This window comes from Dryobates pubescens, chromosome 30, assembly GCF_014839835.1.
Source record: "Dryobates pubescens isolate bDryPub1 chromosome 30, bDryPub1.pri, whole genome shotgun sequence".
Lineage (NCBI taxonomy): Eukaryota > Metazoa > Chordata > Aves > Piciformes > Picidae > Dryobates > Dryobates pubescens.
The window spans coordinates 12,300,772-12,361,719 of record NC_071641.1 but is presented as its reverse complement, the minus strand read 5'-3'; the positions used below and the strand labels follow the sequence as shown (position 1 = coordinate 12,361,719).

At 52.7% G+C, this 60,948-nt stretch overlaps 2 protein-coding genes across 2 annotated transcripts; both read left to right on the top strand.

Moving 5' to 3' along the window:
• Positions 1-5,134: 5,134 nt before the first annotated feature.
• LOC128898692 (electroneutral sodium bicarbonate exchanger 1-like) lies at positions 5,135-24,104 on the top strand. The gene is given in 23 exon segments (XM_054174624.1): positions 5,135-5,205; positions 5,420-5,580; positions 5,911-6,042; positions 6,217-6,321; positions 6,324-6,546; positions 6,874-6,961; positions 7,216-7,362; positions 7,529-7,620; positions 8,086-8,260; positions 8,404-8,537; positions 9,129-9,374; positions 9,476-9,581; positions 9,768-10,043; positions 10,403-10,564; positions 10,901-11,152; positions 11,506-11,574; positions 12,116-12,289; positions 12,381-12,515; positions 12,920-13,008; positions 17,676-17,841; positions 23,049-23,114; positions 23,765-23,843; positions 24,010-24,104. Coding segments are annotated over 23 exon segments (3,228 nt in total). The 5' UTR covers positions 5,135-5,149.
• A 483-nt stretch (positions 24,105-24,587) lies between these two features.
• On the top strand, positions 24,588-32,833 carry LOC128898691 (electroneutral sodium bicarbonate exchanger 1-like). The gene is given in 19 exon segments (XM_054174623.1): positions 24,588-24,658; positions 24,873-25,033; positions 25,363-25,494; positions 25,669-25,773; positions 25,776-25,998; positions 26,364-26,451; positions 26,706-26,852; positions 27,019-27,110; positions 27,573-27,747; positions 27,891-28,024; positions 28,914-29,159; positions 29,261-29,366; positions 29,555-29,830; positions 30,190-30,351; positions 30,683-30,934; positions 31,291-31,359; positions 31,901-32,074; positions 32,166-32,300; positions 32,705-32,833. Coding segments are annotated over 19 exon segments (2,862 nt in total). The 5' UTR covers positions 24,588-24,602.
• The last annotated feature ends 28,115 nt before the right edge of the window (positions 32,834-60,948 follow it).

Below are 60,948 nucleotides of genomic sequence, written 5' to 3'. Positions count from 1 at the left end.
CAACAATTTCTTCCTCCTCTCCACTCTCAATCTCTCCTCTCTCAGCTCAAAGCCATTGTCCCTGGGCCTGGCACTCCCAGCCCTTGTCCAAAGTCCCTCCCCAGCTCTCCTGGAGCCCCTTCAGGGACTGGAGGGCTGCTCTGAGGGCTCGCTGGGGCCTTCTCCAGGCTGAACAGCCCCAACTCTCCCAGCCCTTCCCCATAGGGAAGGTTCTCCAGCCCTCTGGTATCTTTGTGGCCTCCTCTGGACCTGCTGCAGCAGTTCAACACCCGGAAGAAAGTGGAGAATGCATCCAAGGGAGCAGAGAAGAATTTTGTGTTTGGAAGCAAGAGAAAGGAGAGCAGGAATCAGAGAGTGCTCCGGGTGCCGCAGGGCTGGCAGCCCTTCTGCCACTGCTGCACCACAGCAGCACACACAGGGACACACTGAGGCTCAACACCAGCAGCCTCCCTCTGCCTGCAAAGTGCCCCTCCCTGTGCTGCTCTGGAGCTGCTCAGTGCCAGCAATGCAGCCAGGCTCACTGACAACACCTGCATGGCTTTGTTGGGAATGCTCCACATCACCACAAGCTGCTTCTGCCCACCTCTGTGCTGGCACATTCCAAAGGCACACTGTCACTGCTCTCCTTCAAGGGCTTGGAGCCTGCCAGCTGCTTCAAGTGTTGCTGAGCAGTTTTTGACTTCTTTCCCCTCAGAACTCAGACTGCTTTTGGTGGTGCTACTGGCAGCATTCGACACAGTGCTTTCCACCCTCTCAGGCCAGATAGGAATTACTGCAGGAGCAGCCCTGCAAGAGCCCAGCATGAGTTCTGGTCAGGGTCAGAGCCCTGCCATCCCCCCCTGCAGCCTTGCCCACACATTTGATTTCCCCACCACCGTGACTAGGGTTTCCTATGGGATGCTCCACCCCAAAGATGCAGGTGGAGAAAAGCACAGCAGACACCTCCCAGCTAATCTTGCTGCCCCTGCTCCCAGGCTTCCCCTGGGGAGGAGCAGCAGTGCTGGCACTTGAGGAGAGCGGCTGCTGCTGTGGCCCCCAAAAGCGGGGCAGTGGCCAGCAGGGCTCACTTGCCTGACTCTCACTGATCACAGCCCAGCTCTGCTCTCTCGAGGGAGCCACCGAGCTGGTTCTGATCTGAGCTCTCCCCCACCATGTGGCAGCCTCTGCCCTCCTGGGTGTGCAGCCTCAGCCAGGGAGCGCACACGGAGGCTTGGGGCTGGCCCTGGGCAGCAGGAGTGGGGCAGGAGATGTGGGGGGTCTGATGGTGAGGGTGGGTGGGTGCAGGGCAGCATCTTGGCATGCAGGCTGCAGGGGTGCCTGAGGCGTGGGTGGCTCTGTGTGTCCATGCAGAGCTGCTGGGACTCCTTTGGCCGCTGTGTGTGTGTGAGGGGCAGGGGAGCTGTGCGTGGAGCACACAGAGCTGTGGCTGTGCCTCTGTGTGGGGGAAGGATCTGTGTCATGGACTCACAGGAGTGGGTGGCTTGGCAATAAACCTTTAAAATCAAGTCTGACCGTGGCCCAGCACTGCCCCATGTGCCTCAGCACCATGGCTGCTGTGTCATGGGCTGAGGCTTATGCCTTGAGCAAAGTACAGAGAGGAGCTCCAGGAGGTGCAGAGGGGTCCAGGTGTGAAGAGGATATTTGTAACCTTTGGGTATTTGCTTCCCATCACTCTGTTCTCTGACTCTATTGCAGCTGGCAGCCAGCCCAGCTCTTGCCTCTTCCCTTCCCTCTCTTCTCCCTGGATGCAGGCAGCTTCCTTCTGTGCTGTGGGGAGAGGATGGTTCCAGGCTTGGCTGTGCCCTTCAGGGCCAGACCAGGCCTTACCTGCGGCCTTCGGGGCCAGACAACATTTTGCCTGCGCAGTTTTGTGCCTGAAAATAGTGTGGCCAGCAGGAGCAGGGAAGTCCTTGTGCCCTGTGCCCAGCACTGCTTAGGCCACACCTTGAGTCCTGTGTCCAGCTCTGGGCTCTTCAATTTCAGAAGGACATTGAGACTCCTGAAGGTGTCCAGAGAAGGGCAACAAAGCTGGGGAGGGGTCTGGAGCACAAGGCTGGGGAGGGGTCTGGAGCACAGCCCTGTGAGGCGAGGCTGAGGGAGCTGGGGTTGCTTAGCCTGGAGAAGAGGAGGCTCAGGGGAGACCTTCTTGCTCTCTCCAACTCCCTGAAGGGAGGTTGTAGCCAGGTGGCGGTTGGTGTCTTCTCCCAGGCCCCCAGCACCAGAACAAGAGGACACAGTCTCAAGGTGTGCCAGGGGAGGTTTAGGCTGGAGGTGAGGAGAAAGTTCTTCCCAGAAAGAGTAATTGGCCCTTGGAATGTGCTGCCCTGGGAGGTGGTGGAGTCCTCATCCCTGGAGCTGTTCAAAGAAGGCTTGGATGTGGCACTTGGAGCCACGTTTTAGTTGTCGTGAGGTGTTGGGTGACAGGTTGGTCTTGACGATCCTTGAGGTCTCTTCCAACCTTATTGATTCTGTGATTCTACTCTGGGGGGATGGATCAGAGCCCTGGGGCTTATGGCAAACCCCAGGTGGGGGCAGAGAAGGAGTCCTGGGCTTTGGGTCTGCTTTGGAGGTGTGGAGAAGCCTTTGGCCTTTCGAGTCTCCCCCAGTGGCCATTAAGCAGAAGAGCTTTAGCTGCACCCCAGCACACTTCCCAATGGAACTGACACAGTCAGACAAGCTCCGAGAAGCAAAGGCAACATCCGAGACAGAGTTGCTTTCTTTAATTACTTTGAAAGGCATTTTAGAGCCTTTAGAGTCTGCCCCAGTGCCCATGAACCCCAGACACCATGGCAGTGCCATCCTGCCCTGTCAGCTGCTGCCCCAGCACCAAGTGCTGCCCCACGGCTGGGTGCTGCCCCTGTGACAGGGGGAAAGAAGAAGGGTTGAGAGTTGTGGTTTGTTGTGGATCACTTGGAGTTTTCCTGTAGGGAACGGTGCCTGTGGAGTCTCTGTGCCCTCAGTGTTTCCCTAGGACAGCAGGGGCAGCAGTGCCAGCCCAGCACATGCCCACACAGCCCTGTGCCAGGCTGTGCCAGGCTGTGCCAGGCTCTGCCCCTGTCCCGGCTGCCTGGGCAGCCGCACTCAGGCCAGGCTGGCAGCGCTGTGTGGGCACAGGTACTGGCCCTGCCCCAGCCGCCCTGCCCTGTGGGAAGCCCTTGGCGCTGGGGGGCAGGCAGCAGCTCTCCTCTTGCCCTCCCAGCCCCTCCCTGCTCCCTGGCAGCAGATCTCAGTCCCTATGGAACAAAGGCAAACAAGGCCCTGAGCAGCTTGGCCCCCAGGGCCGCTCCAGAGCAGGCCTGCCTTGTCCCCAGCCTGCCTTTGGTGTCTGTTGGGGTCTGTGCACCAGCCCTGCTGGCCCTCCTCTTCCTCACCCCATTCCAGCCCAGGGGGACTTTTGCTTTCCTCTGTGCCCAGGCCTATGCTTTCCCTATGACTCTGACTGCCCCCATTATGAGGTCACCATGGGCCACCTCTGTCTCCAGGGTGTTGGTGCTCCCTGGGAGCCACTTGAGCTTCAGCTCCTCTCCGTGAGGCTGCTCTGCTGTGCTGGGGGAATCTGCCCCTTGGTTGCTCTCCAGGTGCAATTGTCTCCCAAGGCAGCCAGCGAGGCGAGGATGGACGAGAACGGAGGATACCGAATGGCCTCCCTGAAGGAGTTACTGGTAGCGTGGCTGGGGCTCTGCCCAGGGGCCCAGCATCCCCCACAGACAGGGCAAAACCGTCCCCCACAGCCCATAGGCATTTCCCCAGGGGGCAGAGGCATGGGCAGGAGGAGATGCGTTGCTCTGCTCTGCTTCAGCCTCGCTGCTCGGAGCAAGGAGGGGATGGGAAGGAAAACCTCCTGCAAGCCAAAGCTCCTCCAAACCTCTCTCCAGCTCCCTGGAAGGAGGCTGGAGTGAGGCTGCTGTTGGTCTCTTCTGCCAAGCAAGAAGTGACAGGATGAGAGGGAATGGGCTTGAGTGGTGCCAGGGGAGGTGTAGATTGGACATGAGGAAAACTTCTTTACTGAGAGGTCAGGCACTGGAGCAGGCTGCCCAGGGAGCTGGTGGAGTTGCCATCCCTGGAGCTGTTCAAGAAGCTGGAGGTGTGGTGCTTCAGGACACAGTTTAGTGCTCCTGCTGGCTGGGGTCTGGTTGGACTCAGGAATCTTAAAGGTCTTTTCCAACCTTCCTGAAGTCCACGTTTTTGGGCTTTCCTGGAGGAGGAGGAGGGGGCATGCAGAAATGGGATCCTTGTGGACTTGTGTGGGCACAGGGGGGGAGGAGGTAAAGGACCTCTAGACAGCTCTGCCCCTCTTGTCCTTGCTGAGCAGGAATACGACGAAGAGGCAGTGATTGACCAGGGCAAATGGAGCAGCACTGCCAGCTTGCACTATGAGGATGAGTTGGAAAGTAAGGCTGCACGGAGAGCCTGGCAGAGGAGCCAGCAGCCCAGTGCCTTCTCCCCAGGCACCAAGGTGGTGCTTCCTCCTGGGAAGGGCTGCTCTGGCTGAACAGTGGCACTGCCTCCCCCACCTCTGCAGCAGCAAGAGCACTGCAAGTGACTCTTCTTTTGCAGGCCACCGTGCCCGGGACGTGGGCAGGAGGCGGGTGATGAGAAGCCGATCCCCCCGCTGTGGCAGGCAGGGTGAGTGCCCCCAGGCTGTTCCCTAAGCTCCTTGGGCTGTGTGCACCTGGGGGCTTCTGCAAGCAGCTCCTGTGCCTCGCTTGTGTGGCTTGCTGCCCTCCTGAGGCAAATGGCAGCGTTTAGCAAGGCCTCCTTTGGCCAGGCTTTGCTCAGGAGGGGCTGGCAAGGCAGTTCCATGCATAATGGACTGAGGCTCCTCTTCCTTAGAGGGATCCTGGCATTAAAAATGGCCCTGTGGGGAAGGGAAGCTGCCCACCCTGAGTCAGAGGTAGAAGAGATGCTGCTCCTGCTCCATGGCTGTGTGCAGGCCTGGGCAGAGGAGGAGTCCAGGGCAGAGGAGCCAGCCCAGCATCTGTGGCTGAACTGGTGCTCTCTTGACATGAGAGCAGGACAGAGCTGATTCAGGCAGGCTGAGAGCACAGAGCTTTGTCTTCTGCCCCCAGCCAGCCCATCCCAGCGGGTGCAGGCCATCCTTGGGAGCCAGGAGGACGAGCAGCACGCTCCCCACAAACTCTTCTGCCAGATGGCTGAGATCTGCGTGGCAGAGGGTGAAGCTGCTGAGTGGAAGGATGCAGCAAGGTAAAGCCCTGCTGCTGGCAGCGGTGGGAGAGGAGCCCTGGGCCAGCAGCACTCAGAGCTCTCCTTTCCTCCCTGAGGGATGCAAAGCTCTCACAGCTGCTGCTGCTGCTGCCAGGAGCCTTCTTCTCTTGCTACCCCACAGCTCTGTCAAAGGGCTGCCAAAGCTGGGGGCACCTTTCCCATCCCTGGGGCTGATCACATCCTGTGCCTGCAGGTGGTTCAAGTTCGAGGAGGACATGGAAGACGGTAGTGAATGCTGGAGCAAGCCCTACGTGAGCACACTGTCCCTGCGCAGCCTCTTGGAGCTGAGGAGCTTGATCAGCAGTGGCACAGTGCTGCTGGACATCGGTGCCAACAGCATGGAAGAGATTGCAGGTACCCTGCCTTCTGTGTCCTCTGGCAACAGCCCAACTCAGCTGCCTCTGCTGCCCTTCCCTCCCCAGTCAAACCCTGCCCCAATGGCAGGCTCCTAGCCAGGAGTCCTGCTGTGGGTTTAAGCAGAGGCTGGGTGCCCAACCCTGGCACTGGGTTTTGCCTCCAGGGTGGGATCCTCTTGCAAGCAATTTGTGGGGTTAGAGAAGCGACTGCAGAGCATTCTCCAGCCAAAGAGAAGCAGGAGTCAGGGCTTGGCAGGTTGCTCTTAGAAACAGGGTTGGGACTGGGGGGTTCTGCTCTGATGGCTTCTTTCCCTCTGCCCCCCCCCAGATGCCATCCTGCACCAGCAGGGACAGAGCTCAGGGCTTGATGAGCAGGCACGGGCGAGAGTGCGAGAAGTGCTTCTGCTGCAGCATCACAACAAGGAGAGGAAGAGCTTCCTTGCCAGGGCTGTGGCCCGAGGTGAGCTGTTCTCCAGGGCTCTGACAGCTGCTGAAGGCTTCTGCAGGGCTTGGGTCCCAGCAGGCTCATCCTGGCAGAGCAGTGGCAACCTGCCCACCTCTCCAAGTGCCTTTGTTTCCCTAGCAGTGTCAGCACTCAGCCCTGAGCCTTCTGCAGACGCTGCTGTGGCTGAAGAAGGAAGGAAGCAGGAGAGCTCCACAAGGGCTTTAGGCAAGGTGAGAGCCCTGCAGCTTTCTTCTGCCTTCAGGGCCAGATTGGCTCTGGCAAGGTGGCCCCAGGGTGGGCTGCAGAGCGTCGAGGGCTTTGCTCTCGGGGCAGCTGCCTGAGGATTGCTTCTTGTGGCCAGGAGGAGCTGCGCTTGCTGAAGAGAATTCCCAGCGGGGCCGAAGCCTGCAGCCTGCTCGTAGGGGAGCTGGGGGCCCTTCAGCAGCCCCTGCTGGCCTTTGTCCGCCTGGCCCAGGCTGTGCTGCTCCCGGGGCCGACCCAAGTGCCCATCCCAACCAGGTCTGAGTGAGAAGCACACAGCTTTGCTTTCCCAAGAGCCCCCCACCACGGCATCCAGCTCCACGCATCAGTGGGGCTGCCAAGGGAACAAGCCCCCCCCCAAACCCCCTGCCCTTGCCTTTGTGTCTCCCTTCCCTGCTGGAGCTGTGATAGCCACCAGCCCATCTGAATGGCCCTTGGCCCCAGACTAAGTCTGATGAAGTTCAGATTCATTGCCTGTGTGTCCCCACTGGAGCCAGACTCTGGGCTGGCAGCTCCTGGGGCTTTCCTTGGGTGCTCTTGGAGCAAGGACACCTTCTTCTTCCTCATCTTGCTTTTCTTGCCCAGGTTCCTGTTTGTTTTGCTGGGGCCAGCAGGAAAAGCCCAGCAGTCCCATGAGGTCGGCAGGGCCATGGCTACTCTGATGATTGATGAGGTACCACCAGATAAGGGAGCTCTGGGTCACCTCTGGCTTTAAGCAAAAGGCTGTGGGGTGCCACTGGGGATGGGGACCTTGTGCAGGAGATGATTGCACCTGCCACAGCGGACAGATGTTTGCTCTGGGGGAATGTTGCCTGCCCCCAGCAGGAATGGTGGGGAAGATTCCCCTGCATTCAGGCAGGAGCCGATTGCCCTGGAGAGGGCATCCAAGGGGGGCTGTCCTCTCAGCAGCTTGCCTCCTGCTGGCAGGTTTTCCAAGCAGTTGCCTATAGAGGCAAGAAGCCAGGGGACCTGCTGGCTGGCCTGGAAGAGTTCCTGGAGCAGGTGAAGGTCTTGCCAACAAGCCAGTGGGATCCCTCCATCCGAATCGAGCCCCCGGAAAAGGTCCCTCCCCAGGTGGGTGCTGCAGGGAGGGAGGCGTGAGGGGCACGGGCAGCGTGGCAGCACGGCTGGGGATGTGCTCAGGGGGCCAGGCTCTCCAGGTGCCCCTCTGCCAGTGCCAGAGCCAGAGCAGGAGGAATGCTCACAGGTGGGCATCTGTACCTTGCTCCCATTTTCCCAGGAGAAAAGGAAGGTGCCAGGAGCTGTGGGTGGCAGTGCTGCGCCCAGCGAGGCGGCGAGACACACTGAGCCTGAGCTGGAGCGGACAGGAAGGTGATGTGAGCTGCCCCTGGGTGGCCTTGGTTCTGCTGGCCTTGGAAACGGGAGCCTGCAGCTGCCCTTCTAGCAGGGCTCTGGCCTTAGCTGCTTTGGGGCAGGGGCTGCACAGCTCCACCTCCCTGCCCTGGGCCCGGCAGGGGGAGAGGTGGGCAGCTGGGCTCAGGCGCAGCGGCATCGCCCCTGCTTTGCCGGATTTGGGGTGGGGGCAGAGGGGTAGAGACCCCCAGGGAGAGCACTGCTGCTGCCGCTCAAGGTCAGAGGGGAGGGGCTCTGGGCTCAGGCCTGCTTGTGCTGCAGGAGCTCTGGTGTGTGCCTCCCTTTCTCCTGGCTATAAAGCAGGCTCCAGCAGACCTGTGCTTTGCAGCCCTGCAAGTTGCCCTGAGCTTGTGGCTGCCCGTGTGCAGCAGAGAGCTGCACAGCCCCTCCCGCAGCACACTCAGGCTCTGTTCTTCCCTCCAGGTTCTGCGGAGGTCTCCTCCAGGACGTGAAGCGCAAAGTGCCCCGGTTCTGGAGCGACTTTCGGGACGCCTTCAGCCTGCAGTGCCTGGCGTCCGTCCTCTTCCTCTACTGTGCCGGCATGTGCCCTGTCATCACCTTCGGCGGCCTGCTGGGGGAGGCGACCCAAGGCTACATAGTGAGCAGCTCTCTCTGCCGGCTGGCACGGGGAGGGCCCGCCCTCGGGCACAAGTCCCTGCTGCGCTCACCTGGCTTTGCTGGGGGGTTTTGCCTTGCCCTGGATGATCTCTTTAGTGCCTGCTGCCTCTCTCCCCCGCGCAGAGTGCCATGGAGTCCCTGATGGGTGCCTGCCTGTGCGGCGTGGTCTATTGCCTCTTGGCTGGGCAGCCTCTCACCATCCTCGGCAGCACCGGACACATCCTCGTCTTTGAGAAGATCATCTACCAGTTCTGCAAGTAAGGCTGGCTGCCACAACCAGGGGCTGGCAGAGGCTGCTGCAGGAGACAGGGAGGAGGAAAAGATGCTTGGCCTTTGCTGTTCTGGGTGGCAGTTGTTAGGTTTCAGTTGGCCTCTGTGTCAGAGCTGGTGCAGGCTGCTGCTGCTTTAGTAGGTGTTGGTGCAGGGGCTCTGAAGGGTGGAGGAGGGCAGTTGTGGGGGGTCGATTGGCAGCAGGTGACTGGGCAGAAACCCAGCCAGTGCTGGTGTTAGGGCATGAGAGTGATGTGAGAGCACAGCACCTCCCACAGCCGGCACCTGACCTCCACTAGCCCCCAGGGCCTTAACCCAACTGCTGATAGAATAGAATAGAATAGAATAGAATAGAATAGAATAGACTACAACCCCCCTTCAGTCTTTGGCCTCTCCTCCCGCGGCTCCAGAGCCCAGGCTGCAGCCCCGAGGCTGTCTGTGGCACTTGATGGAGACTGCCTTCCCCCCTCCCCCAGCCTGGCCACGCTCCTAAACTGCTCCCAGGTTTGCCCAGGGAAGGCAGAGCTGGCAGCCCCGTGCTGGCCTCTCCCCCTTCCCACCTGGCTTTGCTTCCCTAGGGAGCAGGCACTCTCCTACCTGTCCCTGCGGGCGTGCATCGGGCTCTGGACCACCTTCTTCTCCCTGGTGCTGGTGGTGACCGACGCCAGCTCCCTGGTGCGCTACATCACTCGCTTCACCAAGGACACCTACGCCTCCTTCATCTGCCTCATCTTCATCTACGAGGCTCTGGAGAAGCTGAGTCAGCTGCGAGTCACCTACCCTCTGCACATACCCATGGCCATCGACTCCCTCACCAACTACGGGTGAGTGCTGCCCTGCTAAAGGCCGCTGCCTCTGGCCAGGAGCTCAGGGCTGCCTCTCCTTTGCCTTTTCCTTACCCCTCTCCTGGCTTCTCTCCCGCCAGCTGCAAGTGTGTGGCACCAGCCCAGCCCAGCCTCGAAACCCTGCGTTTCTGGGAGAGCATCAAGCTGGACGTGCCTGGCATCGCCTGGCAAAACCTCACGGTGACTGTGAGTGCCCCGAGCCACTGCTTCCTCGTGCCGCCGCCAGGGGGCATCCCCCCGGTGCACAAGGCAGAGCCCTTCAGCTGGGAAGGGGCTGCCAAGCGTGCTGCTGCCAGATCCTCCTCACCCCCTCCTTACCCAGCGTGTCCTGGCCACACCTTCACCGCCTGTGTCCTGACTCTGTCTCTCCAGGAGTGCCGGCACTTGCGGGGAGAGTTCCGAGGCCCTGCCTGTGGGCCCCATGGCCCCTACGTGCCTAATGTCTTCTTGTGGTGCTGCATCCTCCTCTTCGGCACCTTTGCCCTGGCCAGCTTCCTGAGGAACCTGAGGAGCAGCCCTCTCTTCAGCACCAAAGTACACTCCCTCACCAGGGACTTTGCTCTTTTCCTCACCCTGGTCACCATGGTGCTGATCGACTCCCTGGTTGGGATCCCCTCGCCCAAGCTCCCGGTGCCCAGTGAGATCAAGGTAATGAGGCTGCTTGGCTTGGCACTGACTTCAGCCCTCGGGGGTGCCACAAGGGAGGGGATGGCAGGGCAGGCTGGGGCTGAGCCTGCAGGACATGCTGGTGCTCTGCCCATCTCCTCTTGTGCCTCCAAGGCACGCGTTCTTTGTGCCAATGAGAAGCCAGCCCCTAAGCTGGGCACCTCCAGGAGAAGGATCTGCAGGTGCCTGCAGAGAGGCCACTGGCACTGCTGGAGCCCACCAGAGAGGGTGACCTGAAGCCAAGGCTGGGAGATGCTCTGCCTCAGGAGGAGAGAGGCAAAATGCAAGGCAGGGAAGTGTCTGGGCTGAGAGCTGCTGCTGAGGCCTGTGCTTTGCTGCAGCTGACCAGGGACGACCGCGGGTGGTTCATCAGCCCCCTAGGACCCAACCCTGTGTGGACAGTGTTCGCTGCGCTCATCCCAGCTCTGCTCTGCACCATCCTGATCTTCATGGACCAGCACATTGAGGTTGCTGTCGTCAACAGGAAGGACCACAAGCTGAAGGTAAGAGGCTGCAAGAGATGAGCCCATCCCACCCCGCCCCACCCTGGGCTGCAGCCAGCATCACGCTGGGTGGCAGGATGCTCTCCTGCAGCAGTGGTGCCCCAGGGAGCAAAGCACAGGGGAGCTGAGACGAGCAGTCTGCTGCAGCAGCACATGGAGCTGGGTGCAGGAGAGCAATGTGCTGTGCTTGTGAAGTGGTGGCAGCAGCTGAGGGAAGGGAGCCTTCTGCTGTGCTGCCAGGACCGGCTCAAGCAGGGGCAGAGTCTGACTTGTGAGGCTGCCCTTGCTCTTGTGCTGTGGGATGCTCTGCTCCTTCTTTTGCTGCCTTCCTTGCAGAAAGGACGTGGCTACCGCCTGGACCTCTTTGTGCTGTCTGTGCTGCTCGGGGTGTGCTCCCTGATGGGCCTGCCCTGGTTTGTGGTTGCCACTGTGCTGTCCATCGCCCACGTGAAGAGCCTCAAGGTGGAGTCTGCCGGCTCAGCTCCAGGAGAGCAGCCCAGGTGCCTGGGGGTGCGAGAGCAGAGAGTCACCGGCGTGATGGTCTTTGTGCTGATGGGCTGCTCCGTCTTCCTGACCTCGGTGTTAAAGGTGAGAGGGCAATGCAACCCCCGACCAGCAGCGGCTTTGTGGCACTGACACACACACATCGCAGCCTCTGCAGCCGCCGGGCGCTGTGGAGCGGAGGAGGAGGTGATCCCCGAGCCTGGGGCTTGAGCTGTGCCGGGAAGCAGCTTGGGCTTTGCTTTGCAGCCCTTCGGCCCCCAGCGGGGTGCGCTGGAGGCAAGCGAGCAGCGCCCAGCGCTTTGGGTTCCAGCTGTCTTTGAGGGCCAGCCCTGCTGGGGGTTCAGGCGGCCGTGGGCAGCGCCCGCAGCGCCCGCAGAGCAGGGTGGTGAGCCTGCCAGTGCCACGGCAGGCACAGACCGTTGCCTTCTCCTCCGCAGCTCATCCCCATGCCTGTGCTTTACGGCATCTTCCTCTACATGGCTGTGTCGTCGCTCCGAGGACTCGAGGTACTGCCTCAGCGGCAGCCTGCAGCACGGCTGCTCCCTGCTGCCGCCTCTGCCCGGCAGCAAGGCCAGCGCAGGGCCGCGGCAAAGTCTCTCTGCCAGCGCGCAGGGAAAGCATTGGGTGTGAGGGAGAGGTTGGTGGGGGCCCAGGAGATCTCTGGGGCTGGCAGCAGCAGTTCCTCGGCGTGCTCGGCTCAGGGGCTAGGGCAGGGCAGGGTTTGCTGAGGGGAAAAGGGGGGAATTCAGTGCCGAGGGAAGGCAGCTTCCACTGCTGCTGGCAGCGCTTGCAGGGGCGTTCAGTGGGCCAGGAAAGGCAGAGAAGAGAACAGCATGGAGGAAGGGCAGGTCGGTGGCAGCTCCCGTGGGCAAGCCGGTTGGTAGCTGGAGGGGAGGGAAAGTGGCTGCTGCCCGCAGGAGGAGCGTCCAGAGCAGGTTCCAGGCCTTCTCCTTTCAAGCAGCATGCTGCAAAGAGCCTCCAGGTGTCAGCAGGGCCAGAAAGCTTCTGCAGTGCTCAGCTGGCAGCTCTTGGCCTGTGCCTTTGCAGTTCTTCAAGCGCTTGCTGCTGGTTCTGATGTCAAGGAAGCACCAGCCGGACTACATCTACCTGCGGCACGTCCCCCTGCGCAAGGTGCACCTCTTCACCTTGACCCAGGTCCTCTGCCTCACCGTGCTCTGCCTCATCAAGATGTCCCCTGCTGCCATCATCTTCCCCCTGCTGGTAAGAGCTGCTGCTGCTCAGTAGGCCATGTCTGCAGGGAGATGGAAGGCTCAGCTCTGGCCTCACCCTATCTGCCCTCTTGTTTGTGAAGAGTTTGGCTGTGGTCTTGGTGCGGAAGGCGATGGAGTTCTGCTTCTCCAAGCGGGAGCTCAGCTTGCTGGATGACCTTCTGCCAGAGAGGAGGAAGGAGGAGGAGAGTGCCAAACCCGAAGGCCAGCAAGAAGAGGTAAGGCCTGCTGGGTGCCTGGGGCTGGGCATCTCCCTCAGGCTGGGAGGTTGCCTCTTTCTAGCACAGCTTCTCCTGACATGTTGGGGGACCATCAGAACTGCAAGGGAACTGATCCTAAGGGCCTGGATCCCGCTTCAACCCCTTGAGTTAGCACTGAGCTTCCCCCTCGGAGAGCTTTCTCAGTCAGTCATTTCTCATCAAGATGATGATTGTCCTTTTGCCAGGACAGTGCTTTTAACCCTCCCCAGGTGCTGGCAGTGAGCTCTGCCCCCTGCTGCACTGCCAGCGGAAGCTGCCCCGGCTCAGCAGCAGAGAGCAGCGGGCAGTGATGTTCCTGGCTCTGGAGTTTCTCTCTGCTCCAAGCCAAGACAGACAGCTTGATTTGTCCCCTTTTATGGCAGGAATCCATGGAAGCTGCTGGTCCCAATCCAGTTCAGCTGGAGGTGGGGAAGACAGGCGACTTGGATCCCCCAGAGCAAAGCAGGGACAGGTAAAGCCCCAGCAAGGGCCAGGACCCCCAGCAGGATTAGCTGGCAGGTGTCTGGTGTGGTTTTCTCCACTTGTATCTTTGGGGTGGAGCATCCCATAGGAAGCAGCAGTCAGAGTGGTGGGACAATCAAATGTGTGGGCAAGGCTGCCCGAGGGGATGGCAGGGCTCTGACCCTGACCAGCACTCGTGGTGGACCCCAAAACTTGCATCATCAGGGACCTGACAGTAGCTGCAGAGCCTCATTCTGAAACAGGTGGAGCTGCAGGCAGGATCTGTGCCAGGTGTTGCTAAGCCCCAAGAAGAGCCACTCCATGGAGCTGTTGCTCTGCAGCTCTCAGGCTTGCCCCTCACAACTCCTCCTCCAGCCAAGCCTCCCATGCTTATGCTGGGCTTTGATTCTCCAGGTCCCCTGTTCCTCTTGCCAAGGCTGCTAATGCCCTTGGTGACCTCAGTTCCCCTCCCCAAGACTGCCATGGAAAACCTCTCTTGCAGGGCTGCTCCTGCTGTAATCCTTATCGAGGCTGAGAGGGTGGGAAGCACTGTGCAGAAGGCTGCCAGCACCCCCAGCAGCAGCAGGCTGAGTTCTGGGGAGAAAGAAGTCAAGAACTGCTGAGGAACGTGCGAAGCAGCTGGCAGGCCCCAAGCCCTTGAAGGACAGGAGTGAGAACGTGACAGGCATCAGCCCTGCACACAGTGCTCCCTGCACCTACTTTTGCTTCCAGACTCCATTGTTACAGACTCTGTTGTTAGGAACTCTGTAGTTGTTGACTCTGTTGTTCTAAACTATAGCTTATACACTCTCTTGTTATAGGGTTAGGGTTTAGGGTTAGTGTTGGGGTTAGGGTTAGGGTTATACACTCTCTTGTTATAAACTTTATTGTTATGAACTCTACTGCTTCTCAACTCCATTGTTACAGACTCTGTTGTTAGGAACTCTGTAGTTGTCGACTCTGTTGTTCTAAACTATTGCTTATACACTCTCTTGTTATAAACTTTATTGTTATGAACTCTACTGCTTCTAAACTCCATTGTTATCAGCTCGGTTGTTATGACACATATTTCACCGTACCATCAAGGGTTTCATGATTCAGACTGGTGATCCAACTGGTACAGGAAGGGGCGGTGAAAGTATTTGGGCAGGAGAATTGGAAGATGAGTTTCACTCAACTTTACGACACGACAGACCATATACTCTCAGCATGGCTGATGCAGGACCAAATACGAACGGATCTCAGGTTTTTATAACAGTGGTTCCAACTCCATGGCCAGACAACAAGCACAGTGTGTTTGGACGGGTGACTAAAGGAATGGAAGTTGTGCAGAGAATCTCAAATGTAAAAGTCAATCCCCAAACTGACAAGCTCTAGGAGGACATCAACATCATTAATATCACAGTGAAGTGATAAAGGAGATGAAGATTCCAGGCAGAAGTTCAGCTTCCAGTGGACACAAAAAAAAGAAAAGAAAAAAAAAGAGGGGGAAAAAAGGCAGCTCAGCTCCAGGAAAAGCTCGGCACCATAGGAGCCAAAACAGGACCGAGAAAGAACAGGAGCATTTCTGAGAACTTCTGGACATAGGAAGTGCCAGGACAGAGCAATGGCTAGTTGTACTGTTTTTAATGAACCTAAAGTGCCCTAAGATTGTATTCTGGTACTTTTGTATTTTAAAGTAAAAACACCTGGATGTTTGTTACAAAATCTGCTGGTTTTGTTGCATCTCTTCGATGCAGAACTGAAGATCAAACCCCACGCCCTGCCTCGTGACAATGGCTGTAAAATATGAGCAGGGTATCATTTGGAAATTGTTCATGCTATTTCCGTCTTTTGTAACTACTTACAGGTTCTAAACGAAATGTTATGGGTAATAGGTTGGACTTGATGATCTTGAAGGTCTTTTCCAACCTGGTTGATTCTGTGATTCTACTTCATCCTTTTCACAGTATTAAACTCGGTTGTTCTGAACGTGGTTGTTAGGAGCTCTGTTGTTAGGAGCTCTGTTGCTGTAAACTCTGTTGCTGTAAACTCTGTTGTAAGGAATGTTCTAGAATGTTACCATCTTGAAAAGAATTGAAATAAAACACAAACCACAAACCACAAAAATCATTTAACGCGAGAGGTCTCCATTCCTTCTCAGGGGGAAACACACAAGTGCCAACAGGATGGGACCCAAAGCAGGCAGAATTGGCTAAGAGGGAGTTGCAAGAGCAAAGGAAGCAGCCGACAGCTCCCCTCCCCTCTGTGTATGTCAGTCACAAAGGGCCTCTGCTAAGTGCCTCCCCTGAGGTCTTGCTGTCAAATCAGCAGGAGGCTGTGTGAAGAGGGCAGACACCGAACACAGCCTCAACTGCTGAACTGTTAGGACAGAGCAAAGGCTTCCCAGGCTACTGCATGTTAACTTCTCCCCCCAGAGGAGTGAAGAACCTAATTGAAATGCAGTTGGGATGTGTGATGCAGGGGGTGCCATGTGAAGGGGGACATGCAGGAGGCGTTTCAGGGAGACCGTAAATCCTGAGTAGCTCTGCCAGGGGGGAAAGGGAGAGGGAAATGTGTGTCTGGGAATTGAGGCTAGAAGGGAAGCTCTGCCTTCCAGCAATGGGAGAGACCCCAGAGGGAATTGTCCGGTGGACTCTCCCTTGCTACAAATAAAGTTTTACAAGATTCCTCTTGTCTCCTCTGTGAACAGGCTGACAGACCACAGGATGCTAGGGGTTGAAAGGGACCTCCAAATAGCATCCAGTCCAACCCCCTGGCAGAACAGGAGCATAGAATCCAGCACAGGTCTCACAGGAACACATCCAGACAGGGCTGCAAAGGCTCCAGAGCCTCCTTAGGCTCCACAACCTCTCTGGGCAGCCTGCTCCAGGTGTCTGGAAGCCTCACAGGCAAGAAGGTCCTCCTCCTGCTGATCTGGAACCTCCTGGGCTGCACTTTCCATCCATTGCCCCTTGGCCTATGCCAGGGCACAGTGAGCAGAGCCTGTCCCTGTCCCTTCCTTCCTGACCCCCAGCCCTCAGACAGTTATAGACATTTTTCCTTACAGTTTGGATGCTCATCCTGGTGGGTTGGGGCTGTTGGTTCTACCTATACGGATACTGTGTCTCCTCATCAGCCTTGCAGGCCCCAGCAAGTCATCTGGGAACCCTCCGATGGGAATTGCTCCTGGGCTTTGTAAGGGTATGGAATCACACAGCTCAAGGGCTGTGCATAGCATTACAGAATCATAGAACCACAGAGACACAGAGACACCTGAACACTGGAGGTGCTCAGGAGGAGACTTGATAGGGTGCTTGGTTGCATGGTTTAGTTGATTAGGTGGTGTTGGATGATAGGTTGGACGCAATGATCTCGAAGGTCTCTCCCAACCTGGTCTAGTCTAGTCTAGTCTAGTCTAGTCTATTCTTCTACCATGTTTTGGTTTAATTGGAACTCTCGATTCTGATCAGGGAGCACCTTTTACCTCAATGGTTTGAAAGGCCCTAACTTCAGAGATGTCAACAGAAAACATCTAACTTAGACCTGAATCTCATAATCGCTTAATTGATTTGAGAATATGTTCACATGGTAACTCAGCAGTCTGTCATGGTCAAATAATAATGTCAAAGAGTTAAAGGGAAGCTCTCATCCTCTGTGGCGGTGGCCATCCCTTGCGGCTCGCGTGGTAACACCTGGTGATTCAGGTGTGAGAATGCGCAGCTCCGACCCTGCACGTGCGCTACAGCCCTCTGTGGCTCAGCCATGATGCCGTGGCTCAGCCATGATGCCGTGACGCACGTTGAAATCCAGGCCATAACTGGCAAAAGAGTTTCTGTTCTCTCTCATTGTTTCCCCTTTTGCTGTGAGCCCCACCAGTGCTGAGCCAACGGCATGGTGTAAGCTGCCTTGCAAAACAGAACCGCTGTAGATTTTGTTGTTAGGGCAAGGTGAGAGTTGTCAAGAGTTTGAAGGCTCGTGTGGCATGAATCTGTTAGAGCCTTCGGTCTCTCTACATAAGCACATTCAAGAACTGGAATAGAGAGCAACACATTTGCAGACTGATAATGAAGGTTGGTTGGAAGCATTGTGTAAAGGATGGGCCTTCTCTGCTTGGTTTCTTTCGCTTGTTAGAGCTGGGTCCTTAATATTGCTAATTGTGATTGTGATGTTACTGATGTTGCCTTGCCTGATTAGTCTCTTGCAAAGGGCCCTGCAGCAGATGATCAAACCAACATTTGCAGCAGAAAACCAAAAGGGGGGAATTGTGGGAAGCTGTGGTGAATTTGTGGAGCCTTTGATGGGCCAAGAAGAGATTGACCTTGCAAGTATTGCTGTGCATCGGTGAGCAAATGTTGTTATGTGCCCGTGAATGAATACATTGTCATGCAGCTTAGAGTATCTGGCAAGCCCCTGCAATGACTGTGGAGTTAGTTTAAGGCTGAGAAACTGCAAGAGAAGAAATACACCGGTGGCTACAAGACTCCAGGCTTTAGCAGGGTGGAATCTCATAGCCGAGTGGTTTCAGTGCAAGAAATCATTTAGCAGGGGTAAAGTGTAGATATCCTTACTGCAGGGCTATTGCTGTAGTGTAGAAAAAGGTCGCATTGGAGTTAGCATACAGTAATTTGTAGGATAAAGAGGTAAGGAGAACTGGGCCAAGAGAGTCAGTTCGGACCAGCTCCTGCAAAGCGGAAGAGGGCGAGGCCGAGGAAGGAACCAGGACCGCGGCTCAAGAAGCTCTGCCGAGGGCTGCAACCACGTAGGGCTGAGACCGCCGGGTAGCGTGGACCCGAGCGGACCTCTTCTGATGCTCTATGGAGCCCTGTTGGTCCTGGGACAAGCACAAAACTGCAGTGATTGCGTAAGTGCCACCCGACAGGGGATGGTGGTTAGCCAAACCTTGGTGTATCAGCCCATCTACGAGTGTAAGGGAGCCAAATGAAGCCCTTGTGATATGAATCTGAGAGCGTATGCCCGGGGTAATGGAAATGGGAGGATAACCTCTTATGATCCGAAGGAGAAGCCCTCTCAGTATTGGAGAGAGGTGAGAACAAATAGCCAGCAAGGGAGGCTGGTAGGGAAAAGTGTGATTTTCACAAAGCTCAGTGAGCCACAGTGGGTTAAGTTGGATGCATGTGATGCCATAGAGGATGATTCATATGCCAGTTGTGGAAATATGGGATGGAGGAGAATGGTGGAGACGCTTGGGAACAGTAGTAGGGGAATTGTTTGGGGGATTATTGATCATTCCTTGTAGGATTCCTTGTCTCACGAGACTTATTCAGACTATAGTTCAGGACGTGGAATTCACTGCCACTCGGCTAGGAACTAGTAGAGAAGATCAGCAACCTCTCCTGGTTGTAAAGATACACCAACCAAAGCCAGAACCAACCAAAATTCAGCTGGTTTTGGCCAAACCGGAAGCTAAGGCACGAATTAATGGCGTTCAAAAGAAGAGGAGGGATTGTGATCAGTGGAGTGCTAATTCCTGTCCATCAGGTGATTTTGATTAAGAGGAACTCTGAAGCAGAAGTATGGAACTAAAAAGTGGGACAGGGAACCAGACACAGGAAATTGTAAGATAGGAGTAAAATGTTTTCTTTTACTATAAAATGTTCCTTATTCTTTGCCTTTGCTATCGTTGTTTCTATTTGGTTTGCTTGATTCTATTTACGTGGAAGCCTGAAGAGTAGAGTGAAATATTAGTGTAATTAGGGAAGCTAACAGCTTGTGTGAAAAATAGCCTGTGTAACAATAAGCTGCTGAAGGAGGTGCAAGGAGAAGAATCTTCCTGCTTTCCTGCCAGCTGCTGCCAGCGTGCCAGGGAAGAGACTTTGCGAGGACAGAGGTGAAGAAAAAGAATTCCAGGGAAAATGAAGGAAGAAGGAGGAAGAAAGGAGGCAGCGGCCCCAGGGCACAGTCTCCAGGCCTCCCTTGGCCTCTCCTGTCACTGCAGAGCAGATTCCAAGGTGCAGTTCTAAGAGCTCCCTTACCCTCAGCTTACAGCCAGGGACAAGGAGAGGACAGTTCTGCATTCTGCAGCTTCCAGGGCGGTGGCAGAGCCAAAGCAAAGCCACAAGCAAGAAACATACAACCAAGTGTGATGTAGATGTGGCACACAGGGAGCAAATGCCCTTCCTTCCCCTTAGCCCAGCTGCTGGGACACTCCCTCCATGGTCCCACCACAGAGGGCATCCCTCTCAGGTACCAGTGAGGGAGGGAAGAGTTCACTGGAGCCAGGACCCCAAACCAGAGCAGAGACCAGGCCGCGATGAGGAACCCTAGAATCACAGAATGCTTTGGCTTGGAAGGGGCCTTCAAGATCATCTAGATCCAAGCCCCTGCCATGGGCAGGGACACCTCCCAGCAGCCCAAGCTCCTCAAGGCCTCATCCAGCCTGGCCTGCAACACCTCCAGGCAGGAGGCAGCCACAGCCTCCCTGGGCAACCTGTTCCAGTGTCTGCCCACCCTCACTCTCAACAATTTCTTCCTCCTCTCCACTCTCAATCTCTCCTCTCTCAGCTCAAAGCCACTGTCCCTGGGCCTGGCACTCCCAGCCCTTGTCCAAAGTCCCTCCCCAGCTCTCCTGGAGCCCCTTCAGGTACTGGAGGGCTGCTCTGAGGGCTCGCTGGGGCCTTCTCCAGGCTGAACAGCCCCAACTCTCCCAGCCCTTCCCCATAGGGAAGGTTCTCCAGCCCTCTGGTATCTTTGTGGCCTCCTCTGGACCTGCTGCAGCAGTTCAACACCCGGAAGAAAGTGGAGAATGCATCCAAGGGAGCAGAGAAGAATTTTGTGTTTGGAAGCAAGAGAAAGGAGAGCAGGAATCAGAGAGTGCTCCGGGTGCCGCAGGGCTGGCAGCCCTTCTGCCACTGCTGCACCACAGCAGCACACACAGGGACACACTGAGGCTCAACACCAGCAGCCTCCCTCTGCCTGCAAAGTGCCCCTCCCTGTGCTGCTCTGGAGCTGCTCAGTGCCAGCAATGCAGCCAGGCTCACTGACAACACCTGCATGGCTTTGTTGGGAATGCTCCACATCACCACAAGCTGCTTCTGCTCTGTGCTGGCACATCCCAAAGGCACATGGTCACTGCTCTCCTTCAAGGGCTTGGAGCCTGCCAGCTGCTTCAAGTGTTGCTGAGCAGTTTTTGACTTCTTTCCCCTCAGAACTCAGACTGCTTTTGGTGGTGCTACTGGCAGCATTCGACACAGTGCTTTCCACCCTCTCAGGCCAGATAGGAATTACTGCAGGAGCAGCCCTGCAAGAGCCCAGCATGAGTTCTGGTCAGGGTCAGAGCCCTGCCATCCCCCCCTGCAGCCTTGCCCACACATTTGATTTCCCCACCACCGTGACTAGGGTTTCCTATGGGATGCTCCACCCCAAAGATGCAGGTGGAGAAAAGCACAGCAGACACCTCCCAGCTAATCTTGCTGCCCCTGCTCCCAGGCTTCCCCTGGGGAGGAGCAGCAGTGGTGGCACTTGAGGAGAGCGGCTGCTGCTGTGGCCCCCAAAAGCGGGGCAGTGGCCAGCAGGGCTCACTTGCCTGACTCTCACTGACCACAGCCCAGCTCTGCTCTCTCGAGGGAGCCACCGAGCTGGTTCTGATCTGAGCTCTCCCCCACCATGTGGCAGCCTCTGCCCTCCTGGGTGTGCAGCCTCAGCCAGGGAGCGCACACAGAGGCTTGGGGCTGGCCCTGGGCAGCAGGACTGGGGCAGGAGATGTGGGGGGTCTGATGGTGAGGGTGGGTGGGTGCAGGGCAGCATCTTGGCATGCAGGCTGCAGGGGTGCCTGAGGCGTGGGTGGCTCTGTGTGTCCATGCAGAGCTGCTGGGACTCCTTTGGCCTCTGTGTGTGTGTGAGGGGCAGGGGAGCTGTGTGTGGAGCACACAGAGCTGTGGCTGTGCCTCTGTGTGGGGGAAGGATCTGTGTCATGGACTCACAGGAGTGGGTGGCTTGGCAATAAACCTTTAAAATCAAGTCCGACCGTGGCCCAGCACTGCCCCATGTGCCTCAGCACCATGGCTGCTGTGTCATGGGCTGAGGCTTATGCCTTGAGCAAACTACAGAGAGGAGCTCCAGGAGATGCAGAGGGGTCCAGGTGTGAAGAGGATATTTGTAACCTTTGGGTATTTCCTTCCCATCACTCTGTTCTCTGACTCTATTGCAGCTGGCAGCCAGCCCAGCTCTTGCCTCTTCCCTTCCCTCTCTTCTCCCTGGATGCAGGCAGCTTCCTTCTCTGCTGTGGGGAGAGGATGGTTGCAGGCTTGGCTGTGCCCTTCAGGGCCAGACCAGGCCTTACCTGCGGCCTTCGGGGCCAGACAACATTTTGCCTGCGCAGTTTTGTGCCTGAAAATAGTGTGGCCAGCAGGAGCAGGGAAGTCCTTGTGCCCTGTGCCCAGCACTGCTTAGGCCACACCTTGAGTCCTGTGTCCAGCTCTGGGCTCTTCAATTTCAGAAGGACATTGAGACTCCTGAAGGTGTCCAGAGAAGGGCAACAAAGCTGGGGAGGGGTCTGGAGCACAAGGCTGGGGAGGGGTCTGGAGCACAGCCCTGTGAGGCGAGGCTGAGGGAGCTGGGGTTGCTTAGCCTGGAGAAGAGAAGGCTCAGGGGAGACCTTCTTGCTCTCTCCAACTCCCTGAAGGGAGGTTGTAGCCAGGTGGCGGTTGGTGTCTTCTCCCAGGCCCCCAGCACCAGAACAAGAGGACACAGTCTCGAGCTGTGCCAGGGGAGGTTTAGGCTGGAGGTGAGGAGAAAGTTCTTCCCAGAAAGAGTAATTGGCCCTTGGAATGTGCTGCCCTGGGAGGTGGTGGAGTCCTCATCCCTGGAGCTGTTCAAAGAAGGCTTGGATGTGGCACTTGGAGCCACGGTTCAGTTGTCGTGAGGTGTTGGGTGACAGGTTGGTCTTGACGATCCTTGAGGTCTCTTCCAACCTTATTGATTCTGTGATTCTACTCTGGGGGGATGGATCAGAGCCCTGGGGCTTATGGCAAACCCCAGGTGGGGGCAGAGAAGGAGTCCTGGGCTTTGGGTCTGCTTTGGAGGTGTGGAGAAGCCTTTGGCCTTTCGAGTCTCCCCCAGTGGCCATTAAGCAGAAGAGCTTTAGCTGCCCCCCAGCACACTTCCCAATGGAACTGACACAGTCAGACAAGCTCCGAGAAACAAAGGCAACATCCGAGACAGAGTTGCTTTCTTTAATTACTTTGAAAGGCATTTTAGAGCCTTTAGAGTCTGCCCCAGTGCCCATGAACCCCAGACACCATGGCAGTGCCATCCTGCCCTGTCAGCTGCTGCCCCAGCACCAAGTGCTGCCCCACGGCTGGGTGCTGCCCCTGTGACAGGGGAAAGAAGAAGGGTTGAGAGTTGTGGTTTGTTGTGGATCACTTGGAGTTTTCCTGTAGGGAAAGGTGCCTGTGGAGTCTCTGTGCCCTCAGTGTTTCCCTAGGACACCAGAGGCAGCAGTGCCAGCCCAGCACATGCCCACACAGCCCTGTGCCAGGCTGTGCCAGGCTGTGCCAGGCTCTGCCCCTGGCCCGGCTGCCTGGGCAGCCGCACTCAGGCCAGGCTGGCAGCGCTGTGTGGGCACAGGTACTGGCCCTGCCCCAGCCGCCCTGCCCTGTGGGAAGCCCTTGGCGCTGGGGGGCAGGCAGCAGCTCTCCTCTTGCCCTCCCAGCCCCTCCCTGCTCCCTGGCAGCAGATCTCAGCCCCTATGGAACAAAGGCAAACAAGGCCCTGAGCAGCTTGGCCCCCAGGGCCGCTCCAGAGCAGGCCCTGCCTTGTCCCCAGCCTGCCTTTGGTGTCTGTTGGGGTCTGTGCGCCAGCCCTGCTGGCCCTCCTCTTCCTCACCCCATTCCAGCCCAGGGGGACTTTTGCTTTCCTCTGTGCCTAGGCCTTTGCTTTCCCTATGACTCTGACTGCCCCCATTATGAGGTCACCATGGGCCACCTCTGTCTCCAGGGTGTTGGTGCTCCCTGGGAGCCACTTGAGCTTCAGCTCCTCTCCGTGAGGCTGCTCTGCTGTGCTGGGGGAATCTGCCCCTTGGTTGCTCTCCAGGTGCAATTGTCTCCCAAGGCAGCCAGCGAGGCGAGGATGGACGAGAACGGAGGATACCGAATGGCCTCCCTGAAGGAGTTACTGGTAGCGTGGCTGGGGCTCTGCCCAGGGGCCCAGCATCCCCCACAGACAGGGCAAAACCGTCCCCCACAGCCCATAGGCATTTCCCCAGGGGGCAGAGGCATGGGCAGGAGGAGATGCGTTGCTCTGCTCTGCTTCAGCCTCGCTGCTCGGAGCAAGGAGGGGATGGGAAGGAAAACCTCCTGCAAGCCAAAGCTCCTCCAAACCTCTCTCCAGCTCCCTGGAAGGAGGCTGGAGTGAGGCTGCTGTTGGTCTCTTCTGCCAAGCAAGAAGTGACAGGATGAGAGGGAATGGGCTTGAATGGTGCCAGGGGAGGTGTAGATTGGACATGAGGCAAACTTCTTTACTGAGAGGTCAGGCACTGGAGCAGGCTGCCCAGGGAGCTGGTGGAGTTGCCATCCCTGGAGCTGTTCAAGAAGCTGGAGGTGTGGTGCTTCAGGACACAGTTTAGTGCTCCTGCTAGCTGGGGTCTGGTTGGACTCAGGAATCTTAAAGGTCTTTTCCAACCTTCCTGAAGTCCACGTTTTTGGGTTTTCCTGGAGGAGGAGGAGGGGGCATGCAGAAATGGGATCCTTGTGGACATGTGTGGGCACAGGGGGGGAGGAGGTAAAGGACCTCTAGACAGCTTTGCCCCTCTTGTCCTTGCTGAGCAGGAATACGACGAAGAGGCAGTGATTGACCAGGGCAAATGGAGCAGCACTGCCAGCTTGCACTATGAGGATGAGTTGGAAAGTAAGGCTGCACGGAGAGCCTGGCAGAGGAGCCAGCAGCCCAGTGCCTTCTCCCCAGGCACCAAGGTGGTGCTTCCTCCTGGGAAGGGCTGCTCTGGCTGAACAGTGGCACTGCCTCCCCCACCTCTGCAGCAGCAAGAGCACTGCAAGTGACTCTTCTTTTGCAGGCCACCGTGCCCGGGACGTGGGCAGGAGGCGGGTGATGAGAAGCAGATCCCCCCGCTGTGGCAGGCAGGGTGAGTGCCCCCAGGCTGTTCCCTAAGCTCCTTGGGCTGTGTGCACCTGGGGGCTTCTGCAAGCAGCTCCCTGTGCCTCGCTTGTGTGGCTTGCTGCCCTACTGAGGCAAATGGCAGCATTTAGCAAGGCCTCCTTTGGCCAGGCTTTGCTCAGGAGGGGCTGGCAAGGCAGTTCCATGCATAATGGACTGAGGCTCCTCTTCCTTAGAGGGATCCTGGCATTAAAAATGGCCCTGTGGGGAAGGGAAGCTGCCCACCCTGAGTCAGAGGTGGAAGAGATGCTGCTCCTGCTCCATGGCTGTGTGCAGGCCTGGGCAGAGGAGGAGTCCAGGGGAGAGGAGCCAGCCCAGCATCTGTGGCTGAACTGGTGCTCTCTTGACATGAGAGCAGGACAGAGCTGATTCAGGCAGGCTGAGAGCACAGAGCTTTGTCTTCTGCCCCCAGCCAGCCCATCCCAGCGGGTGCAGCCCATCCTTGGGAGCCAGGAGGACGAGCAGCACGCTCCCCACAAACTCTTCTGCCAGATGGCTGAGATCTGCGTGGCAGAGGGTGAAGCTGCTGAGTGGAAGGATGCAGCAAGGTAAAGCCCTGCTGCTGGCAGCAGTGGGAGAGGAGCCCTGGGCCAGCAGCACTCAGAGCTCTCCTTTCCTCCCTGAGGGATGCAAAGCTCTCACAGCTGCTGCTGCTGCTGCCAGGAGCCTTCTTCTCTTGCTACCCCCCAGCTCTCTCAAAGGGCTGCCAAAGCTGGGGGCACCTTTCCCATCCCTGGGGCTGATCACATCCTGTGCCTGCAGGTGGTTCAAGTTCGAGGAGGACATGGAAGATGGTAGTGAATGCTGGAGCAAGCCCTACGTGAGCACACTGTCCCTGCGCAGCCTCTTGGAGCTGAGGAGCTTGATCAGCAGTGGCACAGTGCTGCTGGACATCGGTGCCAACAGCATGGAAGAGATTGCAGGTACCCTGCCTTCTGTGTCCTCTGGCAACAGCCCAACTCAGCTGCCTCTGCTGCCCTTCCCTCCCCAGTCAAACCCTGCCCCAGTGGCAGGCTCCTAGCCAGGAGTCCTGCTGTGGGTTTAAGCAGAGGCTGGGTGCCCAACCCTGGCACTGGGTTTTGCCTCCAGGGTGGGATCCTCTTGGAAGCAATTTGTGGGGTTAGAGAAGCGACTGCAGAGCATTCTCCAGCCAAAGAGAAGCAGGAGTCAGGGCTTGGCAGGTTGCTCTTAGAAACAGGGTTGGGACTGGGGGGTTCTGCTCTGATGGCTTCTTTCCCTCTGCCCCCCCCAGATGCCATCCTGCACCAGCAGGGACAGAGCTCAGGGCTTGATGAGCAGGCACGGGCGAGAGTGCGAGAAGTGCTTCTGCTGCAGCATCACAACAAGGAGAGGAAGAGCTTCCTTGCCAGGGCTGTGGCCCGAGGTGAGCTGTTCTCCAGGGCTCTGACAGCTGCTGAAGGCTTCTGCAGGTCTTGGGTCCCAGCAGGCTCATCCTGGCAGAGCAGTGGCAACCTGCCCACCTCTCCAAGTGCCTTTGTTTCCCTACCAGTGTCAGCACTCAGCCCTGAGCCTTCTGTAGACGCTGCTGTGGCTGAAGAAGGAAGGAAGCAGGAGAGCTCCACAAGGGCTTTAGGCAAGGTGAGAGCCCTGCAGCTTTCTTCTGCCTTCAGGGCCTGATTGGCTCTGGCAAGGTGGCCCCAGGGTGGGCTGCAGAGCGTCGAGGGCTTTGCTCTCGGGGCAGCTGCCTGAGGATTGCTTCTTGTGGCCAGGAGGAGCTGCGCTTGCTGAAGAGAATTCCCAGCGGGGCCGAAGCCTGCAGCCTGCTCGTAGGGGAGCTGGGGGCCCTTCAGCAGCCCCTGCTGGCCTTTGTCCGCCTGGCCCAGGCTGTGCTGCTCCCGGGGCCGACCCAAGTGCCCATCCCAACCAGGTCTGAGTGAGAAGCACACAGCTTTGCTTTCCCAAGAGCCCCCCACCACGGCATCCAGCTCCACGCATCAGTGGGGCTGCGAAGGGAACAAACCCGCCCCCCCCCCAACCCCCTCCCCGCCCCTTCCGCCTCCCCCCCCCTTGCCTTTGTGTCTCCCTTCCCTGCTGGAGCTGTGACAGCCACCAGCCCATCTGAACGGCCCTTGGCCCCAGACTAAGTTTGGGACCGATTCTGATGAATTTCAGATTCATTGCCTGTGTGTCCCCACTGGAGCCAGACTCTGGGCTGGCAGCTCCTGGGGCTTTCCTTGGGTGCTCTTGGAGCAAGGACACCTTCTTCTTCCTCATCTTGCTTTTCTTGCCCAGGTTCCTGTTTGTTTTGCTGGGGCCAGCAGGAAAAGCCCAGCAGTCCCATGAGGTCGGCAGGGCCATGGCTACTCTGATGATTGATGAGGTACCACCAGATAAGGGAGCTCTGGCTCACCTCTGGCTTTAAGCAAAAGGCTGTGGGGTGCCACTGGGGATGGGGACCTTGTGCAGGAGATGATTGCACCTGCCACAGTGGACAGATGTTTGCTCTGGGGGAATGTTGCCTGCCCCCAGCAGGAATGGTGGGGAAGATTCCCCTGCATTCAGGCAGGAGCCGATTGCCCCGGAGAGGGCATCCAAGGGGGGCTGTCCTCTCAGCAGCTTGCCTCCTGCTGGCAGGTTTTCCAAGCAGTTGCCTATAGAGGCAAGAAGCCAGGGGACCTGCTGGCTGGCCTGGAAGAGTTCCTGGAGCAGGTGAAGGTCTTGCCAACAAGCCAGTGGGATCCCTCCATCCGAATTGAGCCCCCGGAAAAGGTCCCTCCCCAGGTGGGTGCTGCAGGGAGGGAGGCGTGAGGGGCACGGGCAGCGTGGCAGCACGGCTGGGGATGTGCTCAGGGGGCCAGGCTCTCCAGGTGCCCCTCTGCCAGTGCCAGAGCCAGAGCAGGAGGAATGCTCACAGGTGGGCATCTGTACCTTGCTCCCATTTTCCCAGGAGAAAAGGAAGGTGCCAGGAGCTGTGGGTGGCAGTGCTGCGCCCAGCGAGCCGGCGAGACACACTGAGCCTGAGCTGGAGCGGACAGGAAGGTGATGTGAGCTGCCCCTGGGTGGCCTTGGTTCTGCTGGCCTTGGAAACGGGAGCCTGCAGCTGCCCTTCTAGCAGGGCTCTGGCCTTAGCTGCTTTGGGGCAGGGGCTGCACAGCTCCATCTCCCTGCCCTGGGCCCGGCAGGGGGAGAGGTGGGCAGCTGGGCTCAGGCGCAGCGGCATCGCCCCTGCTTTGCTGGATTTGGGGTGGGGGCAGAGGGGTAGAGACCCCCAGGGAGAGCACTGCTGCTGCTCAGGGTCAGAGGGGAGGGGCTCTGGGCTCAGGCCTGCTTGTGCTGCAGGAGCTCTGGTGTGTGCCTCCCTTTCTCCTGGCTATAAAGCAGGCTCCAGCAGACTTGTGCTTTGCAGCCCTGCAAGTTGCCCTGAGCTTGTGGCTGCCCGTGTGCAGCAGAGAGCTGCACAGCCCCTCCCGCAGCACGCTCAGGCTCTGTTCTTCCCTCCAGGTTCTGCGGAGGTCTCCTCCAGGACGTGAAGCGCAAAGTGCCCCGGTTCTGGAGCGACTTTCGGGACGCCTTCAGCCTGCAGTGCCTGGCGTCCGTCCTCTTCCTCTACTGTGCCGGCATGTGCCCTGTCATCACCTTCGGCGGCCTGCTGGGGGAGGCGACCCAAGGCTACATAGTGAGCAGCTCTCTCTGCCGGCTGGCACGGGGAGGGCCCGCCCTCGGGCACAAGTCCCTGCTGCGCTCACCTGGCTTTGCTGGGGGGTTTTGCCTTGCCCTGGATGATCTCTTTAGTGCCTGCTGCCTCTCTCCCCCGCGCAGAGTGCCATGGAGTCCCTGATGGGTGCCTGCCTGTGCGGCGTGGTCTATTGCCTCTTGGCTGGGCAGCCTCTCACCATCCTCGGCAGCACCGGACACATCCTGGTCTTTGAGAAGATCATCTACCAGTTCTGCAAGTAAGGCTGGCTGCCACAGCCAGGGGCTGGCAGAGGCTGCAGCAGGAGACAGGGAGGAGGAGAAGATGCTTGGGCTTTGCTGTTCTGGGTGGCAGTTGTTAGGTTTCAGTTGGCCTCTGTGTCAGAGCTGGTGCAGGCTGCTGCTGCTTTAGTAGGTGGTGCTGCAGGGGCTCTGAAGGGTGGAGGAGGGGAGTTGTTGGGGGTCGGTTGGCAGCAGGTGACTGGGCACAAACCCAGCCAGTGCTGGTGTTAGGGCATGAGAGTGATGTGAGACCACAGCACCTCCCACAGCCGGCACCTGACCTCCACTAGCCCCCAGGGCCTTAACCCAACTGCTGATAGAATAGAATAGAATAGAATAGAATAGAATAGAATAGAATAGAATAGAATGAACCAGGTTGGAAGAGACCTTCAAGATCATCGTGTCCAACCTATCATCCAACACCACCTAATCAACTAAACCCTGCAACCAAGCATCCTGTCAAGCCTCGCCCTGAACACCCCCAGTGACGGCGACCCCACCACCTCCTCAGGCAGCCCATTCCAATGGGCAATCACTCTCTCTGTGTAGAACTTCCTCCTAACCTCCAGCCTCAACCTCCCCTGGCTCAGCCTGAGACTGTGTCCTCTTGTTCTGGTACTGGTTGCCTGGGAGAAGAGATTAACCTCTGCCTGACTACAACCCCCCGTCAGTCTTTGGCTTCTTCTCCCGCGGCTCCAGAGCCCAGGCTGCAGCCCCGAGGCTGTCTGTGGCACTTGATGGAGACTGCCTTCCCCCCACCCCCAGCCTGGCCACGCTCCTAAACTGCTCCCAGGTTTGCCCAGGGAAGGCAGAGCTGGCAGCCCCGTGCTGGCCTCTCCCCCTTCCCACCTGGCTTTGCTTCCCTAGGGAGCAGGCACTCTCCTACCTGTCCCTGCGGGCGTGCATCGGGCTCTGGACCACCTTCTTCTCCCTGGTGCTGGTGGTGACCGACGCCAGCTCCCTGGTGCGCTACATCACTCGCTTCACCAAGGACACCTACGCCTCCTTCATCTGCCTCATCTTCATCTACGAGGCTCTGGAGAAGCTGAGTCAGCTGCGAGTCACCTACCCTCTGCACATACCCATCGCCATCGACTCCCTCACCAACTACGGGTGAGTGCTGCCCTGCTAAAGGCCGCTGCCTCTGGCCAGGAGCTCAGGGCTGCCTCTCCTTTGCCTTTTCCTTACCCCTCTCCTGGCTTCTCTCCCGCCAGCTGCAAGTGTGTGGCACCAGCCCAGCCCAGCCTCGAAACCCTGCGTTTCTGGGAGAGCATCAAGCTGGACGTGCCTGGCATCGCCTGGCAAAACCTCACGGTGACTGTGAGTGCCCCGAGCCACTGCTTCCTCGTGCCGCCGCCAGGGGGCATCCCCCCGGTGCACAAGGCAGAGCCCTTCGGCTGGGAAGGGGCTGCCAAGCGTGCTGCTGCCAGATCCTCCTCACCCTCTCCTTACCCAGCGTGTCCTGGCCACACCTTCACCGCCTGTGTCCTGACTCTCTGTCTCTCCAGGAGTGCCGGCACTTGCGGGGAGAGTTCCGAGGCCCTGCCTGTGGGCCCCATGGCCCCTACGTGCCTAATGTCTTCTTGTGGTGCTGCATCCTCCTCTTCTGCACCTTTGCCCTGGCCAGCTTCCTGAAGAACCTGAGGAGCAGCCCTCTCTTCAGCACCAAAGTACACTCCCTCACCAGGGACTTTGCTCTTTTCCTCACCCTGGTCACCATGGTGCTGATCGACTCCCTGGTTGGGATCCCCTCGCCCAAGCTCCCGGTGCCCAGTGAGATCAAGGTAATGAGGCTGCTTGGCTTGGCATTGGCTTCAGCCCTCGGGGGTGCCACAAGGGAGGGGATGGCAGGGCAGGCTGGGGCTGAGCCTGCAGGACATGCTGGTGCTCTGCCCATCTCCTCTTGTGCCTCCAAGGCACGCGTTCTTTGTGCCAATGAGAAGCCAGCCCCTAAGCTGGGCACCTCCAGGAGAAGGATCTGCAGGTGCCTGCAGAGAGGCCACTGGCACTGCTGGAGCCCACCAGAGAGGGTGACCTGAAGCCAAGGCTGGGAGATGCTCTGCCTCAGGAGAAGAGAGGCAAAATGCAAGGCAGGGAAGTGTCTGGGCTGAGAGCTGCTGCTGAGGCCTGTGCTTTGCTGCAGCTGACCAGGGACGACCGCGGGTGGTTCATCAGCCCCCTAGGACCCAACCCTGTGTGGACAGTGTTCGCTGCGCTCATCCCAGCTCTGCTCTGCACCATCCTGATCTTCATGGACCAGCACATTGAGGTTGCTGTCGTCAACAGGAAGGACCACAAGCTGAAGGTAAGAGGCTGCAAGAGATGAGCCCATCCCACCCCGCCCTGGGCTGCAGCCAGCATCAGGCTGGGTGGCAGGATGCTCTCCTGCAGCAGTGGTGCCCCAGGGAGCAAAGCACAGGGGAGCTGAGACAAGCAGTCTGCTGCAGCAGCACATGGAGCTGGGTGCAGGAGAGCAATGTGCTGTGCTTGTGAAGTGGTGGCAGCAGCTGAGGGAAGGGAGCCTTCTGCTGTGCTGCCAGGACCGGCTCAAGCAGGGGCAGAGTCTGACTTGTGAGCCTGCCCTTGCTCTTGTGCTGTGGGATGCTCTGCTCCTTCTTTTGCTGCCTTCCTTGCAGAAAGGACGTGGCTACCGCCTGGACCTCTTTGTGCTGTCTGTGCTGCTCGGGGTGTGCTCCCTGATGGGCCTGCCCTGGTTTGTGGTTGCCACTGTGCTGTCCATCACCCACGTGAAGAGCCTCAAGGTGGAGTCTGCCGGCTCAGCTCCAGGAGAGCAGCCCAGGTGCCTGGGGGTGCGAGAGCAGAGAGTCACCGGCGTGATGGTCTTTGTGCTCATGGGCTGCTCCGTCTTCCTGACCTCGGTGTTAAAGGTGAGAGGGCAATGCCAACCCCCGACCAGCACCGGCTTTGTGGCACTGAGACACACACATCCCAGCGCCTCTGCAGCCCCCGGGAGCTGTGGAGCGGAGGAGGAGGTGATCCCCGAGCCTGGGGCTTGAGCTGTGCCGGGAAGCAGCTTGGGCTTTGCTTTGCAGCCCTTCGGCCCCCAGCGGGGTGCGCTGGAGGCAAGCGAGCAGCGCCCAGCGCATTGGGTTCCAGCTGTCTTTGAGGGCCAGCCCTGCTGGGGGTTCAGGCGGCCGTGGGCAGCGCCCGCAGCGCCCGCAGAGCAGGGTGGTGAGCCTGCCAGTGCCACGGCAGGCACAGACCGTTGCCTTCTCCTCCGCAGCTCATCCCCATGCCTGTGCTTTACGGCATCCTCCTCTACATGGCTGTGTCGTCGCTCCGAGGACTCGAGGTACTGCCTCAGCGGCAGCCTGCAGCACGGCTGCTCCCTGCTGCCGCCTCTGCCCGGCAGCAAGGCCAGCGCAGGGCCGCGGCAAAGTCTCTCTGCAAGCGCGCAGGGAAAGCATTGGGTGTGAGGGAGAGGTTGGTGGGGGCCCAGGAGATCTCTGGGGCTGGCAGCAGCAGTTCCTCGGCGTGCTCGGCTCAGGGGCTAGGGCAGGGCAGGGTTTGCTGAGGGGAAAAGGGGGGAATTCAGTGCCGAGGGAAGGCAGCTTCCACTGCTGCTGGCAGCGCTTGCAGGGGCGTTCAGTGGGCCAGGAAAGGTAGAGAAGAGAACAGCATGGAGGAAGGGCAGGTCGGTGGCAGCTCCCGTGGGCAAGCCGGTTGGTAGCTGGAGGGGAGGGAAAGTGGCTGCTGCCCCCAGGAGGAGCGTCCAGAGCAGGTTTCGGGCCGCCTCCTTTCAAGCAGCATCCTGCAAAGAGCCTCCAGGTGTCAGCAGGGCCAGAAAGCTTCTGCAGTGCTCAGCTGGCAGCTCTTGGCCTGTGCCTTTGCAGTTCTTCAAGCGCTTGCTGCTGGTTCTGATGTCAAGGAAGCACCAGCCGGACTACATCTACCTGCGGCACGTCCCCCTGCGCAAGGTGCACCTCTTCACCTTGATCCAGGTCCTCTGCCTCACCGTGCTCTGCCTCATCAAGATGTCCCCTGCTGCCATCATCTTCCCCCTGCTGGTAAGAGCTGCTGCTGCTCAGCAGGCCATGTCTGCAGGGAGATGGAAGGCTCAGCTCTGGCCTCACCCTATCTGCCCTCTTGTTTGTGAAGAGTTTGGCTGTGGTCTTGGTGCGGAAGGCGATGGAGTTCTGCTTCTCCAAGCGGGAGCTCAGCTTGCTGGATGACCTTCTGCCAGAGAGGAGGAAGAAGGAGGAGAGTGCCAAACCCGAAGGCCAGCAAGAAGAGGTAAGGCCTGCTGGGTGCCTGGGGCTGGGCATCTCCCTCAGGCTGGGAGGTTGCCTCTTTCTAGCACAGCTTCTCCTGACATGTTGGGGGACCATCAGAACTGCAAGGGAACTGATCCTAAGGGCCTGGATCCCGCTTCAACCCCTTGAGTTAGCACTGAGCTTCCCCCTCGGAGAGCTTTCTCAGTCAGTCATTTCTCATCAAGATGATGATTGTCCTTTTGCCAGGACAGTGCTTTAAACCCTCCCCAGGTGCTGGCAGTGAGCTCTGCCCCCTGCTGCACTGCCAGCGGAAGCTGCCCCGGCTCAGCAGCAGAGAGCAGCGGGCAGTGATGTTCCTGGCTCTGGAGTTTCTCTCTGCTCCAAGCCACGACAGACAGCTTGATTTGTCCCCTTTTATGGCAGGAATCCATGGAAGCTGCTGGTCCCAATCCAGTTCAGCTGGAGGTGGGGAAGACAGGCGACTTGGATCCCCCAGAGCAAAGCAGGGACAGGTAAAGCCCCAGCAAGGGCCAGGACCCCCAGCAGGATTAGCCGGCAGGTGTCTGGTGTGGTTTTCTCCACTTGCATCTTTGGGGTGGAGCATCCCATAGGAAGCAGCAGTCAGAGTGGTGGGACAATCAAATGTGTGGGCAAGGCTGCCCGAGGGGATGGCAGGGCTCTGACCCTGACCAGCACTCGTGGTGGACCCCAAAACTTGCATCATCAGGGACCTGACAGTAGCTGCAGAGCCTCATTCTGAAACAGGTGGAGCTGCAGGCAGGATCTGTGCCAGGTGTTGCTAAGCCCCAAGAAGAGCCACTCCATGGAGCTGTTGCTCTGCAGCTCTCAGCCTTTGCCCCTCACAACTCCTCCTCCAGCCAAGCCTCCCGTGCTTATGCTGGGCTTTGATTCTCCAGGTCCCCTGTTCCTCTTGCCAAGGCTGCTAATGCCCTTGGTGACCTCAGTTCCCCTCCCCAAGACTGCCATGGAAAACCTCTCTTGCAGGGCTGCTCCTGCTGTAATCCTTATCGAGGCTGAGAGGGTGGGAAGCACTGTGCAGAAGGCTGCCAGCACCCCCAGCAGCAGCAGGCTGAGTTCTGGGGAGAAAGAAGTCAAGAACTGCTGAGGAACGTGCGAAGCAGCTGGCAGGCCCCAAGCCCTTGAAGGAGAGGAGTGAGAACGTGACAGGCTCCAGCCCTGCACACAGTGCTCCCTGCACCTACTTTTGCTTCCGAACTCCATTGTTACAGACTCTGTTGTTAGGAACTCTGTAGTTGTAGACTCTGTTGTTCTAAACTATTGCTTATACACTCTCTTGTTATAGGGTTAGGGTTTAGGGTTAGTGTTGGGGTTAGGGTTAGGGTTATACACTCTCTTGTTATAAACTTTATTGTTATGAACTCTACTGCTTCTCAACTCCATTGTTACAGACTGTTGTTAGGAACTCTGTAGTTGCAGACTCTGTTGTTCTAAACTATTGCTTATACACTCTCTTGTTATAAACTTTATTGTTATGAACTCTACTGCTTCTAAACTCCATTGTTATCAGCTCGGTTGTTATGACACATATTTCACCGTACCATCAAGGGTTTCATGATTCAGACTGGTGATCCAACTGGTACAGGAAGGGGCGGTGAAAGTATTTGGGCAGGAGAATTGGAAGATGAGTTTCACTCAACTTTACGACACGACAGACCATGTACTCTCAGCATGGCTGATGCAGGACCAAATACGAACGGATCTCAGGTTTTTATAACAGTGGTTCCAACTCCATGGCCAGACAACAAGCACAGTGTGTTTGGACGGGTGACTAAAGGAATGGAAGTTGTGCAGAGAATCTCAAATGTAAAAGTCAATCCCCAAACTGACAAGCCCTAGGAGGACATCAGCATCATTAATATCACAGTGAAGTGATAAAGGAGATGAAGATTCCAGACAGAAGTTCAGCTTCCAGTGGACACAAAAAAAAGAAAAGAAAAAAAAAGAGGGGGAAAAAAGGCAGCTCAGCTCCAGGAAAAGCTCGGCACCATAGGAGCCAAAACAGGACCGAGAAAGAACAGGAGCATTTCTGAGAACTTCTGGACATAGGAAGTGCCAGGACAGAGCAATGGCTAGTTGTACTGTTTTTAATGAACCTAAAGTGCCCTAAGATTGTATTCTGGTACTTTTGTATTTTAAAGTAAAAACACCTGGATGTTTGTTACAAAATCTGCTGGTTTTGTTGCATCTCTTCGATGCAGAACTGAAGATCAAACCCCACGCCCTGCCTCGTGACAATGGCTGTAAAATATGAGCAGGGTATCATTTGGAAATTGTTCATGCTATTTCCGTCTTTTGTAACTACTTACAGGTTCTAAAAGAAATGTTATGGGTAATAGGTTGGACTTGATGATCTTGAAGGTCTTTTCCAACCTGGTTGATTCTGTGATTCTACTTCATCCTTTTCACAGTATTAAACTCGGTTGTTCTGAACGTGGTTGTTAGGAGCTCTGTTGTTAGGAGCTCTGTTGTTAGGAGCTCTGTTGCTGTAAACTCTGTTGCTGTAAACTCTGTTGTAAGGAATGTTCTAGAATGTTACCATCTTGAAAAGAATTGAAATAAAACACAAACCACAAACCACAAAAATCATTTAACGCGAGAGGTCTCCATTCCTTCTCAGGGGGAAACACACAAGTGCCAACAGGATGGGACCCAAAGCAGGCAGAATTGGCTAAGAGGGAGTTGCAAGAGCAAAGGAAGCAGCCGACAGCTCCCCTCCCCTCCCCTCTGTGTATGTCAGTCACAAAGGGCCTCTGCTAAGTGCCTCCCCTGAGGTCTTGCTGTCAAATCAGCAGGAGGCTGTGTGAAGAGGGCAGACACCGAACACAGCCTCAACTGCTGAACTGTTAGGACAGAGCAAAGGCTTCCCAGGCTACTGCATGTTAACTTCTCCCCCCAGAGGAGTGAAGAACCTAATTGAAATGCAGTTGGGATGTGTGATGCAGGGGGTTCCATGTGAAGGGGGACATGCAGGAGGCGTTTCAGGGAGACCGTAAATCCTGAGTAGCTCTGCCAGGGGGGAAAGGGAGAGGGAAATGTGTGTCTGGGAATTGAGGCTAGAAGGGAAGCTCTGCCTTCCAGCAATGGGAGAGACCCCAGAGGGAATTGTCCGGTGGACTCTCCCTTGATACAAATAAAGTTTTACAAGATTCCTCTTGTCTCCTCTGTGAACAGGCTGACAGACCACAGGATGCTAGGGGTTGAAAGGGACCTCCAAATATCATCCAGTCCAACCCCCTGGCAGAACAGGAGCATAGAATCCAGCACAGGTCTCACAGGAACACATCCAGACAGGGCTGCAAAGGCTCCAGAGCCTCCTTAGGCTCCACAACCTCTCTGGGCAGTCTGCTCCAGGCCTCTGGAAGCCTCCCAGGCAAGAAGTTCCTCCTCATGCTGATCTGGAACCTCCTGGGCTGCACTTTCCATCCATTGCCCCTTGGCCTATGCCAGGGCACAGTGAGCAGAGCCTGTCCCTGTCCCTTCCTTCCTGACCCCCAGCCCTCAGACAGTTATAGACATTTTTCCTTACACTTTGGATGCTCATCCTGGTGGGTTGGGGCTGTTGGTTCTATCTATACGGATACTGTGTCTCCTCATCAGCCTTGCAGGCCCCAGCAAGTCATCTGGGAACCCTCCGATGGGAATTGCTCCTGGGCTTTGTAAGGGTATGGAATCACACAGCTCAAGGGCTGTGCATAGCATTACAGAATCATAGAACCACAGAGACACAGAGACACCTGAACACTGGAGGTGCTCAGGAGGAGACTTGATAGGGTGCTTGGTTGCATGGTTTAGTTGATTAGGTGGTGTTGGATGATAGGTTGGACGCAATGATCTCGAAGGTCTCTCCCAACCTGGTCTAGTCTAGTCTAGTCTAGTCTAGTCTATTCTTCTACCATGTTTTGGTTTAATTGGAACTCTCGATTCTGATCAGGGAGCACCTTTTACCTCAATGGTTTGAAAGGCCCTAACTTCAGAGATGTCAACAGAAAACATCTAACTTAGACCTGAATCTCATAATCGCTTAATTGATTTGAGAATATGTTCACATGGTAACTCAGCAGTCTGTCATGGTCAAATAATAATGTCAAAGAGTTAAAGGGAAGCTCTCATCCTCTGTGGCGGCGGCCATCCCTTGCGGCTCGAGTGGTAACACCTGGTGATTCAGGTGTGAGAATGCGCAGCTCCAACCCTGCACGTGCGCTACAGCCCTCTGTGGCTCAGCCATGATGCCGTGGCTCAGCCATGATGCCGTGACGCACGTTGAAATCCAGGCCATAACTGGCAAAAGAGTTTCTGTTCTCTCTCATTGTTTCCCCTTTTGCTGTGAGCCCCACCAGTGCTGAGCCAACGGCATGGTGTAAGCTGCCTTGCAAAACAGAACCGCTGTAGATTTTGTTGTTAGGGCAAGGTGAGAGTTGTCAAGAGTTTGAAGGCTCGTGTGGCATGAATCGGTTCGAGCCTTCGGTCTCTCTACATAAGCACATTCAAGAACTGGAATAGAGAGCAACACATTGGCAGACTGATAATGAAGGTTGGTTGGAAGCATTGTGTAAAGGATGGGCCTTCTCTGCTTGGTTTCTTTCGCTTGTTAGAGCTGGGTCCTTAATATTGCTAATTGTGATTGTGATGTTACTGATGTTGCCTTGCCTGATTAGTCTCTTGCAAAGGGCCCTGCAGCAGATGATCAAACCAACATTTGCAGCAGAAAACCAAAAGCGGGGAATTGTGGGAAGCTGTGATGAATTTGTGGAGCCTTTGATGGGCCAAGAAGAGATTGACCTTGCAAGTATTGCTGTGCATCGGTGAGCAAATATTGTTATGTGCCCGTGAATGAATACATTGTCATGCAGCTTAGAGTATCTGGGAAGCCCCTGCAATGAATGTGGAGTTAGTTTAAGGCTGAGAAACTGCAAGAGAAGAAATACACCGGTGGTTACAAGAATCCAGGCTTTAGCAGGGTGGAATCTCATAGCCGAGTGGTTTCAGTGCAAGAAATCATTTAGCCAGATTCCGTTTGTACTCCTGCAGTGCTGTCTCTATAAACAATCTGAAATGGCAGCAATATTAAACCAGGGGACAACACCTGGCAATATATATTGGTAACAAAATAAAAAGGCACAAACCATCTCTGAGATGAGGGCTTTGAAGCAGAGATGAGTCTGCAGATGAGCCTTTAAAAAACGCTCTATAGTGTTTGACAAACCCATTGCTTTTTTTGTGTGCCATTTTGCTCTGTGTCATAGAAACCTCTTTCTAAAATATCCTGTACCCTTGCACTTGGTGCACCCAAGTGCATGTCATCTGGCAGAGCAGATTTCTATGACCTTGGAGCTGTGCTACTTTTTGCTAGAAATAGAAGAGAAGAGAGTAGAATAGAGTAGAGTAGAATAGGGTAGAGTAGAATAGAATAGAATAGAATAGAATAGAATAGAATAAACCAGGTTGGAAGAGACCTTCAAGATCATCAAGTCCAACCTATCATCCAACACCACCTAATCAACTAACCCATTTCACCAAGCACCCCATCCAGGCTCTTCCTAAACACCTCCAGTGATGGTGACTCCACCACCTCCCTGGGCAGCACATTCCAATGGCCAATCTCTCTCTCTGTGTAGAATTTCTTCCTAATATCCAGTCTGAACCTCCCCTGGCACAGCTTGAGACTTTGTCCTCTTTTGCTGGTGCTGGTTGCCTGGGAGAAGAGACCAACTCCCTCCTGGCTACAACCTCCCTTCAGGGAGTTGAAGAGAGCAAGAAGGTCTCCCCTGATCCTCCTCTTCTCCAGGCTAAGGAACCCCAGCTTCTTGACACATCTGCTCTCAATTTCACTGATCACTTGCTCTTGCTTAGAATAGCCCACAAAACAGCAACAACAGAAACCCCAAACCAAACCCACACACCAACCAACCAAACCAGAAAAGGGATTCAAAGAGCCAGATGTATTATGGAGCTTGAAACAGGCATCATTGACTATTGTTTCTCACTTGTTGAAGTGCAAGCTAACATCCAGAACTAAATATTAAGTATTAAGCCTGAGAGCTTTCACTTATAGGATAACACCTTGCAGGACCTGCTGTCACCTGACCATCTCATAAATGTGGTGGAAAATGTCTGTTGTGATAGGATGAAGTTTCCTTGGTTACAGCAGCTGAAGCCCTCTCTGTGCCTTAGTAAATAACCTTATTTGCAGACTTCTCACCTCCCTGACAGTCAGTCCTTTCTTTGCTGGACAAGTCCCAAAAGTCCATTCTGAGCTGATTCCTTTTGCATGTAGAGCATGTGCTCCATTGCATGGGGATGTGTGCACACATGCTCCTGCATACATGCAAGGCTCTGCTTAACAAGAAATGCTCATGGACTCAATCTCTGACAACAGTACTCAAGGACAGGTCTTATGAGGAGCAGCTGAGGGAGCTGAGCTTGTTTAGTCTAGAGAACAGGAGGCTGAGGGGAGACCTCACTCTCTACAACTGCCTGAAGAGAGGTTGGAACAAGGTAGGGGCCAGTCTTATCTCCCAAGTGACAGGATGAGAGGAAATGGCCTTGAGTTGCACCAGAGGAGGTTTAAGTTGGATATTAGATGAAACTTCTTCACCAAAAAGGTTCTGAAACACTAGAATTGGCTCCCTAGGGAGGTGGTTGAATCCCCATCCCTGGAGGTGCCTTAAAAGAGGCAGAGAAGTGGTACTGAAGGCCATGTTTTAGCACCAGACTTGGTAGAGTTGGAGAAGGGTTGGAATTCGTGATTTTAAAGGTATTTTCCAACAAAAGCAATGCTATGATTCCATGATGCTTGTGTGATGTTTTCATTTCACTGTCCCAGGGTCAAGTGTAGAAGTTGTTGCAGCTCTGGCTCACTGCGATTGTCTCTTGTGGGCTGTGCTCAGTACACCAGGGAGCTCTGCATACTGAGGAGCACGCAGCCATGTGTCCTAACTAAGGATGATGACTGGCAGAAGAACTAAATAGTCTGGAAGGCAGTAGTTGTGATAGGGACCAGCCATCTTGACACTGCAAATGTGATCAATCAAGAGGCTGCTTTCCAGAGGATGTGATCTGCATCAAATGGGCTCCAGGCATCTATCACAGCACAAAAAGGCTGCACAGAGGTGTCGTGTCGGCAGACCTTCGGCAATGCCTGCTCTCGTTTTGCTAGCTTTGGTGAGCTTGTTAAAACACCTGAGAGGAAAGTGGGATCTCCTTGGAAGAATTCTGCTAAACATGAATGCTTCTGTGTTAAAGAAGGGCCTCAAAGCGAAAACAATTGGAAATTCAAAGTGTTGAGCTTAGCACTGCTCTTCAGATGAGATTCTGCTCAGGTATTCATGGGGTATTTTTTTTTATCTCAAGACTTGAAGCTTGCCTGCTTCAGCTTGTTTTCTTCAGTGTTTAATGGCTGGAGCAGCAGAGGTGCCACCACAGCTCAAGTGCTGAAGATGAGACCCGTGAGTCATGAGATGCTGAGCTGCCAGGGTGCGGTTCAGGAGTGTTTCTGGGCCACAGGAGGTGTCACCAGAAGATGAGTAAAATGATGCTTCATTGCAGTATTTTCAGGGACTGATCAGTGTTTCCATGTTCAAGGTCAGGTTTGACAAGGCTGTGAGCAACTTGATCTAGAAGAGGATGTACCTGCTCAATTTAGGGGATTGGACTAGATGACCTTTGGAGGTTCCTTCCAACCCAAACCATTTGATGATGTGTGCTGTGATCAAGTTACTTGTTTCTTGCTACCCTTTTTGACAACTGAAACTTTTCAATCCTTTAGTTCTCTCAGCTTTGAAACCTTTGCAACAGCTCTTGAATCACTTCATTGAGATTGTTTTGACCCCTCTCTGCCCACCTTGGGTTTTTTTTGTGTGTGTGTGTGTCCTGCTCTGTTATCCTTTGTGGGCTTGAGGAAGATGAAAGGAACCTTCTGCTAGTTTGCACAGATTGGGCTGAGGTGGGCACCTGGCCTTGTTCTGGGAAGGTTAGGTGTAAATACATCACTACAGAAGTAATGTGTTACAAACTCTGTGTCTGATGCAGACAGGCTGGGTGCTCATTTCTTGCTGTGCTGTAACTGTCACTGGCTCTTGGGGGCTGAGCTGTCACTTCATACTGTGGCATGCTGGCTCCTCTGCATGACCTTCAGCAGCTGCCATGGTACTGTGTTAGGTCCTAATTCTGATGTGCTACTCTGGTTCACTGTAGCAGAAGCTTTCACTGGAAGGGGTATGATGTTGTTTTGCCTCCATTTTACCATGGATCCTTTCTTTGCTGCTTGTGGTGGGTGTATTTGTGGATCTGTGTGAAAAGAAGCTGAAAACTCCTTGGAAATCTGTAGTTCTTTTCTGATTGAAGTCAATCAGACCCAGATTTCAGTGCAGTTTTTGGCCCTAGTTAGACCACTCCTGAAATACTGTGCAGTTCTGGCCTCCCCAGTTCAAGAGGGACAGGGAACTGCTGGAGAGAGTTCAATGGAAAGCTACCAGGATGGTGAAGGGACTGGGGTGTCTCTCTTATGAGGAGAGGCTGAGAGACCTGAGGCTGTTTAGTCTGGAGAAGAGAGGGCTGAGAGGGGAACCTTATGTCTACAAATGTCTGAAGGGTGACTGTCAGGAGGATGTGGCCAGTCTCTTTTCAATGACACCCAGTGATAAGAGGAGGGGCAATGGATGTAAACTCAATCACAGGAAACTCCCCAATTCAACATGAGAAAAAGCTGTGAGGGTGATGGGGCCTTGGAACAGGCTGCCCAGAGAGGTTGTGGGGTCTTCTTCTCCAGACATCTTCTAAACCTTCCTGGATGTGTTCCTATGTAACCCTCCCTAAGTAGCCCTGCTTCGAAGCAGGGTTGGACTTGATCTCTGGAGGTCCCTTCCAACCCCTAGCATTCTGTGATTCTGTGAAGTGAGTAACCCAGCAACTTTGCCCTTGACAATATTACTGAGATACATTCAGGGAAGGCATTTGTTACGTGTTGGTCACCTTTCCCAAATGATCAGGTTGTTATCTGTCACCCTGGCTGTTACCACCGTAGAACTACAGGAGAAAAGTAATGCAGCTATGGAGAAGCAGAGGGATGGGAGAGAGAAGTTGTATGTGGCACTAGATGGTGCTCTGTAGCTACAGGAGCTTCACAAGGGTGCTTGTGCCACGCTCTCGAATTCCTTTGGCAGTATTTAAGGCGTTTTAATCTATATCAGATTTAGTCATGATCAGGTAGGACAGAGTTTGTTAATGCTGGGAAATATCATTGGTAGAGCTCCAGTTTAAATACTCAAATGAGACCACTCAAAGTATATCCTATTATCTGTGAATCTTAAAGTACTTCTTTGAATATTAACTGATTCCACTGGATGACAGTGAAGCTAAGTGAGCAATACATCCACTTTATAGATTATTAAATTAAAGCACAGTTAGATTTATTGACTGCTGGAAGTTATGTAGTGAGACAGTGACAGGGCTGGGAATAAAATCCAGGAGTGCTAGCTTGCAGTTCTCTCTCCTATCTGTTAGAGAATGATTCATTTGACCACAATTTTGTAAATAAAGGTGGAAGTGGGAGGCTAAAAATGAAATTCAAAGAAAATGTTTTCTGTTCTAAATGATAGAGCTGTTATCCTGGCTATGACTATGTGAGTGTAATGTGTTTCTTAGGCTAAGAGGCAGTCGCTAGGTAGAGCTGGATAGGCCCTAATTTAACCATTGTGATCTGTTCTATTCTGTCTGCTTCTGGCTGGAAGCACCCACAGACAGAAAACCTCTAAATTCAGTTTCCCAACCAGGAAATCTCTCATCCTATTGCTTTTTTCTTTCCTTGGAATCATAGATTGGGATGAACAGAGCTCAAATTATTTGCTAGAGTTACTTTCCTCGACCTCCTCCTCCTCCTCTTGTCTTCTGGGGATTGCCCTGATTCCTGCTGTCAAGGACCTGTTATCATCCCTCTTCTCAGGCAGGTGGATGATACCTCAGCTGGTAATGGTATTAAATTAAACATTGGAGGTTGTTATGCACCCTATGTTAATACAGAGCAAGCAGAGAGGCAGGGGATGATTTCTGGGTGCTCCCTGGCTTCCCCCAGTGTTTGGTTGTGCCACCTTCTGTGGTCTCTGAAGATGCCAGAAGTTGTTCTCATGCCACAAAGGTATTTCCAGATCTCATCTATCAGAATGATGCTGTATCTCTGTGAAAAGCAGCTAGTGGTAGGTAGCAAATCAGTCCTGTTGGAGAAATGACAGATAGTTTGGGAACCATGTGGGGAAGGCTGGTTTGATGACACTGATCTTCTCAGGCTGGCTGTTGGTGTGATAACATGCAGAGGTTGGTCAGCAAGTGGTATTGCAAGTCAAAGTGTGGGAAGGAAGCTGGCTAGCATCTACCTCTGTGCAGTGGAAATGGGATCTCTCTTTGCTCCTTGGTCTCTGTGTCTAAGATTGCACTGGGCACAAGATGTAATTTGTGTATCATTCCCCAAAGTGAATTATCAGCCTGTATTTGGCATAAATGATGGACTTTGAACTTTAACTGAATCTGTGATGCTAACCAAGTAATGTTCTCTGGACTGGGGCTAAAGGTGCATTTAAACAGTCTTATCAGTTGACTGAAGTAGTTAGGAGATAGAGGCAAATTTGCCTTTTGCAGTAGTGTCTCTGGGTGGCTGTTTTTGCCAGCCACTCTGAAACATGATGTCCAGGGCCACTGCTTTACAGACATGAAGCTCTGGGGCATTTTTTGGGTCCCATGAAGCCCTAGCTGTAGCTGCATGACTGGAAGTTCCTCAAGAAAATAAGGTTAATTCTTTAGAATTTGATTTTTCTTTTTTTTTGGCAGTTTGGGCTAAAGATTTGCTTGGGGGTTTGCTTAAATCACTGCCCTTAAGACTCTTCCCATCTGCTAGTGACATTTTGCAGGCTAATGCACTTGCTCTTAGTACCTTATTGTGGAGAACTGCAGGTTAGATATTTGCAGTGCAGTGGTCAGGCATTTTCAGCTGCTAGGGTTCAGAATTTCTTTGCTTATGGTATATCTTGAGATAAATGGCCTGAACTATCCATATCATAACACTTCCAGAGAGAGAGGATCTTTTTTTTTCTAGATTCCTCATAGAAGTTGATCTAAATAATATTGAAAGATCTTGAAGAGAATAACAGGGTGGAGAAAAACTCAGTGGTGCTGAATGGCATCTGAAAGCTGAAATCATAATGAGCAGCTGAGAAGCATAATAGCTTTGTTATGATTCCTTTACAATATCTATTTCCTTGCCACTGGAATTGGAAACATAACTTCTGTCTTGAGTAGTCTTATCCAGATTTCCATCTGGATTATGGCAAGGGAATTAATATTGGTGTAAAAAGGAATCCAGAAGGAAAAATAGTGTTATAAAGCTGTCTGGTGCTGGAGTTCCAGTGGCAATTGTCTGTGTAGGTCTGTGGAGACTTAGTGTAAATGGCTTGATGAATGGTGATCATTCTGTCAGTCCAATTTCAATGCAAATGCATGGACAGCCTACTCCAACGGCATTACAATTGGGTGACAGTTTGGAATTAGGCTGAAGTATCTGAGCTGTTCTTTGGAGGTTGTGCTAATGAAGCTATTACAATGCAAAATCACCCTTGTAGGATAATAGTTTCAGTGCAAATCTGTAGATGAACTGTGATTTGGTATCACTAGGCAGGCTGTGCCATAATTTGAAATAAAAATGGGCTTGCTGAGAAATTATCTTCATACAATGTTGGGTTTAGGACACACATTTGTACTGTGACAGAGGGGGTGAAGGCTGTGATGTGCTGTAAAGTTGCTGGGACTGCTATAGCAGCTGTAAACTTACTCTAGTCTGCCCTGGTGAGGCTGCATCTGGACTACTGTGTCCAGTTCTGGGTCCCTCAGTTGAAGAAAGACCTCAAGGAACTCTTTGAGAGAGTCCAGCACAGAGCCACAAAGATGGAGTGCAAAGATGGAGGCTGAGCGAGCTGGGTGCCTTTAGCTTCTAGAAGAGGAGACTGAGGGGTGATCACATTCATGCAACCAGCACCAGAACAACGGGACACAGTCTCAAGCTGCATCAGGGGAGGTTTAGACTCAAAGTGAGCAGAAAGTTCTTCCCATAGAGAGTCGTTCGTCATTGGGATGTGCTGCCCAGGGAGGCGGTGGAGTCACTGTCCCTGGAGGTGTTCAAGGGGAGATTGGATGTGGCACTTGGTGCCATGGTCTAGTCATGAGGTCTGTGGAGACAGGTTGGACTCGATGATCCTTGGGGTCTCTTCCAACCTTAGTTATACTGTGATACTGTGAGTTTTGGGAAGATGGAGCCAGGATCTTCTCATTACTGTCCAATGATAGCAGAAGGGGCAAGGGGTGCAAGCTGGAGGGGGTTCCACATAAACATTGTGAGGATGCTGGAGCACTTGAACAGGCTGCCCAGAGAGGTGGTGGAGTCTCCTTCTCTGGAGACATTCAAAACCCACCTGTATGTGTTTCTGTGTGACCTGCTTTAGGTGACCTGCCGGGGGGGTGGACTGGATGATCTTTTGAGGTCCCTTCCAGCCTCTAGCGTTCTGTGATGCTGTGAGTTCAATTTATGTCTGTCAGGCAGATGGGCACATACTGAACCCAAACATGGGTTTGCCATTGAGCTTCTGAGGTCCTTTTCAATCCCTAACACTCTGTGATTGCCTGTGAACCTCCTTGTGTAGTTTTGGAGCAGAACTTGTATTGATTTCTAGATTTGTTAGTGCCAAGCTGCAGCTGGAGTGCAGGGCTTCTTAGTGAGATGCTTTACAGGCATTATGAAACGTTGTGGCTGCTTACCTTGTGGCAGAGGTGGCCAGCCCACCTTCAGCACATGAGAATGCAGGATCATGGACATGAGGTATGGGAACTGGTTTTTAAAGAGGGAAAAAGTATTGGGGTTGCTGAGAATAGTTGTTTGGAAAACATTCTTGAGGGCAAGGAGAGTGGAACAGATACTGTGTGGCTTTAGCTGTCCTCCAGGGAAGATTTATTTGCACTTTGCTCTGTTTCTTGCCTGTCCTCTTCTACCAGTTCATCCATCTCTGCTATTTCTCCTTGCATATGGCTCTGTCAGGTTAAATTTAATACAGATTATGCTGATCACCCAAACCTCCTTCCTGCTCTCTGGCACAGGTGACATCCCTGCTGTCTTGTCATCAGGCTGGCAGGCCCAGGGTCACTTGTGTTCCGCTCTGTTGTCCTCTGTGGATACATAACTTGCTTCTTAATCCTATTCTTTCTTTTCTTACCCTTCTGGAATCTGTCCTTTCTCTTGCTTCCCACGTGGCTGAAAGGGTGGTGTTTGTGCAAGGTTAACAGCAGGGAACTTGATTGGAGACCAATGCCTCTTACCTTCTGACTCCTGCCTCCCTCTTGATCCCTCTCTGCTTGATTTCTTTTCACATAAGGTCTGTCTTGTTTTCACTGCTTGCAGACACGTACAGACAGCTTCTTTTGACACTATCAGCTCGTGACTGCAAAGCAGCTAAAACAGTACCCCAAATACTCTTGTTTGTGCAGATTTCAGAGTGAGGTGAAGCCCAGGCACTCTGGAGAGGAGGCCATGTCTAAGAAAGCAGTTTGCAACGAGCAGAAGCCCAAGGTTCCTTTTGCTCTAGATGTTTCATTTGTCTCCTTTCTTGCAAGAAGCAGGCATGGACTGTCAAACAGCAGGTTCATCTCAGCTGCATTTTTGCCTTGCTTCGAAAAGAAGGACAGCTGCTGCTGTCTCCTCCTGTCTTAAGGATTACTGAGTGGGTCTGTTTTCTGCTCCATAAAAGAAGAAAGATATGTGCAAAACAACATCCTTTACAGCTAAAGGGAGAAAAACTGTTTGCATGGGAAATGATTGCGTTTTTCCTGCTTTGTTTTGCATCTTGAAGTTTTCCTGTGTGTTTTGCCTATAGCAGGGGCCTGCAGCATAATATAGCAGCCATGGTATGTTTTTTATAATCCTTGAAAATGTAGACATGAGCTAACAAGTGAAAGCTCAGAAATGGCAGGGTCACTCTAAGATTCTCACTCCCTAAGGCCATTTCATTCATTCAATTGAAGGCAGCGCTTTAGTGTTAACACTTTGCAAATGGTATTGTGGAACCATCCAACCACGTGAGCTGGCAGTGTGGGTAACCACTGGGGCAGTTTTGCTACAGGTTAATCTTTCTAATGCCAACTCTTCTAATATTTGCTTATGCTATTCAAGATTATGACTTAGTTGGAAGAGAGACTGTTTCTGTGCAAAGGTTTGGGTACAGCAATTAGCTCAGTGTGACCTAATCTTCATGGAAGACCGAGGAAAGTAAACTGACAGAACAACCTTATAATGGAGAAGACAGCTTGTGTTTTTGACACCTGGGGGGCCAAATCCTTACACAGATAAGGCTGATTGATACTCTTCTCACTCCTAGTGAACACCTTTTTTTTTTGGTAGGGAATTTCAGCAGCTTTCTGCCGAGTTCCAGTGTCCGGACTCACACTGTATAGGCTTGACATAGCTTCTGTTCTGTGCAGTACTACTGAAACCAAGTGAAAGCCAATGGTCTGTAGCCCCTCCTTATGGTCCCACTAAAGGGTATTTGTGCAGCTCCTCACTTGGCGTCACCAGCCACAAAAGGCTGCAGCACAACAAATGCAACAGCAGCTGCTCAGCAGGGAAAATCTAATTGCTGTGCAGTGGGCAACAGGAGCTAGGATGGTGTTGTTTGGTGGCTGCAGAGCACTGATCTGATTTCCTTCCAAACAGCCCCAGTCACTCTGGGCCCTTTGTGAAATGCCGCTTTCCCTCTAGCTTTAGATCTCTTTCAGAGTTGAGGCAGATGTTGAGGAGAAGAAAGATGCATCATGAAAGAGATAATGTAGCAAAGCTGCAAATGTACTAAAACATTGCAGATAAAAAATGCTGAGGTGCATGTTCTGTTGGAAGTGAATAAAACATCAAGCGATAGTGAGTAGATGGAGGAAATTGGTGAGTTAAGGCATGTCCTCACTGAAAGGTAGCAGAAGTGAATTAATAAGGTGAGGCAGGTATAGAAGAGAAAACTAAGCTCTTAACTTTGTTTTCTTCAGGAAATGCTAAATTATCACCCTCAGAAGTGAAAACAATTGTTTCTTCTGAGGCAGAACAGAGAGTTGAAACCAGTTGCCACTAAGGGCTTCATTGGTCAGTCTAGAACACCAGATCGTGAACTGAGGTTGTGTGTCCCCTTCCTACTGCTTGGCTTTTTTGTCTCTAACCAGCTTAAATAGTAAATGGTTAGGCTGTGACTTTTACCTAAGAATTCATTTCAGAGTAGTAAAAATCATGAACAGCAGTTGAAATGAGTGTCCTACTGAATTGTCAGGATGAACCCACAGAAGCACTCTTTCCTGGAGTCCTTGCTACTTACAGCCATTTTGCGTTGGCTCTTGTTTCACACTGTTAAACATGGTATCGTTAAAGCCAGCTCTGTAATTAATATCAGACATTAAGAACAGCTTGGTTGTGGGAGTTTCCTCTTCTGTCTGTCTGACTAGGTAGAGCTGTCTCTTCAATGTAGCCTTAGGGCCAGCAGAACTCAGTTTGGCTAAAAGTGTGGGGATGGAAATATTTTCCTTCACTGATGGAAAAGCGTTGAAGTCACCTGTCTGGTCATTACACAGAGTGCTTACCTGGGTGGCTTCTAAAGGCTTTCATGAGGAAGTGACAATCAACAGAGTCAGGTTGGATTTGGTGGGGTACTGCATGTCCCCTGTGTTGTGTCACACTGACATAGTGTCCTGGCGCAGTGGTGCAGCGCTGTGAGGCTGACCTGCGCTTTCATGCTCTGCCACAGGAAGAATCCCTGCGACGCCGTAGTTGCTGTGGGGATGATTTCTGTTGCTTTCCTTTTCAAAATGTTTTTCTGGCAGCTCTTGTCTGTCTTGGTAAAGCATCTCTCTTACTTGTGCAGAAAGTGCTCGCTCAGTGGAGGTCCATTACCCTTCAGTGTTGTGTTCCTATGCAAAACCATCTCCCCTGTGAATCATTAGCTGTGATTTAATGGTTATCCAATGCTGCTGTTTTAAAAGAGCCTTTGCAATGTGGGAAGCCATTTCTTCTCAGTTTGATACAGAACTTCTTTGTGCTGAATGACTTGGACTTTGACTTGGCAATGAACAGTCCAAAAACTTTGGAGCTGCTGCCTGATATAAAGAGTGGTGAAATACTGAAAGATCACTTTGCACTTTGGCCATGGCAACCCCATGCAGAGCTACAGGCTGGGGTCAGAGTGGCTGAGAGCTGCCAAACAGAGAGGGACCTGGGGGTGCTGATTGACAGCTGCCTAAACATGAGCCAGGAGTGTGCCCAGGTGGCCAAGAAGGCCAATGGCATCCTGGCCTGCAGTAGGAATAGTGTGGCCAGCAGGAGCAGGGAAGTCATTGTGCCCCTGGACTCGTCACTGGTTAGGCCACACCTTGAGTCCTGTGTCCAGTTCTGGGCCCCTCAGTTTAAGAAGGACATCGAGACACTTGAAGGTGTCCAGAGAAGGGCAACAAGGCTGGGGAGAGGCCTTGAGCACAGCCCTGTGAGGAGAGGCTGAGGGAGCTGGGATTGTTTAGCCTGGAGAAGAGAAGGATCAGGGGTGACCTCATTGCCCTCTACAACTACCTGAAAGGTGGTTGTAGCCAGGAAGGGGTTGGTCTCTTCTCCCAGGCAACCAGCACCAGAACAAGGGGACACAGTCTCAAGCTGCACCAGGGGAGGTTTAGACTTGAGGTGAGGAGAAAGTTCTTCCCAGAGAGAGTTGTTAGCCATTGGAATGTGCTGCCCAGGGAGGTGGTGGAGTCACCGTCCCTGGAGGTGTTCAAGAGGAGATTGGATGTGGCACTTGGTGCCATGCTCTAGTCGTGAGGTCTGTGGAGACAGGTTGGACTCAATGATCTTTGGGGTCTCTTCCAACCTTAGTTATACTGTGATACTGTGTGATACTGTGATACTGTGTGATACTGTGATACTGTGATCATGGCTCAGAAGCTGCATGCAGCTGGGGCAGTCTGTAGCCCTGTGTTCACCTGGGCTTCACACTAACTTCTGCGATACTTGGTGCGTACCTGATGTGGCCTTCAATATGAGGATTCAAAGCCTAGTGTTTGGCATTGTGTAAAAGGTGAGTCAGCAACGTGAGCAAGGAGCAAATGACAAACATCACCTGCTCACAGGCTTAGCTAGGTAAATAAACTCAGGCTCCATGCATTGGCAGTAATTCAGCAAGCCAGGTCCCACAATCATGAATGCCTGCATGTGCTCCAAAGGAGGGGGAAAATTGTCAGGCATGTGAAACCCAGTCAGGCTCTTCTCAGCGATGCTCAATGACAGAACAAGGGACAATGGGTGGAAGCTGAGGCATAGGAAGTTCCATGTAAACATGAGGAAATTTTTTCACTTCTCTGGAGATGTTCAAAACTCACCTGGATGCTGGGTGATCTGGTGTAGGTGGTCCTGCTTTGGCAAGGGGGTTGGACTGGATGATCTTTCGAGGGCCCTTCCAACCCCCATCATTCTGTGATAATGCAGGAGTAGAGCCAACTGTCATAAACACTGCTTCCACTGTCCCCTTGGCAAGGCAGCCCAGAAGGAATGCACTGTGTTAGCAAATTTTCTGTTAGTGGTCTTGAAAGGGAAAATGGGAGATGGTTGTGGATTAAAAGACAGCAGGAGGGTGGCTGGTATGTGCTGGTTATTGTTGTGAGGTGCCAGAGTAGAAAAGGAGCATCCCCAAGTGTCCATTTGTGCAGGAAGCAGGGTTTTGGCAATGGTACTGGAGGAGGGAAGCTTCAGGCACCTCTGCTGCAGCATCCCCAAAGCTGCCTGCAACAACCCAGCATCATGCAGGTCTGAGTTTGCTGTGCAGGGGAGAAATGAGGACAGCAGCAAGTCTGTTCCTTCACGATGTGTGGGCTTGAGAAAAGGAACCGATTTGCTGTTACCCAAACCCAGTCTTACAAACTGCAGGGAGTGGAATTTGCTACATATTTTTTCCCCCCTGGCTATTAATTTTATGCAGCAAAGCCAATTTGTCAATATTTTCTTCCCAATCCTGAACTATAGGCACTTTTTCCAGAGGAGTACTTGAGGGAACACTAGCGAAGAGGATGCCATATGGTCTCCTTAGGGGTGTATTTGAGATGAGGGATGCTTTAAGTTTAGTCTTCAAAATGTGCTGCATATGCTGTTGGTGTACAATTTATCTACACAGTGGTGGGGAAGCCCACCTGGTGCATGCTTGCAGGATGTTTGCATAACATGTGGGATGTGAGTCCAAAGAGCATCCTGTGAGCATGACAAGTGCTGATTTGGGCTGCCCTGGCTTGGATCTGAGGTGACTTTGCTCCCCCTGTCCCTGCTGGGATAACATATTTTCCCCTGTAACTGGGGTGTCACAAGCATGAGCAGTCCGTGCACCTTTGTGTTTCTGTAAAATCCCCTGAAGGAGAGCCTAGTTCTGCAATCAGGACTGCTTACATTTTCCCTGTCACTTGTTTCTCTTTGGAAAAGATAAAGCTGCAATATTTGCCTGATTCCCTGAGTTTGTATTCGTTTCACTTTCACAGAGTTTTGAGTTGGGTGGCCATTTCTGACTGTATCTGAGAACAGCTTTAAGCTCCAACAGATGACTCAGGCATCTAAAAAAACCCAACCTCTTCAGTGGGAGAAGTTGTCTCTTTCCCACACCGTCAGGGAAGAACATCACTGGGACTTTTTCCTGAGTTGCAGGAGCTGGAGAAGTCTCTAAGTGCTGGGTGCTACACACTGGCCACAGCAACCCCATGCAGTGCAACGGGCTGGGGTCAGAGTGGCTGGAGAGCAGCCAGGCAGAAAGGGATCTGGGGGTACTGATTGATAGTAGGTTGAACATGAGCCAGGAGAGTGCCCAGGTGGCCAAGAAGGCCAATGGCATCCTGGCCTGCATCAGGAACAGTGTGGCCAGCAGGAGCAGGGAGGTCATTCTGCCCTGTGCTCAGCACTGGTTAGGCCACACCTGTGTCCTGTGTCCAGTTCTGGGCTCCTCAGTTTAGGAAAGATGTTGAGTTGCTGGAAGGTGTCCAGAGAAGGGCAATGAAACTGGTGAGGGGTCTGGAGCACAGCCCTGTGAGGAGAGGCTGAGGGAGCTGGGGTTGCTTAGCCTGGAGAAGAGGAGGCTCAGGGGAGACCTTCTTGCTCTCTGCAACTCCCTGAAGGGAGGTTGTAGCTAGGTGGGGGTTGGTCTCTTCTGCCAGGCAACCAGTGGCAGAACAAGAGGACACAGTCTCAAGCTGTGCCAGGGGAGGTTTAGGCTTGGTGTTAGGAAGAAATTCTTCACAGAAAGAGAGATTGGCCATTGGAATGTGCTGCCCAGGGAGGTGGTGGAGTCACCATCCCTGGAAGTGTTTAAGAAGAGACTGGATGAGGTACTTGGTGCCATGGTTGATGAGATGGTGTCAGGTCAGGGCTATTCTATGCTATGCTATTCCTCCTTCCGCTGAAGGGGAAGAGACTGATGGAGCAGAGCCGGACAGTGCCTGCTGTGTCACTGACACCTCCTCAGCCAGCTGATTTTGACCATAGGCTGGTTTCAAGCTTGTGTTTTAGAAAGCAAATTATGCCACAATTTGTGGATGGCTATTGGTAAGACTTGACAGTAGAAAATTCCCAAACAAATCTTTAGAGGATTGCTGTGTGTTGGTTTTCTCCTGTGTAAGATGCACTAGATTTGTCTAAAACAGGAGGAGAAATGGTTTCAGTGGATTAGGGTAGAGATGAGGATGAGCAAACAAACTTGGAACGTGGTTTGTGTTTTGTCCCTCATAAAGCAGAAGCGGCCGAATGCACTTGTCCTTGGCATAGAGCTTGTTCAGCTGCAGGATTTACTGTATTCCAATTAGGGGCTCAGTGAGGAACCTGACCTGCAGTTGGGAGGTGCTTATTAAATCCTTTTGGTTTCAGCCACTTGCTGTGATAATGCAGGATAAAAATTTTACTTAGAGGCTAATAAGAAACTGTTTTCCTTGGAGGCTTTGATGCCATGTATTCAGAGCAGAAAGGAAATTTCAGCCATATTTAATGCATAATGAATAATCTAGCTCCTGTTTGAAACTTCAGACCTTCCCTGGGTACAGTTTCAGGCACTGGCTGCTTGTGGTGCCTCTCTGCTGCCAAACACACAAAAAGAGAACAAAGGTGTATCAGTAGTTGAGGAAAAGAAAGAAATGTTAAGGAGAAGGTCAGGGGACTACTAACATGGGTAATGAGTAAAATCAGGAAGGTTAGAGGTTAGAGAGAATATCAAATGTCTTGCAGAAGGCTGAAGTGGAAATTTCTTTGCTGAAAGAAAGAGCAAGTCCTCTGACGATGGTGCCTCCATCAGAGATGTGCAGAAGGGCGAGGAGGGAAATGCCTGTATGAAGGCTTGCAGGGGCCACATGTCAGCAGGATCCTGTGAATAAAATGATGTGTTGAGTTTGGCAAAGCTGGAGGAAACTAATCATAGGCTGAGGTAAGAATTAAGTGGAAGAAATAAGTATCTCTACTTTTCAAAGTGCTAGCTTTGAGTTTTGAGGTGAGATGAGATATGAGATAGAAGTTCTGACATGAAGATGGAGCCAGGCTCCTCTGGGTGGTGCCCAGGTACAGCACAAGGGGCAATGGGTGGAAGCTGAGGCATAGGAAGTTCCATGGAAACAGGAGGAAAAATTTTTTCCCTGTGAGGGTCACAGAACACTGGTAACAGGCTGCCCAGGGGGGTTGTGGAGTCTCCCTCTCTGGAGACATTCAAAACCCACCTGGATGTGTTCCTATGTGACCTGGTGTAGGTGATCCTGCTCTGGCAGGGGGGTTGGACTGGATGAGCTTTTGAGGTCCCTTCCAACCCCTAGCATTCTGTGAGTCTGCGATTCTGTGTTTAGGCAAACAGATAGTGAATATTTTTAGCAATGAAAGGACATTCTAGTTGTAATTCTGAAGTTTTAAGCCCCACAATTCAATATTGCTTCTTTCCTCAGACAATTCAGTTCAATGTGAAAGAATACAATGGTTCTGTGAATGACTTCAGCTGACCTCATTCCTTCAGTGAGGATTTGATGGAAATGTTTTGCTCATCTATCTCAGTGACTCAGATCAAGCCAAATCTCCTACTGTGCCTAGAGGTGGACTTAGGGTGGTGTTTTGCTGCACAGTTGTTAATGAAATCCTTTAAAAGTTTGGCATCTTGATAACTTGTGTGACCCAGCTTCTCCCACTCCCGGGGAAGGAGAGCTCCTGGCTGTTTGGAGTGAATTTAATTAGTACATTGGTGATGATTATTTCTGCCACCTCTGGACAGCACAAAATTTTTGCTATTTTTCACACACAGGAAAAAAAAACCCTGAGAAATTACAGAAAAATCTCTGAAATGGGCATGGTAGTGATTCATGAACAGCTCCAATAGTAACGCCAGGGATTTGCTTGGTTCAGTGGGCATGCAGTAAAATTAATTCTGCATTTAAGAGAAGAATTAATGGTGTAAACTGCTGTTATAATGTTGTTTTAATGGCTGGAACAAACTTCTTAGCAGACAGTCATTTTACCAAGTGTAGTCCAAACCCAGCATGGGATGGAACACAACCCTTAAGACTAGATGTGTTATGCAAAGCTGTGGCACTTAGCTTTTATCTTTGAACTAACAGAGCAATGGAATTAGCATCGATAAATATTTAGATTAGAACTCCCTTGCTAAAAAAGCATTTTCACTTCAGGTTAGCTGCATTGCAAATGCAGCCTGCAGTGCAGTAGTCACTGCATACTTGCAGGCTTGCTCATAGAACTGCGAGATGCTTGTTGGGGATGTTAGGGAAACTTTGCACAGGACTTTGGGGTTTGTGTGCTGCCTCTCACCTCTATGCACTGTAGAACTGCAGTTTGCTTGCTCAGAACCCAAGAAGCAGCAAGTTCTTTAAAGTGGTTGAATTACATGATAGATATGCCCAGCTTCTTCAGGTGCTTGCTGTAGTCTTCAGATTAAATAGTACAGATACAGGATTTATAAAGAAAGTGCTGAACAAGCTCAGGAAGTACTTACTGTAAAGCTTCTTACTGCTGCTATTGTTAATCTAGAATGTGCAACCAAATAGTGTAGATCCAGAGCAGCAAATTTCCAGGTGAATGATACACAGTATGGCACGCACAGTCACAGCAGCTCTTCTTAAGGAAACAGCTGATAACTAGTTAATTGTTTCTGTCACTGAAGGTTTATTTAATTGAGGGGAAAAATATGGATCAAGTGCTTAAATTCTCATTAATTGGCAAGTAAAATCTCAGCTCAATAAGCTGCTTAACCTCTGTGCCTCAAATTCACGTGGAAAGCAGTTGAAGAAATGACTGATTCAGAGTCTCCCCACTTAGCAGTGTTGTGGCCATGAAGAGAACCACATTCAGGAGCAGTTCTCCCTCTTGCTCCAGGCATATTTCTCCGTTTCTTTGGAGTATATGTAATGGTAAAAGCATATCATGGAATAGTATCAGTCTGGGTAAGAGAAGAATGAACTTATGGTTAAGTTTTGGGTGCTGCTGGGCTGTCTTGCATCAGGTAGTGAAACAGAATAAAAGTAAAGTCAGCTCTCCTTATATTTTAAGGACATCAATTATGTCTTTAGGTAGTGCTGTGAAGTGTGGTTTAACACAGTCTTCATTGCACCTGCTAGGCTTGACCTGCTCTGAATATTAACGCGATAATAAAAGAAACAAAGGATTAAAGTTTGAGCCAGGCTCTTGGTTTTGTGGGTAGGAAGTGGCTGAGAATATATGCACAGTAAATTGAGACCATGGTAAGCCCTTGGGTGGCTTCTGGTTAGGATTTTCTTATCCTGTATTTAGAAGGGGAGGGAAAGGGGTTTCAACCAGCTTTAAAAGCAGTGCCACCACAAAGCAGTTAAATACTGCTGTGTCTGACCTTGTGTTGAAGCCAGTAATGTGCCAGACACATCATTCCTGTTTGGCTACTCCTGTGTAGTGTTTGTTAATGCCATGGCAGAGCGGTTTAGTGAGATATTGTGAATTGAAATGGGGCAAAATCCTGCCTGTGCTGCCCATCAGGCAGCCCAGCACTGCAGGTGACACATGGTTTAACAATGAGGCTTTATGTCTCCAATGAAAGATGGGTGCCCTTCTAGATAGGAGGAAATCAAATGCTTGTCAGGAGAAGAGACATAACCTGTCCAGACTTCCCAGGTCTGGAGGAGTATAGATCTGAGGTTTAGTGTTTGTGGCCATTATGAGCTTCAGCTTGCAGCCCAAGGTATGAAAGGAGTCTTGAGACATGCCCCAATGAAAAGCTTGTGGAAAACTGCTCTGGGAAAATACTGTGGGACTGAAGTGTCTGATTCAGCCTAGAATCAGGCTGAATTCTCTTCTTTAACAAGGTGTGTCTTTCATAAGTGGTTGCAATGACATAGGTTTGGATGTTGTGAGAGAAGGCTTCCTGCTCATGGGGGATTTAATGAGATGTTTCAGTTGAAGGTGATTTTTAAGCCAACTCCGTATCAGGAAGGCATTCTTCACCCCATGGCTTGAAGAATCTGGAAACAGAGTGTCTGTGCTCCTCAAGTCATGCAGGGAAGTCCTTTCCTATATCAGAAGGAAAGGAGATGGCCTAGGAATGGAGCATTTTGCCTTTTCCTTGGGGAGTAAAGACCTCCTAAAAGCTCTCCTTGCATGGTTGATACAGTTCTGAATGATTTCATATAAGGATAAACACAATCTAATTAAGTCTGTGCAGCATCCTCTGTATTATCTGCTAATGACTTGTACAGCCATGAGAAGTAAGCCAGGAAGTAAGCACAGCCATTTCTGGTGTTAATTGCACAAAACATGGGGTTTGAGGGCTGTTAGTAAAGTGCTTGTCAGTGGCCCTCATCACTTGGGCTTTGCTATTTGAATCATAGAATGATTTAGGTTGGAAGGGACTCAGAGACCAACTGCTCCAACCCCCCTGCCACGACTCGGGACACCTCTCAACTTAGACCAACCTGGCCTTGGACACTCCCAGGGAAGAGGCATCCACAACCTCCCTGGGCAACCTATTCTGGAGTCTCACCACCCTTGTACTGAAGAACTTATTCCTAAGATTCAGTCTAAACCCACTCTCCCTCAGCTTAAAACCTTTTGCCCTTGTCCTGTTTCTTATGAAAGGTCCCTCTCCAGCCTTCTTGGAGGCTCCCTTCAGGTATTGGAAGGCAGCTCCAAGGTGCCCCTGGAGTCTTCTGTTCTCCAGGCTGAACAATCCCAGGTCCCTCATCCTGTCCTCATAGCAGAGGTGCTCCAGCACTTGTGTCATCTTTGTGCCCCTCCTCTGGACTTGCCCCAACAATTTTATGTCCTTATGATGTGGACATCAGAACTGGACACAGTACTTGAGGTGGGGTCTCACAAGAGCAGAGTTAAGGGGCAGAACCCCCTCTCTTGCCCTGCTGGCCATGCTCTTCTTGATGTAACCCAGGATATGGTTTTCCTCCTGGGCTGCATGAGGTGGCTTGCTGGTCTTGTGTGGTTGATGGTGCTCTCTCCAACTCCCTGAAGGGAGGTTGTAGCCAGGTGGGGGTTGGTCTCTTCTCCCAGGCAAGCAGCAGCTGAACAGGTTCAGGCTGGATGTAAGGAAGAAGTTCTTCCCAGAAAGAGAGATTGGCCATTGGGATGTGCTGCCCAGGGAGGTGGTGGATGATAAGTTGGACTCGATGATCTCAAAGGTCTCTTCCAACCTGCTTAATTCTATTCTATTCTATTCCCTCAAAAGGCAGCTGGGGGAAAGGGGAACTGGCACCTTCCTGTCTGCCTCTAGGTCCCCCTCAACAGGTGTAGTTCCAGTGTCACCTGTCACTCCCAGAGTGTGGCCAGCACATGCACTGTGCTGCTGCAGTGGACTCACAGTAATGAACATACCTTAATGGCCTGCTGTAGCCTTTGGTGCCTCTGGTGCCCGAAGCTATTGATCAGCAAAAAGGGGAAAGCTGGATTGTACAATAGGGAATGCTGATACTGTTTTGTTGTCATCTTGCTGTGGCACATCAAATAAAAGTCTTTGAGGAGTCTTTCTGGAACCTTTTGGATATCAGTTTGTGGCAGATTTAAAACTTCTTTGGGTCCTAGAAACCCAGAGTTTAAAAGGCTGGTGCCAGATGTGCTCTGAAGAGGTGCATGTTGACATTGTTTTGCTTTTAACTGAGTCAGAAACTTAAATCTCAATTTATTGTGCACATAGCTTATCTCCTGAAGAGCAGATGGTGCCTTGCAAGCTGACAGCAAGCAGGCTCTCTGTGTGTCTTGCTTTTCTCTCTGTCTCTATCCCATATGCCTTCTGAAAGTAAAAAGGAGAAAAGCAGCCTGGGTATGTTTGGGTTTCTTTTAATGGCACTAAGCCAATTTGCTGTCTCCGTGCTCCACTCCTAAGTGCAAAGTGCTGGAAGCACCTTTTCTGGGTTGAGTTTTGTTGTCTCCTGGTGCTATGGAATTTGGTGTGCATGTGCCGTGACCTTCATCAAGACTGATCTCCATAAGAACACTTGTTATCAATGCCAGAACTGCACAGAAGCACCCCTGCTCTTCTGCATCTCTCATCAGGAAGGCTGCCTGGGCTGGGGAAGGCATTTCAGGGCAGGTTCTCCTCCCCTTCTACCCTGCCCTGGTGAGACAACATCTGGAATATTGTGTCCACTTCTGGTCTCCTAAGTTCAAGAGGGACAGGGACATACTGTCTGATGGAGGCTATGAGGATGATGAAGGGACTAGAACATCTGTATGAGGAGGAAAGGCTGAGATACTGGGGCTGTTCAGTCTGGAGAAGGAAAGACTGAGAGGGGATCTTAATGTTTACAAATACTTGAAGGGTGGCTGTCAAGAAGGGGCAGACTGTTCCCATTGGTGTCTGTCGTAGGACAGGGGCAATGAATAAAAACTGGAACACAGGAAGTTCCACCTCAACATGAGGAAAACCCTCCTTATTCTGAGGGTGACTGGAGCAGACTTCCCGGAGAGGTTGTGGAGTCTCTTGCTCTAGAGACTTTCAAGACCCATCTGGATGTGTTCCTGTGTGGCCTGCCCCAGGCGAGTCCTGCTCTGGCAGGGGGATTGGACTTGATCACCTGAGGTCTCTTCCAACCCCTGTGATTCTGTGATCTCTACATCAATAGGAAAAGATGGGGTCCAGGTTAATCTGTCTGTAGCTCACTGAGGTAGTGACCTTCTTTAAGGAATGATGCAAAAGAACTTGCTCAAATGGGAAGCCATGAAGGGGTCAATTACTGAGATAATCAATGGGGGTTGGTCTCTTCTCCCAGGCAACCAGCACCAGTGCAGGAGGACACGGTCTCGAGCTGTGCCAGGGGAGGTTTGGGCTAGATATTAGGAAGAAATTATTGCCAGGAGAGATTGGCCATTGGAATGTGCTGCCCAGGGAGGTGGTGGAGTCCCCACCCCTGGAGGTGTTCAGGAAGAGCCTGGATGGGGTGCTTGGTGCCATGGTTGAGTTGATCAGATGGTGTTGGGTGAGAGGTTGGACTGGATGATCTCTGAGGTCTTTTCCAACCTTATTGATTCTATGATTCTATATGCTAGCAGAGGCCTCAGAAGGAAAACTGTATAGAGTAGGTGTACCCATTGCTCTGTCAATAAGGAAGATAAAGACTCTTTTGCTGATTTTAATCCAGCATAAAGACTCAAGTATCTAATCTGTCTGGTTAAAAAAGATATATAAGTGTATCAGGAAAGAAAACCCCAATGGAATTATGTTTATGTACAAGTGATAGTCAATGAATTGCTAGCAATAAATTCCATTAATTTTGTGAGTAATGGGAAAGAAGATATGATGATTACTGCTACCATACCAAAGAGAAACCTTTGTGGCTTCGGGGAAAGCCTGTTGAGAAAGCAATAAACATGTGAATGGTGCCAGGGAATCATTAGCTGGTGGTGATAAATATAATAAGAGGCATTAGTGCAGAAATAGCAACACTTGCAATTTGTATGCATTAAATTTTCTCTGAAGCCTCTCATAGTTCAGTGAAAGAAAAAAATGATGAGCTGGTACCAGAGGACAATGCTGTTGCTTGGTATGTGCAGTGTGACTCCAGCATCAGTTTCCATCATGTTGTTGGGCCTGTACTTAGAGTTTAGATGGAAATGCTGCATGCTTTAAGTATGAAGGTAATGCTGTTAAAAGTAAGCTTGGAAAATAAAATTGCAGAGAGGTATCAGGAAAGGGCTTTGCAGAAAAATAGAGGGCAGTGAATAGTGGAAGGAAAATGTTTCTGTAGCAGAAATGTACCATGAATTTATTCAAGGCCTGATTTTGATTGTCTGCACCATGAGTGGACCTGGCAAAAACGAGCATGTGTGCAAACCCAGGCATTGGGTGCACAGATTAAATAGCTGTGCACACACAGAAGGGAAGAGACTGGCATGCACAGCATGTAAAACTAGTTTCTCTATAGACAGATAAGGCTAACACTGCTAGCAGATGGGTCTTTGTCTTGTCTAGTTGCCTTTACTCTGCAGAGACAGAAAATTCCTCTTTAGGAAGCCAGCCAGGGAAGGGGGTTTGCATCCTGTTGGGGTGGGGTATATTGAAATATCCCCTGTTTATAATATTATTTGACACAAGAATGCATTTCATTAACTACATGAGTCAGACTTTGTTTTGGTTTTTATTATTTTTAAACCAAAGCAATGGAGCACTGTGTCCAGTTCTGGAGTCCCTGTTTCAGGAAGCATCTGGAGGTGTTGGCGGATGAAGGGCTGATCAATAGCTGTGTCCAGAGAAGGGCCACGAGCGTGATTAGAAGGCTGGAGCTGCTCTGCTATGAGGACAGACTGAGAGAGCTGGGACTGTTCAGTCTGGAGAAGAGAAGGCTCTGAGGAGACCTTCTTGTGGCCTTTCAGTATCTGAAGGGGGCTACAAGAAAGCTGGGGAGGGACTTTTTAGGGTGTCAGGGAGGGATAGGCCTGGGGGGTAGAGATGGGTAGATTCAGATTGGAATTTAAGAAGAAGATTGTTTTACCATGAGGGTTGGTGAGACACTGCAACAGGTTGCTCAGGGAGGTGGTAGAAGCCCCATCCCTGGAGGTTTTAAAGGCTAGGCTGGATGTGGCTCTGAGCAACCTGATGTAATGTGAGGTGTCCCTGGCCATGGCAGGGGGGTTGGAACTGGATGAGCCTCGAGGTCCCTTCCAACCCTAACAATTCTAGGATTCTATGTTCCTCTTTGCAATGGTGGTAAAAATCTCACCTGGAGTTTTCTTAGCTGGATCTCACATTTTAACCCCAGCCAACAGCTAAGCACCATGCAGCTGCTTGTTCACTCCTCCCTGCTCCCACAACAAAACAAGTAAAACTTGTGGGTTGAGATAAGATCAGTTGAGTAATCAGAATAAAGGAATAATGAGCATGAAAATAGGTAAGGAAAAGAGAGAGAAAACCCAAGAAAGACAAGTGGTGCATGATGCAATTGTTCACCACTTCCATGCCCAGCCAGTCCCTGAGCAGGGGTTAGCACCTCCAGGCTGGCTCCTCCTAACTTATATACTGGGCCTGACATCCTGTGGTATGAAATATCCCTTTGGTTAGTTTGGGTCAACTTTCCTGGCCATGCATCCTCCCAGCTGCTTG